Below are 67,553 nucleotides of genomic sequence, written 5' to 3' on the forward strand. Positions count from 1 at the left end.
ACTGCTCCCCTGACAGAGCAGAGCCTCTGCTGCCGGTGGATCCGATCGTTTGCTCTGTTTCAGGATGGACTCCGCTCCTTGGGGCCCACAGCTTTGTTCAGATGGGGAGGTGCATGGGAGGAACGATGCAAGTTGGCATAGCAACCTCAGGCTCTGCGCATTGAGGCTTATGCAACCGCGAGCAGGTTGAGAAGGTGGGAAAGGGCACTTCCCTTCTCTCGCAGCCTCGTCAACAGTTGCTTCACATCCTTGGCAATTAAGCAGAAATAAATGATCTGCCAGAGCTTTGAGCTTCCTGCAAAGCCTCCCCCTTGCCTTGGTTTTCCTTCTGGAAGAATTACAAGCTTTTGGGCAACAGCAGGAGCCTGCAAAGTGCCCTTCACCTCATCCATCCCCCATGAGAGCATGACATGAGAAAGGTTACCGGCTTTCTGGGTTTTACTCACCACCAGCAGCCAGCCAAGGGTGCTTCAGGTACAGAGTGCATGACTAAAAATAGGATGGATGACCCAATGACTGCTGTGCTATAGCCCTGACACACCCAGACTTACCTAGCCATGTGCTCTGGGTCTGCACCACAGAGATGCAATGCTGCGCCTCCAAGGAGAAAATGAAGAGGATGTATGACAGCTTTTTGCTCTCACTGCCAATACAAAGCATGGAGGTTTCCAGAACCTGAAAGTGTTTTCAGGTAAACAGCTAAGCATCTCTTCTGTCCTCCTTATTTAAGCAAAGGAAAAGGTGAAGAAAAGCCAGGGGTTCTGTTAGCAGAATGAATCTCCAAGATACTTTTCCAGCATGTAGTAGTTCATGGGGTTGATTGGATATTTTCGTCCATCTTAGCTTATTGCATTCTCAGTTATGAGTTTTTTAGACACCACTAGCAATTGCATCTATCATGCTGGACAAATTTTATTTGTGAATACTGAAAAGGGCAAATAGGGAATAAATCTGATGTCCTCGCTGTAGCTGAGCTAATGTAAACTCTTGCCAGCAGGGAGAACTTTAAAGTGGACAGATAGGCAGCTTGGTCAGAAGTGCAAAAGGGCACAGCACTGAGCTGAGCATATGGCTGGTCAATAACCAGTGCAAATCCTTGTAAATCTCCTAACAGCTGACGAGTCCTTCAGGATTTGGATCTGTGTGATGAGAAGAATGAACTCCTCAGTTTTATTTTGATTTTAAAGCAGGGAAAACAACACAAAGACAACAAAACAAATGCAGAGAAAATTCTTTAAGTATCATTAATGCAGAGAAAATTCTGTAATGCAGAATTTCATTAATGCAGAGAAAATTCTGTAAGTATCATTGGAATTAATCCTACAGATTCAAAGGTTTGGAAGTACAGGCAGGTTGTCCCTATTTTCAGTCAGAAAATAAATATTAATAACTTGTAGGCCAGTCTCATGATTCAGGAAGAGGTGACTCATGCTTCAAGATGCTTGGCAGACCAGCATTGACATTGCTACAGACACCTTCAGTGTCCCATTAGCACCTAGTCAGAGGTGCTAGGACTTCCCACACGGCCAGCACAGAAGCAAAAAGCCTTGGCTGCCCAGGTTAGGATCCCTTGGTGCCTTGGCCTGCCAAACAGGCCCTGATGTGTTTCTCAGTGAACCTGGCCAAGCCTCTCTAGCATCATCAAAGGTGGTGAGGAGCTCAAACAGTTCTCAACTGCTCTGTGGCTGGATGGCTTTTTCTACATGGAAATTGTCTCTAGGCAGGGTCAGTTTTCCAGCACTGCCAATGCTGAGCTTCAGGGAATTTATTGTATGACCTGATGAACCAAAGCCAGCCCATACATATTCTTTTGGGGTACTTCCAATTTTTCTCATCCTCTGGACAGGAGAAAGCAGAGGAAGGTAACAGGAGCTGAGCTCTTCCAAAGAAGGATGTACTTTTGGAAAGGGAACAGCTACTCAAGCTGCCTTTAACAGCCTTTCCAGCCCTCTGCCCCAACTCCTGTCTCATAACTGCCCTGTTTCTAGCACATGAGCATCATGAAAATGCAAAGGGGAGAGAGAAAAGGACATTCACACCTTGTGCCAACATCTCTAGAGGAGAACACTGCTCCTGATAGAGCCTGCCCAGAGCAAGCACAGATTTGTTGAGTTCACAGTGAGGAAGAAGGTTACGGTCTGTTCACGAGTACCTGGGCAAACTAACACTTACATGCAAGCCAGCCTGCACTGCAAGGTCCTCACATTTGGTGGCTTGGGTCTGTAAGCTTCCTTCAGGCTTCCTTTTTTGATCAACCCTAGGCTATAAAATGAATATAAAAATTGCAGGTAGTCCTAAAAATGACAGGGCAGGTACGGTCACCTCCCCACTGGTTATGCTGAAGGAAGATACACGGATCTAGGGCTGCAGCATGCCAGTCCCAACTACAATGAGATCACACAAAGTCATAAATACCCAAGAAAAATGTTACAGAACAATTTTAAACTCTTCCTTCAGCCAAAGGTTTTGCATTCCCTAGTTGTCCCACAGTTGCAGTGCAGAGAGGTCCTGGAACATCACCTGTATCTGTGTGTGGTAAGGGAGATGTCCCTCAGCTTTACTCAGACTGTCAGGTCTTGCTACTGAACTCACACAGACAGCTTTTCGCCTCCTCATTGACCACTGTGTGTCCCAAGAGAGTCTGACACAGCAGGCCAGAGTTATGTAGGGACACTACTGCCTTTTGAGGCTGTGACAGAACCCGGTGCAAAACGTAGCCCCAGCACACATGGACTGCACAGCCAAGCATGATTTGCTGCCTGCTGTTTCTCTCCAGTGCCTCTGCAGCTTTGCATCTCTCCCTTGCCATAGCAGCAAGAGTAACCCAGAACACACACAGTAAGGAAGTCAAATCCCAGGTGCTGGAGGGAGTTGTGGGAGACATGGTGAGTGCCTCTCACAGTGACAGGCAATACATTTAAAATGGGCTGAGTGCCTCTTGGAGGGGGTGCCTTGCAGGGGATGGCAGAGGGCTGCTCAATGTTCTCCTTTCCAGCTGCTGCCCCCTCGGTCTTTCTGCTCACAAGGGATTTACTGGCACTCCATGCCAGCCATTTTCTTGGGTTTGGCCTGGTGACCAAAGCCACCCTCAGATGAGAGGACAGACAGATTCCTTCACATCTCTGTTTCTTTCTATAGCCTGCCATTGTCAGAGGGAGTAAAAGAGGATCACTAATACAATGTCCAAGGGTGATGGAGCTGAAGTCAGAGGCTGTGAGGAAAGGCTGGCACTCTTGCCATCAGACCTTTAAGGAGCCCTGTAAGACAAGCAGGTGCCAATCTGTGCTCAGTGCAGTGCTTGTTCTCTGCACAACCTCCCTTTGCTGTCCCTCTTTGTCCAGTAAGAGAGACGTGAGCATGCACGTACAGAGCCCTGTTAGACACTACACCCCAACTGTGGCACCTTACCACTCTAGGCTTTGTCTCCAGTGGCATTTGGTGGTGGGAAGGGGGAACATTACAAATACTTTCCTCTGCCCCCTTCCTGCATCCAAAACTTCCCTCTCACTCTCTAATATTGACTCTTACCAGCTCCATGAAAAGTTAGGCACTGCTCCACTTGCTGTAAAGCTCTTCATTTCTTCCAACACTCGTTGTTCCACGTTGGGTAACTGCAGACAGCAAGTGTCAGAAGGAAAACAACCATGTTAACAGAAATGGATTTTTCTCTCCACACAGATGGACAACAAATATTTTTAAACACAATCTCACCAAGATGTGTTAATTTGTACCTCGGTAACCTCACAAACCTTTCTTGTAAGAAAGCAAAAGAACAGATGGATAATATTATGAAACTGCAGGGAGATGGATCGCTACATAGTGGACACATTTGGTCCTTCTCCAGTTCTCAGACAGGACTCCAACAAAGCACCTAATTTTTGGAGCCTAGCCTGCAGTCACAACTAACCCTGAGATCTGCAGACCAGTCCAGGCTCAAAAGCACCAACCACGGTTGCATTAGCAGTCTAAAGAGAGAAGGGATATGTAGACAAGTCAGTAAGAGCAAGTTGTGTCAAATGCTAACTGCTGGAAGCAGGAAAAAAGCACAGATACTCCCTGGGAGGGAGAAACACGAAACAACAGTGTCTAAAGAGACGAGAGAGAGGAATAGCAGGCAGCAAATTGGTCTTGGCTCCACAGGTCAGGTATGTCAGCCAGAAAACTAAACACAAGCAGTTTGGTTGGCATTGCTTTCTGTCACAGCCTTGGAAGGCAACACTTACTACTTAGGTGACTGTGACCAGCAATTTTACGGAATAGTAATCTTGAGTGTGGGTACTTAGCAGAAGGGTGCTGGGAAAACTCATTGCTTAGAGCCCAGCTTAAATCACTCTCATCTCCCAGAGGGTCACATCTCCCTCTCCCCTCAGTCACACCCTGCCAGAATCCACCACAGGAATCTGTGAAAGAAGAAACCTGTTTTTTTACGTACCTATTTTACCCTACTTAGAGCAGAGACAAATCCAAACTGCTGGAAGTGTGACCTGACCATCACATCCCCAATGACCCAAGAATTTAGGACCCCAAATCTCACTGGGAGTACTCCTCTTTGAAAGCAGGGATGGTTATGACAGACCCTGGAACACTTCTTTCCTTTGCTCTCTTGAGTTTGCTCATGTTGACACAATAATACCTCTACAAATAAAGGAATTATGAAACTTTGTGCATGAGGTACGCCTAAAGAGACACTCATAAAACATTTCCTATAAAATTACTCCTTTGTGAAATGAGTAACTAAAATAAGAGCATCTCCTACCTCAAATATAGATAGGCTTTTCTGCCCAAATTAAAGGCAGACGAAAGGCTTTCACTTATTACTGTTCCTGTGAAAAGTGGGCAGCAACATTTGGAAAAGGAAATGCATGGAAGAATGGCCCTGAAGAGAGCCTGGAGAAAGACTGCCGTGCTGTGTGCTCTTTCAAAGATTTCAGGACCAAGAGGAAAGAAGCTGCATGGAAGGAGGATTTCATACCTCCTTGTTAAACATACATGTCAAAAATCTCTGACTGCACTAACAATTTCTTTGCTTGGTGGAAATTACCCGTTTTTGAAAGACAGAGCAGCAGTAGATCCATCCCTCCGTAGGTAGTAAGGCCTTTGCACATAGGAAACACCTAAAAAGGGGCAATTAATAGAGGCTATAACCAAGTCCACAAAAGCCCCATGGATCCAGACATCAAGGAAAAGAGAACTGTTTGACATGGTTTGTGGAGCAGACATTCTGTCCAGGACCACGACAGTCTCTGGATGCTGGGGTCCATCTGGTTTTGGACTAATCTCCAGGGAAATTGGTGAAAGCCACTTTGCTTTTTGTTGCTTGTATAAAACCTGACAGACTCAGACTCTGGGAGGTGCCCTGTAGTGAGCAGTCCTCTCTGGCAAGGAGTTACCATTGCAATAAACACCAGCCTTTCTTACCCCTGAACAACCCAAGCACAGCCCCGACTTTAACAAACAAGGGTCCCAGGAGTCCTCCAGGGCAGGCTGCAACACATTTCAGCCTTCGGACACAGCAGGGCAGGGAACTCTCACAATCAGAAATCCAGGTCTAGTCTGCCTTTGTGAAGATTGCTTGGAGGCAGTGCACATAAATAAATATGGAATGCACAGCTTAAAATGGGAAACTATCCATCTGACTGGCTGCTGGAATAACTTTCTTTGCTTCCACACTCGGACCCTGGGCAGCTCCCTCGCTGCCCTGAGGTCTGGAGCTATTCTTGGTAGTGCCACTGGATTAATATTGCAGGAAACAGAGAGGTGATGTATGGTGCTGTCAGCCATGGACAGAGGAGAGCATGCCCTTCTCCCCAGGAAGGAGACAACAGCACAATGAGTGTGGGAAGGTGTCAGTCAGCATTTGCATTCCTCCACGAGGCTGGACTCCTCTTCCAGCAACATGAATGCTAATCATCTGGGTGAGCTGCTTGTTCCACTGCTCCAAGGCTGACTGATACCAGCAATTAAAACTGCATTTCTTTATGGGGCAAGTTGGTGTGGTTGCTGCATCTTAGGAGCTCAGGCACTTTGGAGGCAGAGTTCAGAGTGGGCTTTGTCATCTGGAGGGGGCTGTAAAGGCCACACTGGCAATGAAGTGAACACTCATGTCATCCAGACCCTCTCAACATGTTAACTTGATTACCATGTGGTTTGTGGAGGGTTTTTTTCTGTGTTTTGTGTTTTCATGCTGCAGATCAACTAATTTTCTTGGTCCAATTAGAGTTACAGCTGCTAAAGCCTAAGGCATGACTGGCTGATTGGGTTTTGAAGAATGTGACATTTTGCAGCTAAAAGCTTTATCAAGGCTAAGTAGCATTAACCTCTTTTCTTGCTTCCTTTTTTCTCTTTAAGCAAGAGATTTGCTGTCTCCAGCTGGACCCACTGCTCATGCCAGAGTCTGGGCAGCTCATGATAAATGACTGATTCTCCACAGCTTTGTATCCCAGTCCTCCCAGCTCAGCCAGTGAGAGCCCCAGCCTACTGGAGGGAAGGTAGATGCCTCTCATTAAACCATACACCTGGTGTGGAACAGTCCCAGTGTAAGCACACCCGTGGCACAAACATGTCCCAGGTGGGCTGGGGCTCCCAGCTTTGGTAGGAGTGCCCCCATCTGCCTGCTCATCCCACCTCCCCAGGCTGAGTGACTGCCACACAGGGATATAACAGGTGGATATGACATTCCCTGCTTCTCTCCTCACAATCCTGCTGCACTGCACCTGCACACACACACACACCTGTCTGCACACCCCAGGACACTCTCAGCACACTGGGAGCTAAGGGGACATTACCTTAATGAACAGGCAGATTTAACACAAGCCAGCAATGCTGCCAGAATGGCCCCAAGCCCAGCTTCAACGTGACTCTGGAAAGGCCACCAGCACATGGATGAATGAGCCTTGGCCTCTCTGGCTTCTTGAAAGCAAAATGCCACAGTGTAGAGAAACAGGTGTCCTTGTCACGGAGCTAACCCAGGCTGGGCAAGAGACACCTTGTCCTAAGGTGTCCTAAGCCTCCCTCTGTGTGATTCAGCTGAGAAATACTGGCTTGCAAAGATCTGATTTCTTCCAAAATGGCAACATCCCTTCACACTCTGCTGCCCACTGAAGGGATTTCCTCCTCTCCTCCCACCCAGCTTTCCCCATTCTCTAAAAGGGTCTCGAGACAGAGGCTGCAGAGCTGTTCTGGGTCATGATACCCCCTAAGCCAAAGGAAGAACCAGGGGTCCCCACAAACAGTATTTTTCTGTAGATACAGGCTCCCAGCAAGACCTTGACTTTTAGAGGGGAAAAGAAATCAAATTGTTCAAAATGTGTCTGCTTTGAGGATTAAATCATATTCATTGCAGCCTATTTGTATATTTAGCACATTTCCTTGGCAAAGATATAGATGCAATTCTCATTTCGTTTACACAGCTGCAAATCCCCATCTGAATTCAAAGAAGAGGGTAAAGTCAGAGCCTGTAAATCCACTCTGGAAAAGATATTCAATCTTGTAAGTCACAGTTTACACTAGACCTTAGCCACAAGAGACTGAGATGTTGTCTGTTTACTGTTAGAGTTAGGATACAGGACTTAGAGACAGTTTACTTCTAGAAGCCAGTTCGACTCCCATCTGTAACTGCAAAGCATCTCAGCACATTATGGGTAATTAGCTGCTCAGTGGTGAAAGACTGCTGTGGTTTCCTTTGGGATAAACCATATCCATAGTCTAAGCATTGAACGACAGCCTGGCACCATTGTCAAAGTCTGCATCTCTGCATCAGCATACTCAGCAATCCATAAAAATACACTTCCCTATTCTTCCAAAGGAAGGTTTAAGCAAAAAAAATGTGTGAGGAGAGATATATCATGGATACCTGGAACCATTGGATACACTGGTTGGAGTAATTTCTGGAGGATGCCTTTTCCACTTGCTCAGGAAGAATTTAAAGATGATTCAAACTTGCCAGTAAGAGCCCAGTCCTAAATGGGACACAGGGGTCAGCCAGTTCTCTCCAGTTTCCTTGTCTCCTTACTGATAAAGCCAGCTTGGTGCAATTTCTCGTGCCTGTATTCATTACCAGTAGATTGGACTATTCTTTCAAGACTTTGCTTTTTAACTGAAATATGGCATTTTACTGATGCCATGCTTTTTACACCAGGTCCAAAATATGGCATCTCCATAACATATTAGCCAGTCTGAACATGAACATGGATGTAGTGTTAAAGATACAGTAAAAATCTGCTATACAGCTGATAATTCAGTCTTTAACATGTTTTCAAAATGTAAAAAAACTATACATGTTAATCTAAGTATCTGTGACTTTTACTCCTTCTATTTGAAACTTAGATCTGGACTCCAGGATTTTCCTGCAAGCCTTCAGACTTGGATTTGGTTTTTGACAGATGAAAACAAATAGGAGAGGCTGGTGGAAGGAACATCTCCGCTCAGTACTGGCATTGTTCAGAAAACTGTGCATGTCAGGGAAGATGGGCCCCAGCAGCTCCCAAACACTGTGCAGCACCCCAGCCTTGTGCCAGCTTTTAGCACACAGCCCACCTGGGAGAAGAGCAGGGAAATCATGGGCTGGGGCAACGTTGTGCTGCAGCTACCACCAGGTGGTGGACTGATGGTCCCCCAGCCAGTCTGCACTGGTGCAAGTGTGATAACAATCCTGTGCTAGGAACAGACTCAGGTCCCTCCCTGACAGCACCCCAGGCAGAGGAAGCAGGAGCAAAATCAGTTTTTAATATTAGGAGATGGTTCAAGAGATGCCAGTATTGGGCAGGGGAATAGTCTGCTGCTTTGGCCACGAACTCTGTCTCTCCTATGCCCCAGCAGCAGGACAGGGCTGATCTGATTCTCTGGGTCCACTCTCTCATTGCAGAGTGTGGTCACAGGAACATCCACACTACACATATATTAGCTTATTCCTAGCCTCTGCTGGAGCTGATAAACCAGCTGCTACTGAGGCAAAAGCTGTGTGTTCTGCTATGGACATTTAGCTTATTTAGCTTCACCCTTCAGGCAGAATGGTGGAGTCCTCACCAGACTTGGCTTCCTCAGCCCTACGCAGCTCTTCCATATTGTACCCCCAGGCACTGACTGCTTACATCTTTTGCCAGGGGTGCTTTTCTGGTTCTTTCTCTGGCCCAGAGTGCTGACTGTCTGGTGTGAGCCTTGGAGTAATCCCTGGGCACTCTGCCCAGCAACCACAGGAGGTTCATTCACCTTCCAAATCTATGGGAACTGGTTTTGAGTTGATGTCCTCAGCAACTGCTCATGTGTGCTCCCCCAGCATCTGAGATTTGATGGTGAGGCAGCATGTAACTTCCACCCAAGAACCTTCTGGAGCAGATTTCTTAGATGGGGAGTTTCCAAGTCCAAACTTGCCAATTTAGGAGTTTAATAATCCCTATAAAGGCATGGAATAGCCTTTGATGAGGAACTCCTCACTGCTACTTATTTCTCTGGAGAATTTGGCTGTTTACAGCTTTGCTCATTCTTCTGTACTTGCACTTCCAACCAACTGGAGGTTGTTATTTTGGGGCTGTATTCAAAAACACCCATATGGGAAGAACATAAGTTGCTTCCAGAACAAAAATAAGTCATGGCTATGTACATGCCTTAAAAGACAGTCAGTCCCTGTCTGCTTCTTGCAGTGGTTTTCAAGCACCTTGATCTTTTGCAGTATTTACTCAGCAACTCAGTCAAAGCGCCTGGGAAAGACGGGATGTAACCATAACTCCCTTTCAAATGTGTATTGGCTGGTTCAGGCACTGTCTTACTCCACAAGGAAGCCAATTGCAAACCCTAATTCTCCCAACTAATTGCTTAGGCATCTAACTCACAGTGGGCCACCTGGGCAGCAGTATCCTCCTCTCCTATAGCACCTGCCTGTAGCACCTTCTGCCTTTTCCCCCTTCCCTCTCCCCATGCAAGAGGTGCCTGTCATTCCTGGCTGTACCTTATCCAGCTGCCTTCACAGATGGGGGGGAGCAGGGGGACACAGATGGGACAGGCTGTAGAGGCTTCTCTTAGCCTTAAGGATCCACATTTGTTCCACTGAAGCATAAGAAAGGTGAAGGACCAAGGTTTAAAATTAACAGTTGTCAGGAGAGATTAATTGCTATAAATTTAAAAAAGTGGCTGAACCAGCTATTTGTTAAGAGTGAGAGTTTACTGAAGTGGTGGATCGCTTTGACAACTGAGATCCCTTTTGCAGCTGAATAACATTTTCCCTGCTTTTGTTTCCAGTTTACATCAGTCCAACAGTTAACCCACTCAAAGCTAAGAAGCAGAATAGACAATGAAAAGGAGAAGTCTGTTCTCTTCAAATTTAGGCTGATATCTACTAGTTCTACAGACCTGATGAGCACCAAATGGAAAAAAAACTTCAATTAGCATATTTTCTTTGGGTAACAAAGCATATGTTTTATGTAAAGTATTTTGATAAGTCACTTCTGTCCAGCACATGTAATGTTGTTTTACTTAGCTTATAATATCAATTTAAATGGTAGTTTTCTGGATTCTAAGCTGTTTCTTAATGATATTTATATAGATTAGGAATTTTTAAAATGTAACTATTTAAAAAACCGTGAATGGCTATTCTACTATACTAAGATGTTTAAGCATGCGGCCAAGTTGTCCTCTTTATTTGCAAATAGAAATACCTTATTTATTCTTCAGGGTGTAACTAGTTGCAAATCAAGCTGTCAAGTAGCAAGGGGGAAAGAAAAACTACTTTTTTTCCAAAAAACAATTTAAAAGAAAAAAATAAAAGGAAAAGAAAAACCCACAAAACATTCAAACCCATGAATAACAATAATATATTAAACTTTCTTGTTTGGTAGCTTTAGTCACAGCTAAGTGCAGTGGTTTTAAAATCACATTCATTTCAGCCAGCTGCCCTTGCAATGATGACCTGACATTTCTGAGGGGAGCAATCAAATATGATCCTGTTATTTGTTTGTCCACCTGTTACAAAGCAGGGATAGACAGGTCCCTGTGCTGGAATGAGATTGAGTTTCCGTGTCCTCTGGCCCAGCTATCTCTAACCTTGTGTGCACCATGCTGTCTTTGTACTCTGTGGGATCATGTTCTTGCCAGAGACATTCAAATGTGCTTCATTGCCTGGATCCTGGGGTCTACTTAAAGGAGTGAAAGAATTGTATAGCTCACGTGCACAGTCTTTATGTGTGGTCCTTTCTTCCTGTGCTGAGGAGTTTGCTGTCTCTGTAAGAATCAACCAGTAACCTCCCACCCAGCCTTGCTCAGGACGCTCTGGTTCAGTACACTGTGGACCTGAAATACCTTTCCAAGTACAGCAGCCTTCTGATGGCAGTGCTTAATGTTCCTTGATCATGTAGCCAAGTGAGTTAGAAAGATTGATTGCCTTGTCTTTCCGTGTTGCTGTAGCTCCGGGCTGGATGATGGGTAATTCTTGGCTCTCTTGGTCCAGCTTCACTCTCGCAGCTTCTCCTTGCCAACTTCTGTCAGCCCTTCGATGCCTCCTCCAGCTTTTGCCACTGGTGTGTCTGTCTGCATGCTCAGTTCACAAGCTCCTAAAAAGGCTTTTGCTACAAATCCCTGGGTCTGTCCAGGACATAGATCTTTTTCAATGTGGGAAAGTCACTGCTGAGTTGACTTCTGCTGTCTCTGTGGACTTTGTAACCATGGCTTCTCATCTTAGATGTGAGCAATATTTTCTTCTAGCTCACAGCAAATGTGTCTCAGCAGCACTGCAGATGTGGGGAGCCCATGTCTCCTAGGTAAGGGTGCTTCCTTAGAGATACCTTGCAGATAAACACAATGCCCTGTACTGAAAATACACTGGGGCATCCTTAAGGGGAACTTGAAGGGGAGCATCTACACCTAATTCAAGAACTCTCTGCTCTTACCTTCCTACATACACCATACAAAAAAATAAAGTGCCCATTTTTTGACTAAGAATCAGGTTCAGTTAAGTCAAAGCCATATTTTAGGTGCAAGTGTACATCTGGGTGATGCTGCACCACAGACACCAGATCTTCATCATCACCCGTGCAGTTTTCCTGGGACATGTCCTTCAGTTCACCCCTGTCCCGGTGACACCAGGTCTTTCCCACCCCTGGGAGAGCCAGGAGAAGTGTTGGTTCCTGCAAGACACTGTGGCAGAGGAAGGGAGCCCTAGGAGGCAGGTGTGGAATGGGGAGGTCAGCATGTTCCAGGCTTGCAGAAACCCTGGGAGTGAAAAGCCCAGCTGGTGTGAAGTCTTCAGATCCCACAGGAACAGGAGCTGCAGAAATTCCTCAGGAAGATGGATAAGTGCTCTCCTAAATTAGTCAGCATCTAAATATAGTGGCTCAACCCTAGCTGGATGACATGTAATCAGACCTCTTCCTTAATGCTGCATTATCTTGTTAAGCTGCATTATCAAGAATAATCATCACATATGTGTGATTAATATATCAATACCAACGCAAGGTATTAGAATTAATTTTTTCCCCAGAGGCAACAGATATGGGTGTATGTAGTGAAGACATCCTTTAAAGGCAGGTTTTAAACTTTCTCAAAAATGAGTCATCTTGAGATGTGTGGGTCAAAAGATCACTGTGAATATATCTCTTACAAACTTTAGGATAACTGCAGTTCACTGGCTTGCTTTTCAGGTGGGGAACTTTGTTCTTCCAGTTTCCTGAATTTTAGGAGAACTTGAGGGGTTTTTTGGCCAAAAGGATTCAGGTCTTAGAAGTACAGTTGTTAAAAATGTTAAATGGCCAGCTGAAAATATATACTAAAGACTAAATGACTCAATGATCACAAGAGCCTCTTCAAGAAGTTCAGATATTCCCAAATTTATAAAATATGTCATGGTGTTGCAACAGCAAAGAGACTTTACAAGCTTTCTGTGGAACGCAGAGCTTTTTAAAAAAGTCATTGCTTTTTTCTAGAAAAGATATCTTATGAAGGGCAGCAGCATCTTCTTAGAACAAAGGCCTGGGAGGACCAATTAACTCTATTCCCTTTTCCATAGCAAAGCACATTGCAATACCCAGTTCACAAGCTCCACTTTAAAAGCATTGCTAGTTTTTGCCTCACTAGTCCTCTCAGCAGAGGTTGCTCAAAGGTCAAATGCATTTGTGGAAAACTTCTGCTCATTTACCACTTTTCAACATCGTCCTGTGCCTGGAACAGCTGCTCTCCCAACCTGGTGTTTTCCTCCTGCTGTGTTTTGCTGAAGCCAGACTCAAGAGATGGGCTGTTGTGGTCTCTCCTTGTATGACAGCATCTTCTTAAACTCCCAGGAAACTCCTTTCTCTGCCTGTTGGATTCACCTTTCCTGAGCACGGTTTGAGTAGGGTTGAATGCAGCCTGCTAGCCTGGGTTTCACTGCAGCTGATGCCCACTATTCTTTAGATGTCTGAGTATCTGAGCAGTTTTTTTCTCTTTCCCTGAAAAGGTACTCACATGTATCCTCAGAGAACCTGGACTCACTTCCTGTTCCCTTAGGAATGTCTCTTTCCAAAGGCTTCATTTCAAAGGCTTTTCATTTCAGAGGCGAATGCAAAACAACTCATGAAATTTACCTTATCACAGCTGCTGCCATTTGCTTCCCTGTTCCCACCAGGATAAAGTCTCATTGAGATGAAATTCTTTTTATGTAAAGTGAATTCTTAGGGAAGGCAGCTTTGGGCAGTTTTGGCTGAAGCAGGCAGCAGATTACAACCCTGTATTGTATTTTTGGCTGTGCTACTGATTTGATATTAAGCATTCAGCAGGTCATTCCTTCTCTGCGTCCTCTCCATCCATATTTCTGTTTTGTCTGTTCACACTTTTATGGTCCTTGAGGCACCAGCTCTTCGCTATAAAGCACCGAATGAAGCCCAGCACAATGGCTCTAGGATTCACTGACTAATTGCTGCTGTTTTAAATACTAATAATTGCAATTCAACAAAAAAAGAAAATTGTTTTTGAAGTAGGAATTCTGCTGTCATCCCCGAGGGTGATTGCTCTGACGTTGTCAGTGCACATTTCTGGTTTAGCTTTACCATTTCAGTCCAAAGTTGTAATGCTGCATCATGGGAGCTAAGGGCTTTAAGAATAGCATCTTTCCTATTCACATCAGACCATTCAGCATATAATCTTTTTATCTCCTGCTGCAAATGCTTCTTGTGGTGAGTCCAGTCTTCTATTGCAGCATTATTTGAAGTGATTAGCTTTGACAGATTCTTTAATTTTAACTCCCAAACTTGATTTTTTGAGGTATCGAGCTTCATGATACATTTCCCCCCAGATTATGATCAAAAATGGAGCAGTGATTGTTGTTTGTTTGAAGTTGGATCTTATTTCCCTTTAGGCAGCTGAATAAGGCAGTTTTCTGGAGCTTGATACTCGCAGAGGAAACACAAGATTAAGAGCTTAATCAAACTAAGAAACAAATGCCTGGCAGGAGCCAAATACCTCCCAGTCGCCTCAGTATCAGCCTGTGCTTAGAATTCTCTGTAACAAAATTCCTGGTCAGGAACATTCCAAAGAAGGTTTTTCTTTTTAATGTTTTCACACCTATCCACTGAAACTGAGGATTTTCAGGGATAAACCATCTGAGTTGAAACTTGTCCTCGGGGGAGGTTGGTTTCATTCAGCACTTTGCTGTGTATTTTTTGCAATTGTTGAAACCGAAGAGAGAGACCCATCCCCTGGTAGATTCACATCAATGCAGGAAAAGAAGAATATTTGCCCTTCAAAAAACTCCTGAGGATGGAAAAATATATTTACTATTCATATTTTTTCTGAAATATATCTCCTATTGAAGACTGCAGGCTGATTTCCATCTCAAATGAATCACAGACACTTGTAGTGGCCTGCAGGAATGTTCTGTGTCTATGTGGTCTTGTTGTCCCAAAGAACTTGCACATATCTTTACAGCCCATAGATATGTGATCCAGAGTCCATAGCAGGTTTTGCTACTGACTTCAAAGGCTCTACATTAGTCCTCTCTATACACAGCAGGATTTACTTTAGAAAATTCACATCTGGTATGAAATGTGACCTCTGTGTCACAGTCCAGAGAGAGCTTTAAGGTTCTCCAGAGTAAAAAAAAAAAAAAACAAACAAAAACAACCCAAAAACAACTTAAAAATTCCATCCTGAACTGAAGTTAAAGTCTGTCAGACTGGAATTTGACCAGGACATAAGTAGTCTGACCACTGCTCTTTAAGGAGGTACTTGCAAATGACCATAAATTATGAGTTGCCTGGGTTTCTGTCTAATCAGAATTTAGAAGGTATTTTGATACCTGAATGTCAGTCTCCTATTAAAGATATTATTACATTTCTGAGGAAAGAAAATGGTAGAGTTATGCCAAGCAGCAGGAAAATAAATGTCTACTTTGTAGGAGCTAGGCTAAAACTGGTCACTAGCTTGCACTAACACTGTAAACAGGGGTCCAGGAGGCAGCCAAAACACTGAAATAAAATGACAGGGTTTAATTAAAAAAAAAAAAGTTGTTGTTTTTTTTTTTTAATGGAAAATGAGAACTGTAGTAAAACAATATATTGCTAACATTTTGAAAGTTATTCTGTTCATCTTTTGGACTGCGGGAGGTGGGGTAAGTCTTTATCCTCCTCTGAAATAGATGATAATTCCTTTTGCAAAGGACAGGACAAAAGGCTGCACTTTATTTTAATCATCCCTCTGACTCTAGCTGGTACTGAAAGCCACCTAACTGGCAGCCCACAAGAGAGAAATCTTCCACTTACCCACAAAAAAGCTACAGCTGTGATAGTGGGAAGGCACCAGGAGAGGACTGTGGAGGAAAATGCTTAGATCAAGTGAAAAAGGTGCTGTTCATAATATATTTGAACCATTCAATTCCATTGAAAATTATACTGGGGGGCTGTGATGTTGGCATCTGGCCATTGTGTCAAGGATCCTCTCCACTTCACCTCTATTTATGTCACTCAATGAAAAATCCATCAGGCAGGAACCACTTCCAGTTACTAAGGACCAAGGTTGTGTTTGAATGAGTGGCTGGCAGGGGAAAGTATTTGCACTCCCTAAATTCAGTCTCTTTTGTAAGGATCCTCTTAAACCTGTAATCTCTGCATTGTTGAGGGTTTGATTACTACTCTTAAAAAAAACCAAACCAACAAAACCCCTTCAGTTTTAATATGACTATTTTTAGCAAATATCTATAGTGAAGGAAGAAATGTGTCAGTGAAGCCCAGCAGTTTTAGGTGAACAGAAGGTACCAGCAGTTCAGCACCTAGGCAGCATCAACACCCTGGCAAGCATTCCCCACCTGCTGGACCAGTATGGTCTGAAATGTGTGTTTTCAAATCCAATAGCCACTTGTCTCTGGCAGGTTTGTCCTGCACTCTGTCCACAGCCAGGTCCCCTAATCCCTTCCCTAGTCCTGATACTGATGATTTTCTGTACCTACAGTGAATCAGATAACAGGGTTAGGTAAAAAAAAAAAATTCTCAAGAGGTTTTTTTCTCTAAACCATTGTACTGAAGGGGTCAAATGAGCCCCAGTTCCATCAGGAAGGAGGGGAGGGGAAATGGTAGCTGCCACACACCTTTCTCATCTGGACACTCTGTGGTGATGGCCTCATGAGTCTCAGCCAAAGGCTGCAGTTAGGGTTTGGGAGAAGGTTAGGATTAAAAAAGCCATAAAGCCTGGAGCTCCAGGAATACTGGAAGTGCAAAAGTCATGCCAAGGGGAGCATGGCACTGCCCCAGTGTCGCTCCCTCCGAGCCTCTTGCACCTTGACTACCCATGGTGGCAGAGCAAAGGAGAGAAATCTCCATTAAAGAATGGTATCATTGGAAGTTGTGTGAGCTACCTCAGATTTTGACCTGGAAAATGCCTGCAAAATCCCTTGTTTCCTAACTCACTCCCACTCAGCATTCTTCTGATGTAGGTGTTGGGAAATACATATGCAGATGGAATTGGCTGAATTAATAGATTTATTTCTAATGGGTTAACTGTCATTGGCTTGTGAATTAGAACCTCCATGGAGACAGAACAGAAGTTGCCCTTTCAGAGTCCTTTCAGAAAGTAAAGTTGGTCCTTGGATTCTAAAAGCTTGTGGAACCACCCTAAGGACATTTCTGTTTGAGAAGTTTAGGTCTGATGGCTCTACACAATAGGTCAGTGGAGCCATTTCTTTGTTCATTTGAGTAAAGTGAGAGTACCAAGTAGACACCCAGGTCAGAGGAATGGAAAGCACCATGCCAACAAAAGGTAATAAATCTGTGTCTGACAGAAAAATTCCTTCAGTCTGACATTGAAAATAACGTTTAATATTCACTGATGGCAGCAAAAATATCCCAGGATGGCAGAGGATGCACCTAAGTTAAGCAGAATAACTCAGAGCCACGTGGAATGTGAAACAGAGCAGAAGCCATGCGTGGAGATGGGAAGGGGCCTTAAATTATATACATGAAAGTCCTGGATAGAGGAATTGAGTGGAATCCTGTACAATGTGCCCTCTGGTACATTGGGCCTCTGATCACTCATCTTCCTCCTAAAATTTGTGTTCCAGAGGTCCCTCATCCTGTCCTCTTCTGAGCCAAACCAGCCTGTTCACAAGTCCTTGTCCTTCCATGCTAGAGCTCAGATCAGCTCAGTACCTTGGTACAGACAAGCCATTTTTATTTTGTGGTTGAACTGATTTTCCTTCAGCTTAGTGAGTCAAATCTGCAAACCAAGGAGTCCAATGTGTGTCAGAGAACGCATGAGATGCTGCTGGGGTTTGTGACTTTTCTCCTTTACTGAAAGCGATACCCGGATCCATGGCAGTGCTGGTTTTATGTGCCTGCAGCTGCTGCCATGACACAGAGTGCTTTTGTGAATTTAAACAAAATGATTAGACAAAGGATCAGCTAACCTAAAGTGCAGCACTGCTTTGTTAGAATTAAAACCTTTCTACATTTTTCACCAGATCTTTATACTTTGTTTAAAAATACATTGCTTAGATATTTCATTTTAACCTTGACATGTTTCTGTCAGCTTTTTTTTTTTCCTGCCTGTATTTCCCTGCCTGTAAATACAGAACACAGTGCTATCTAATCCTTCTTTGGTTCTATGTTTCCAAGCAATTGTTGGCCAGGCTGGGGCCTGTACTGTCCCCTGATCCTGCTGAGGCAATGTTGTTCTGTGATCACCCTAAACCAAGAGCCAGCCAAGTGCTGCTTCCTTGTGCTTAGGAGATCAGCCTTGTACAACACCAGCCTCTGCACAGCCTGACTCCTCATTCCAGCGGCTGCTTGAGGGAGCCTTCTCCCTCAGCCTGCATCACTCAGGCAGGACAGAACCATGCTTAAATACTTGCAGGATGAAGTGGAAACTACATGAAGGTCTTGAGACTTTCCAACATTCCCCAGAACTAGAGTTCCTGTGCTCCTAGTTGATATCTTACAAGGAAATAATTTTCATGGGTTAAAAGCTAGGGTAGCTTAGGTGCTTGTTTTATTAACCCCATTTTCATTATTTTCATGGCTTAGGAGCCTAGAGCAAAGGCTTCGACATGGTGTGGCCCTCACTGTGGAGTCATTCTTCCTTTCTGAGCATATCCAAGAGCTCTTTACCTGTTTTGTTGTTTTCACTGGAAAAGCATTCATAAAATGAAATGAGCTAAAGGCAGAGTATATAGGACACAGCCAAAGCCAGAGAGAGTGACTGGATCAATGGCACCATCAGGTATTTAAGGATTTTGATCTCATGTTGAACTAAGGAGGATGCTCTCAGTTTAGCAACAGAGGAGAGAGCATGAGAGCAACTCACTGTGTGTGCTGAGCAGCAATGCTGATTTACTCCAGCACAATTACTCCTCCATGAAGAGGAGAAACAATAGCTTGCAATAACTCTCTCCAATTGGCTCTGGAGAGATGAGTACTATTTGCTCCCTCTCCTTTCTGAAAATTCCCCTATATTCCTTGCCCAGATCTCACAAGCATCCTCCTGTGTAATGCTAGAGCATTACGTGATGACAGACATATCCAGCATATCAGGGAGGATGGGGAAGGGGCTGCAGTGGGGCACAGTAGCTGTGGAGGCTGGTGTACTTCCTGTGGCAGTGTGGCACTGCAGTGCCTCTCCCACCCAGGCACCACGGACCAGAAGACACTCAGGACACTCAGCTCTGTCTGACCCAGGAGGGCTCTGGGGAAGGAAATAGCCAGAGTATTGTGTCCTACACACAAGGTATGGGACACCTGGCCTGCTGCAAGGAGGAGTGAGGCAATTTGAGTTTCACATTTTAATCACCAGCCTCTATTGTTGTGCCTCCCACCACCACTGCTTGCAAAAGTCCAAATCTGCCAGGCTTCCTTTATCCCCAGATATTTTCTGTATCCTTGAAGAACATCTAAAATATGTAGGCTTCCTTGCAGCCCTGTGGGTGAGTACTCTTTCCCATGGATGTCTCTTCTCCTTAAATATCACAGAAAACACAGACATGAACAGAAACAAGCCTATAATAGTTTGCTATACTTTCTTATACCTGGTATAGTTGTTGGAAGCCAGCCCAAGAGGTAAATAATGGGAGGGAGCACAGGTCCCCATAGGCTCAGAAGATCTGCTTGGCTCAAACTGCTGTGACATCTCAGTGCTGTGCCTCCACCAGATGCTCCTGACCCTGAGCAGCATTTAGAGGGATGGTTGGCCATTTGTGCTGGTTTGAAAGTAAACTGGCAGAAGAAATGAACCCCACTCAATAACGTTAATAGAGATTTCAGGTTAGAGTTACAGTTTACTGGAGAGATTGCAATAAATGCAATGATACAAACTGATTTAAACTCACCAAGTCAGAGTACAGCCTGTTGGTCAGGGTGGTGGCCACAGTCCAACAAATGGTGGTTGCAGTCCTGTTGAAAGCAATGGCCCTGTAAAATTTCTAGTCCTCCTCTGGGTGTGGGTGGTGGTGTCCCAGGCCTCCAAACCCCAAGATTATATATGCTCAGGTTCAGGTGGGAATGTTCAGTACCTTCCACAGGGCAGGGAGTTTCACAGTGGAATGATGCAATCCTGTAAGTCATGGGGTACTTTGGGACTCCTTGATGGTCCAAGTGCTTGCAGCTGTCTATTCTGGTGGTGTCCTTGAGTTCATTATGGCCCATTAGAAGAGATGATCCCTTCAGGATGGGCTTAACCGTGCTGGTGCTTCCCCCAGAGGGAGTTATCACAGCTGAGTTATTTGTGAAGAAGACTAAACACTACCTGCCTTGCAGAGTTTGCCTCTCTCCTTATCTCATTTAACACCCAGCTTGTAGCCTGAGGTGTCAGGTGTGCACCAGACAGCTCCTGCAAACCATCCATCATCAACAGTTCATCAGAAATTACCTAAAGAGGAGTAGAATACACGGTTTTGTTACACTCCTTTAGTACTAAACTGGCACTCTACTGTAACCTGGACACCATGAAAAAGGGAAGGGGGGAAAACTGACTGCAAGTTTTTAAGATGCCATTTCCAGAACCCCTTTCATAGATTTTCTGATCTTTACGTGTTAGTGCACGGCTGTGTCAGTTCTTTTTTCCCTGTTCTCTTTCACAGCTCAACTCTGTCGTGCCGTGGGGCTGGCACTGCCACCTGGCCACAGGGAGCTGGCTCAGACCCTGGGCTCTGAAGAAACCCGGCCAGTGTCTGAGCACAGAAGCTTTACCTTCAAGAAGCATGGTGTTATGTAAGGGCAGAAGTGAATTTGAGGGGCATGGTCTGTATTTTCAGTGCGTTGTTGACATGGAGCCACAGGGAGTACACAGCACCTGACATCTCCCACTCCAGGCTGTGTCTGGGCACTGAGGGGCTTGGCTTCTGTAGCCACCACAGGCACAGCAATGCCCACACAGCCTGCTCTATGGCAAGTGAGATTAAGAGCTCACAGTTTACTGGCGTCTTGTAGGCAAAGCATTTGAGCCAGCGTTTTGGACTCTGCCCTCTCCCCATTCCTGTTTTGGCCAGCTTCAGACAAAGCCATGTTGCTCAGCTGGCTGAGCTTAACCCTCTGCATAGACTCTGGGTCTGCTTTAAATCACTTCTGTTGCATTCAGTTCCTTACTGAGCTGTGATGAATTAGTGTGGCTTTACTGTCACCACCATTCATGGTTTATTTTGGTTGTTCCAATTAACTCTTTCTCTCTTTCCCCTCAGCTCTTCTCCTGGGGCCTTCTGCACTCCAGGTTTTCCTCCCAATTCTTCCCTGAGTGGTTGTGACACCCCGTTGCTGAATTTAAGCACCTACAACAAGGACAGTGGCCAGAACCAGCTGTGCCCCTGCTCAACCATTCCCACCTCTGCCCTCTGTTCCTTCTCACACGGACAGCCCATGCTGTATCCCATGTCTCCTCCTGGCCTCTCACCCCAGCACAAGTAGATCATCTGGAACATGTTTTGACAAGCACCAAATGGAGCTACTTGCAAAACTGGGTCAAAATCAACAAATAATTTTGGCTGGGGGAAAAAAAAAAAGTTGTGAAGAGAAGGAGGAATTTTGAAAATGCCATGCAATGTCACTTAGACATGTGCAAAATGAGATGTTCCATTTTGTAAAAGCCTAAATCACATCAAAGATTTTCTGACTGATTTCAGACTTTCAAACAGCATTCCAATCACTGGATTCCAAAACAGTGAGTTTTGATAGTTGAATTGCAGTATTGTACTAAAAAAAAAAGGAAAAAAGTTGCAGAAGATTCAGAAGACAGTGTTTTCTCTTGGCCTTAGCAAAAAGGCCTAGGGATGACCTGAAACACCTTTACTTTCTGGTTTTCACTTTTTTATTTTGAGAAAAATATATGTAAATCTTTCTACTTCAGTTTGACCCAAACAATCCCCTCTACTTCTCCAGTATTCATCCCAGTGAAAAAACACACTAAGAAGGATCCTCTTCCACTCAGTCCAAGCCATGGCCTTGATTTCTACCATTTTAATCAGAATTTTGTACAGCATCTTCCATCTTTGGCAACAGAGGCATCTCCCCGAGACAGATTGGCTTTGCTGTGTTAACAGTAGCCTTTGAAAATCCACCCAGAGTTTAAATATAATGTGAAGAGATTTTAAGTTAATGTAATGGACTTTTAGTGCAGCCAAGCCTAGAGGTAACAGCTTTCAGCACAATGCTTCACTCAGAAAATGAAGTGGGTGACCCACTCCACTGAAGTTTGAAATTAAAATGGAAATGAACTTCCTCACTCATCCATCATGACACCTTCACTTAAAAAAGCTTCGGTCATCAAGAGAAAAGATGGGATGTATTTTTTTCATCCTGTTTCCACTATGCTCTGAGATAATTTTCATAGAAATCCTGAGAAGTCACTTGGGAGACAGCCCAGAAAAAGAAGACAAAGGAGGATGGATTTTAAGTGGTTTATAGGAATTTAAAAGAGAAGGCTCTATGATTAATTTCTGAAGTGCAGTGCCACTTCCTCCAGCCAGGAACAGTCACAGCAGCGTCCTGGCATTCTGAGGAATCAGGTCAGGACCTGCTGTGCAGGGCATGTGCCTGACCTGGCTTGCCCAAGGGCATTGTTGCTCAAAGCAAGGGTGACAAAGGGCAGCAGCAGCACCCAGAGCCACAGCCATGCCCCGGGTGCCACGTCCCCAGCCCGTGCCTGCCCACCCCAGGGCTTGCCGGCTGTCACTGCTCTGCTCTGTCACAGCAGTGACTTGTGCTATCCCATCTGCATCCCATTCTGCACATCAGGGATTGCAGCGTGGGCTCATCTTCATCACACAAAGGTGTCAGCAGGAAATGTGACTTCAAAGGCTGGAAATGCCCCACCACTAAGCCGGGAGTCTGACTGCAGGGTCTGAATCTGGCTCAGAGCCGAAATGCGCAACCCTGTGAACCATTTGTGGCACTTCTCCTCCAGCGTCTGTTTGGTGTCTCTCACCACAGCCACTTGCTAATTAGCATGCTTATTGTGGGTTGCTTGCTTCTTTTGAAATGTGCTAAGACACACAGTTCTGGAAAAAGCACACTGGCAAACTTGAAACACCTGTAATTATCTGCAGTAATAGCTACAACTTGGGCCCAATGGCAGGGAGCCACACTATCCTACTGTATCACATCCTCTGCCTATGAGCAGGCAGATGTCCCCTGCCCCCCAAAACACCTTCCCCACAACCAAACAGAACTTGGCCCTCCACGGCAAGGAGTGCTCATTGCTGCCAGGCAGCAGTGCCGTTTCCACACCATGCTCAGAATGTGTCTGTTGCTACAGGGAATGATTGAGTACAGCTGCCAAAAATCACCAGGGAATCTTTAAACTCCACAGTTAAGATGATTTCACTGCCTTCCTTGTCATTTCCTTGTTAGATTTGAATCCTGTAGGACTCAGTCAGGACCTACCCCATCTTTCTCGCCTGGCCCACAGTGCTGAAATCAAGCGCGAACACTGTGAAACCTGAATCACTGTATGTCTCTTTAATCAAACTTCAGGGCACAGGCAGTATGGCACAGAAAACCACTTCTGCAGAAAACAAACATTGTGTTTTAACCAGCACCAGCCTCCCTGCCTGATAAGGAAGACACCAGTTTGTAGGTTCTTCCATGTCCTTCCGACCTACGCATCAGCCCCGGCATCCTTGCTCAGATCACACAGCATCTGCACGATCTGAATCCCACAGGCAGGGCTTATTCATTGTCACATGGCTGGGGAAAACCCACACTCATCACTTGACATAGCTGCAACTTAACCCAGGACACGGAGAGACTGACATTTTAGGCAGCAGTTGGAAGCTCCCTCTCTGGAAGCTCTCGTGGGACGTGGAGACCTGATGAAGATGCTCAGGCCTCCAGGAAGCTCTGTACCAATGAGTGCACCAGCCATGTCAGCACAAAATTGAGCATCCTGAAAAATGCTTTATCTGAAACACAGAAGAGTAAGAGGAAAATTGAACCCAAAGAGTAAACATTCTCTGCCCCTCATCTGAAATGGGCAGCAACACTCTCTGATCAGTCTAGAAAAAAGAGCTCCATCTCTACTTTAAGAGGGTAACCAGCTTGCCTGCTCACTCCTGGAGGTACACCCATAAACTCTCTCTGCTCCTTTAGCTGGACCCAGCTGCAGTGTTAACAGGGGCTAGGCTCTCAGGCTGATTCTTGTCACCTGTGCCATTCCTCTTCACTAATTTAAAAATATTGGCACACTCCATTACTCTTTGCTAGGTGCAGCTTTCTGTGAGCCCACAGAGTGGTTCCAGCTCAGACTATGCATCACAGCATGGCAAAAGTGCAAGATGGAGAAGATGAGGCAGGAGTTCTACACTTGGCATTTGCAGCATTTGCCCACCTGTGAAACACAGTGATCTGGAAAGGGATGGTGACATTTCTTCATCACCCCTGAGCTAATGTCTGTGCCTTGAGGCTTGCCTTGCTCACATCTGAGTCACCCCATGATGGTTGCTTGCATTCCCCTTCCTGCTCTCTGCCAGGTTCTCACCTGAGCTTAGGAGCAAGTGAAGACATTGTCCCATGTGGGCACACACCAGTGGCCACCTGTGACACCTCTGCCCCTCCTTGCCAGTGCCAGGGCAGCCTTTGTCTCACAGGTACGTGACCATGAAGAGGGCAGAGTGTTTCCATCGGTGGGTGACACAGTCCCTCTGCTGACCAGGGCCAGCCACCATGTCAGAGAGAGGACAGTGAGGGACAGAGGCAGGAAGGGATGCTCCTCACTTCATGGATTAGGTGCTGGGAAGGTGGGTGGCCACACCGTACCTCCTGTCCTGGGTCTGAAGCCATGTGGCAGCAGATACTCAGCATGATCATGGCCCTCATCTCGAGGGGCAAGGGAGGCCAAGGTGGTGACTGGAGGTGCCTTGGCCCTGCAGCCCATGGAGCTGGGGCTGAGCCACGAAACAGGCTGGGACCTCCTCCCTCTCTTCCAACAGCCTCCTGCCACTGCCTTGAGTCCTGCTGGACACCAGTCCAAACCTCAGCTCTGGGTCTTTGACCACAGAGTAACATCCATCCTTGCAGCCATGTTTGGAACATGTATGTTTAAGCACCTGGCTAAAACCATCCTGGCAAAGGACCAAATCGTGTCACCTGTCCTCTTAATATAATTTAATATATATGCTGTGCATACATTCAATGCCCAAACTCACATTCACCAAAATAAACAGAAACAGCTGATATTTGACAGCTGTTTCTGCAGACGGCATAACTAAATTTTCATATCTTTTAATATTTGTCTTTAATAGAGAAACATGATTTAATTGCACCTTATTTGCAGTTTAAATTCATTTTATAAAATAACCACTGTGAAATTCCTTTACCTAAATTATCTGTAGATTACTTTTGATTCTTTATCTCTGTTTCTTCTCATTACTTGTCTTCTTTTCCCCTCTCACATTGTCTTAAAATGTAATTTTTGCTTTGTTCACCATACTGCTCCCTCCTTCCCTCTCTGCCTTCCTCTGTTCTTCACTTCATTTTTTATTTCTTTCTTTCCTTATTTTATTTTATTGAAATAATAATAATAATTTTTGAAAAAAGAGAGTGGATTTATTTATTGTTTTTCATCTCGCTGTCCCAAGGAAATAAGCCATGAGACAATGCAGTCTGGCCATCAGTCTCCCTAGTTTCTGCAGTGAAAGCCTCAAACATAACAAATTCTTACAAGTTGCATGAAAACCAATGACCAAGTGGAGATATTCAAGCTAGGAATGTGCTGAGGGGGAGGCCACAGCATAAATTTAACAGTTATTTTTCCTGTTCAGTATGCAATCAAGCCAAACTGCAAATGGAGATCAGACACATGATCACTGTGTTGTTTGGGCTCTTGAGTGGATATAGAGACAGGGACAGTGGGTACAAATTTGCAGGAACTCACATTACATTCTTTCTGCTGTTCACTGCACAACTTGCTTTCTGAATTTCCTAGAAGACATTTTATTACAGTGAAAATAAACAAAACCTCTGCTACATCTGGTTTATGAGGGGGGAAAAATGCTGGCACTGAGAAAGGGAAAACACAGGAACGACAGAATATAGAGAAAAATGTTTTGGGACTAAATGCTGCCTCAGAGTTGTGAACCAAGAAACTGTTTGCTGCTGTTTCATTCCTGTTTTGTTCAAAGAAAGAGGGTTTCATATACCTTCAGTGTAAATAAAGCAGGGCTGCAATAAGAAAATATATGGCTCCATTATTAGCTTTTTTCCCCTAAATGAAGCAGTCCTCATGTCGTTTAAAACTGGCTAAAAATACAAGTCAAAAAGGAATAATAGCTTTGTGAAGTGATCTAAAACGGTCCCGACATTGCACAGGCCTGGTGTGTGTGTGCTTTATCTTAACACTCCACTGGTGTTTATTTTATATGTGTTGTCATGTCAGAGCTCTGACAAGGCTTGAGCTGAGTTTCCATTCCCCAGGAAACACTTAACCCTCCCAAGACCAACAGCCCTGTCCAAATGAACAGAGATCAGCCTCGACCTCCTGCCCTTCTCTTGACCTTTCCCCAGTCCCACTGTCTCCCCCACCCACAGCACGCCTTCTGAGCAATCCTGTCCTCCAGTGGCATCCGAATTGCGGTACTGATGGCTCCAGAACACCACACTGGGGCCTAGCAAATTCCCAGTTGTACTTTGAACTGTGAAACGTTAATGGCTGTGAAACCTTGGGTTCGTTGTTTTTCCCTTCCGGTTTTGAATTTCTGTGTTGATCTATTCTGTTATATTTGTCTCTTTTAACCTAAAAGGTCTCTTCTCTTCTCTTCTCTTCTCTTCTCTTCTCTTCTCTTCTCTTCTCTTCTCTTCTTCTTCCTTTTTTTATTTTTTTGTCATCTAGTTCATGGCTTCTGGGGTCTGGGTTTTAGAAAAGCAGCATTCCAGGCCACAGGTAAAAGTTGTCATAAAGATTGAGTGGTACTGGCATCTGTTGTAGTACACTTACCCTGCGATTCCTGCTCTTGTGGCTGTCCCTAGCTGTCAAAGAGCTTTTTTGACTCCCAACATCAGGCTCTTCACTACCCTCTTTGTGATGAAGAGCACTTTTGACGCCAAAAAAAGAAAATTATATGGATAAAGTTCTTCATGACTCCAAAAAGAAGTCACAGATTGTTTTGCTTTCCCAATTGTTTCAATAACCTCACACAAATCTAGAGCTCTGGAATCCTGATATCCCAGTTTCTCAGATTTCAGACATATTTTGCCTGCATGGGGCACTGTCCGGTGACTGAAGCGTTAAGGAAGTTTCCTTTATTGAATTGTATTTTCATTCCGTCTGTCTCTACTCTTCCCCACCCCACACCCCCTCAGGATTTTATAACCTCCATGCTCTATTTTGGCTAGTGATGTCAGAGGCAGAGCAGTTACCATGGAGAAGGGGACAGACTCCTCTGAGATGGACACAAACATAGCCTAAATCTACAGCAAACTCGTGATTCATCAGCCAAATTGCGTGTCATCATTAATGACTTGCAAAAGGGGTCATTGATAATTTTTCACCTTAATGTATGTGGTGGTGGACAAGTTTATTAAAAACCTAATGAAAGAATGGCCAATGTTTACATCAGAAAAAGCCACAACACATGTTATTAATGAATAAGTGGAACAATATCAGGCACCCTCTCAAGAATGGTTACAAGAACATGGCTATAGAAACCAAGCTGGGGGCTGGAAATTTTCACTGAAAGAAAACACAATTACTCATTGCACGCCAGGATCAATGTCACAATGATGCACAGAAAATGCAAGGAGCTCCTTAAATGGTGAGGAGAGAACAAATCCAATGGCACTAGGTTGATTAAAGGGCATCTCTGTGAGGATGCACTGATGTATTTCAAAATATTTCTGCTTTTCTTTCTGTTGTTTTGTTATTCCTGGTGTTTGGCTTACTTCTTGAGTTTTGCTTATTATGTGAAATATTTCACTCCTGCATAACCCTCTTTTCTCAACAGCTGTTTAAACTTTTTCCTCTTCCATCACTCTAGGAGCATTTTCATAAGGTGAATGCTCCACAGTAACCTTTGCTTGCATATGAAGGGGTAAGCTCAGTACCAGGACAGGCTCTGGGAACACCATTTGGCTCCAGAACACTGTGACTTGACATGTGTTCTGGAGCCAAATAAGTGTCCAAGATCAGTAAAAAATCCTATGTACTACCTAGGTTTAGGAAAAGCAGTTCAGAAACACCAAGAAACCCTTTTTTGGTCATAGAATTCAGCACTGAGATGCTCTGCAAAAGTTTTCTATGAAAATAGCTTCGCACATTATTTCATAAGAATAGGAAATATTCTCATCTTATAAATAATAACAGAGTTGAGAGCTATTTGTTTTCTCAATTTGCTTTATGATTGGGAGGCTTTTTTGCTCACCATCAGGGTGCTGGGAGTATTTATCTCTCTAGCAACACAGAGGCTAAAATGAAACACCAAATTCAGCTCCAGCTCACAATCCAACATAGGCAGAACAGCATTCAGTTCATTCTTGTATAATTTTATAGTGTTTTGAAAATGGTCAAGTATAAAAATGTAGTTAAAATGACAGCACTAAGAGCTCTCTGGATCTTGGCAAAAAATGCTCATTATTGCTCCAGTGGAATTTCTTGATGAGGTGTTGTGGTAGCTGTAGCTGGCTTCTTTGGTGGTTATTAAACGGAGCACCCAGAGGCATCTCCTGGCTCAGGAATTCCTGTAACTACTGATTTTCAGAAGGGTTCTTCTGAGACAACACCACTTAGGACTTAGCCTGCACGCTGTACTCTTCCTTATGGAAAACTACCTGCTGGAAGAGGCAAAGTTGGATCTCAGGCTGTACCTCCACCTCTTTCTTTACCTTCCATTCACCTTAGCTCCACTGGCATGAATCACATGAACCTGCCTTGGAAATCATGGAGTTGTAAGGGCTCCCACGCCTTCAGGATCCAGGGTTCTGGAGAGCACTCTTCCATGAGTACAGCATGTACGCTACCCTTGTCCCTAAATGTCCTGACCCCTCTCAACTGGGCTTGTTCTCTGCCATGGAACAGAAAGTCCTGCTTTGGAGAGCGAGGTATAACACCCTTCAGAAACACATCCCACTCTGCCAGAGCAGGGGAGGAAAAAATGGGGGAAAAAAAAAGAAATAACGGAAGACTCCCAACTGTGCTGCAGTACAAAGGAATATCTTGTTCTTTTTGAGGTCCATATGGGAAACTTAAAATGAATTGGTTTGCTTTATGGATTTTTAAATTTTTAACTTTAAGCCAACATGTATTAAAAAAGAAATTGTGGAGTGGGAGATCCTGACACAGATCTGCAGTTCCAAGAGAAGAAATACATTTCATTTTCCCCCATTTGTTTCTTTTCCTCATTTCCCGTCTCTCAGCTAAGGGAGCACCCCTGCAGAGTGCTTTTAATTAAGCAAAACCCATTTGTTTAATGTCTGGAACTGAGGGAAGCAGGAGTAAACATTCCTGTGAAACACCAGTGTAAATTTATTTAAGGGTGGGAGTTTGTAATGACCAAATCACATCTTGTACTCAAACTCCACTTAAATAATCAGACTGAGAGTGCCCAGAGACTGCCTGGGAGCTGTTTTTAGAAGAAGAAATGTTTTGTTCTGTTATCTGAGCTGTCCCAGGACAATTCTGCTGAGAGGATGTTGTCACCAAAGGGTGTCCTAAGTGGGTACTCATGGACTGACCCTCTGTGCAAACTGAGAGACATGGAACACAGCATGACAAAACACCCTTGTGGAAAATCATCTCACTTTTTCCTTTATGTGTTTAGAAATTACCTCTTTTATTCCTTCCAAGATGAATCTTCATTCAATCCATCTTCATGAAGCCATCTTCACCAATTTCCACTCGTGGATTTGGTAGAAAATGAAGTATTGAAAATTTTAAAGTGGGGTTTTTTCTTCTGAAATTCTAGCATTTTCCTTTTCTCTGTGAGAAAGCAAACAATGAAGTTTTGCAAAAAAAAAAAAACCTGTCATTGTGTTCGCGGGTCCCAGGATGAGGGAAGAGATCAATCTGACTCCATATTTCTTAGAAGGCTGATTTATTATATTATGATATTATATTACATTAAAAAGTGCTATACTAAAGCTATACTAAAAATAATAGAGAAAAGAATTCATCAGAAGGCCAGGAAAGGAAAGGAATGAATAATAAAAACTCATGACAGACAGAGAGTCCAACACAGCTGGACCATGATTGGTCATCAAGTAAAAACAATCCGCATGGACCAATGAAAGATGCACCTGTTGAATTCCACAGCAGCAGATAATGATTGTTTTTCTTTTCCTCTGAGGCTTCTCAGGAGAAAAAATCATGGAAAAGGATTTTTCAGAAAATATGACAGCGACAAAAATCCTAATGTTTTTGATTTCACTAAAATTTTCCATGTGTTGACCAGCCTTGCCTGACAATAAGGACCCCAGCCCTCCTCAGGGTGAGATGTTGCTGGCTGAAAGCTCTCAGGGCAATGCTGTCCAACAAGTGAGATTCACAGTGGCCTCAAAACGAATCTTCTGAAAGTGGTCACTGCTGCATGCCACAGCTTGCACGCTCGCCACAAATTGGCTCTGGCAAATCAAGCGTGGCTGACCTTCTCCTGAGTGAGTCATTTATTTCTGTGTACCTGTCATTGCCTGCCCCACTCAGCGGTACTCCAGCTCCAGACTGATGGCCTCAATACTCAGAGATAACGCTTCCCACCTCCTTTCTGATTTCAGGGGCTCCTGGGTGTTGATCAACATGCTTTTCTCTCTTTCTGCTGTCTTCTGCTCGTTCCTCTGGATGTGGGAGATACGCTGCCACTGTCTCCTCAAAGCAGCGGCGTCTTCAGGCTTGGGGCTGGGTGCAAACCTGTCCTGAGAGGAGGTGCTGGACCTCCTGGTGTGAGAGATGGGAGATCTGCTGAGGAAAGTTACTGGAAAACCCATTTTACGTTGCCTCTCACACTGGTGTTGGCAGAGGCCGGATCAGTGCACAGCCAAGCTAGCAGCCCCCGGTGCACGCAAGAAGGGAGTGCAGCCCTGGGGCACAAGAACAGCTCTGCCCTGGTTGCAAGAAGCTGGGATGTATCCAGTCCCACTGCCTCAGGGGTGTCATAGCATGCCTTGTTTGAGGACAGACAGCTTTTAGGTGGAGAGCAAATTTCCAGAAGCTCCTTCTAACCAACACCTAATCTCTCCTTCCTCATCTACCCCTTTTCCTTCTTTCTGCCGCACTTGTCAGTGATGCCACCCTCTCTGCTCTGTCACACATGTACCAAAATCCTATGTGATCTTCAGCTCCTTCTTCCTCCTCCTCCTTCCCTGACTTTATAATAAATTCCTGAAGCTACAGTTCAGCAGACCAGGGGTGGCAGGGCCTTGTTCCAGCCCTGGCACTGGGGCTGGTTCTGCACATCTGTAACACACTATAAGCAGTGCTTTCTGCCAATTGCTGAGACCAGAAAGCAGGGATTCATTCAGTCACAAGCCCCCAGTAAAAAAAAAAAAAAAAAAAAAATAAAGTATGGGGAGAAATTGGAGCCATTTTCCTATTTTGGGATGTGGGAAATTGCAGGTGTCCCTGGTTATTTATGCTGGTAGTGTTTCCAGCCAACAGTTCTCAAGGGTGTTGAGAAGGAGCTACAGTGTCTTTTGGTTGAGCAGCACAGTAATTTACAACTTACAGATGAGTGCACACACACAAAAACTTGTGCACATATCAAAGCCCAAGCACCAAAACTGCAGGCAACCACGGAGCAGAAATCTTCCTGACAGGCCCTGTGAGGAGCTGTCAGAGGTAATGGCACACGGCCATCTTCACCATCCTGGGAAAAATCCATGTCACCACGCTCTGTCCGGCGAGGCAGCTTCTGCTGCTGCTGATCAGGTCCCCTCTGGACAGAGTGAGTAAACTCTGAGCAATAAAGGATTAGCAAAGCAACCACCACGGATCCACTGGGACTTCTCTAGAAAACCAGTTCTGCTTCATTCCCACCAATTCAACTTTACTCATCCCTTCCAAAAGAAATTACAACACAAGCAAAAAATACTAACATAACATGAAACAGACCTTCACTCCTTATCTGAAGACCCTACACAGATCCCACTCCCTGAAAGCCTTCACTGCTGGGGCAGACTGACTGCCTTAGGCTGGGGTACACAAAATCTATTTTCAGTGCCCTGATCTCACATGGCGACTGTGATATCCTTATACCCTGTACACTGAAAGGAAACAGACCCATTCGATGCAAAATAACAATATGTGGTGGACAGGATCATGTGCAGGACAATACTTTAATTTTGGTTAATGATGCTTCTCTGTGCTTTTTCTTACATGGACTGAGAAGAGGCTTCTGTCTAACTCGATAAAGTGTGTGGTTCAGAAATATATTTAGCCCTCATAGCACAAAATAAACCTCCTAAATGGGGTTGCTGTAGGCACTTACTCGTCTAGCAAACTAGAACAATCTCAAATGTACTAATGACTATGGATTTTATACAATTTCTTTATTAAATAATTGTGGCATTAATCTCCAGCAAAACTGCCTCAGACCTCAACAGGCTCAGATCAAGGGATCCATTTGAAGTGAGTATTTAGAGTGACCTCACATTCTTTCCATTTATTTTCCAGATCCCATCTTCATCTGCTGGGTACATACCACACCTTTCCATCTATTGACATGGCTCTGTACAAACAGCAGATAAGAAGGAGTAATTAGGTGGAGGGGCAGAGAGGAGTTCCATGAGGGATGAAGCTCATAGCCCTGCAGTCCCAAACGCCATGGGCTGAGAACAGCTGCAAAGAGGAACCTGTCACCAGGCATGGGACTGACTCCATTCCTCGAGTCTGCAGCAGTTGTGGAGGCCAAGAGAGGAACAGGCAGGTGTAGGAGTGGAGGCTGGGGAGCTGGGACTGAGCAGAGCGTGCCTTTATGGAACAGCCAGCATTTCTCTGCTTGCCTCCTCAGAGGCAGCTGTGTGTTTTGTCTGAAGCCAGTCTCTCACTGGAGCTGCTTGAGAGCAAGCACTGAAGAGCCCCTATTGTAAAAGCCACACAAAAACACAAAGGAGAGAGCCCAGAGTAAAAAAAAAATTCCATAATAAAACTGTCAAGGGAAAATGAGAGACTAGAAACCTCTGTACTGGTGAGTAATTAGGAACAGTGACTCCTCTCTCCAAAGCACTTGAGATAAACTGTCTCCTTGGAGAGAAGCATTTGGGGTGAGATGCACACATGGACCAGGGGAGTAGATGACCCAGGGAAGAGTGCCCAGGAGCTGCAGGGGAGGGATATGTGGCTTGAGCCCTTGCCAAAGAGCTCAGAAATTCCCACTTCCTTGTGGGCTTCCTGATGCCTCTCCCACAATTTCTCCAAATTAGGTCACTCCCACACAGCCTACAAGTCAGAGCAGCCAGCGCGGGACCACCCAGGGCAATGGGGAGGATGCTAAGGATGATGAAGCAGAAGCCCAGATGATGTCATGCAAGGGAGGCTTGGGCAATTAGAAACATATTCCATTGGACAAGGGGCAAAGAAAAGTCCCAGATGATGGTGGAATGTGATCTCTGAGTTGTGGCCCAGCCCAGGGGGGAAGTCCTCGTGTCACCGTGCTCTGTGCGTGCACCCAGCCCAAGCTGGCATCTGGGGACCCGTCTGGCACCCGCAGCATGGTGGATCCTCAGCTGAGGTGTTTCTCTGCCAACAGAGGAGAGCTGACTTTGCCAAAGTCATACTTGCTCTGGCCAGCTGAGAGAGCTGTTCCCATGATTACCTTTTCATCAGCAAGGAATGAAATGTGGTGTCAGAGCCCCAGGTTATTTCTCAGCTAAATATTGAGAATCTGCCTCCTATGAACTGTCTGGGATTCAGTCTTCCCAGCACCAGACCAGGGCCTGTTTCCCTGCTGCATCTCATACTCCTTTTCCTACCCAGCCTGCTTTTACCAGAGGGATGGCTGCCTGCACCAGTGAAAAATAACAGCAGCAGATCACCAAAATTCAATTTCTCATCCTCCTTCTGCTCTTACTTCCCAGGTCACAGCAAGCCCTACCAAGAAGCTGCCAAACAAGAATCAAGCCTTTTTAGGGCAAATGGTGATGAACTCCAGATCTGGATGGTCTTACAGACTCTCAGAAGAATTCAGTTCACATTTGGGTTTGCAAAGTGAGTCTGTCTAACAGACACAGGAATACCTTCAGGCTGATTATTCCTCTTCCTCGCTGTAATTAGGAGAAGGCATCTAGCTGATGGAGAAAAATCATGTTTGGTTCAGCTCACAGAGCTGAATGAAAAAGTCTGTGTTCCCTGAAAGCCACTCATGCACCTCATGGCTCAAAAGAACGACTGGTTCTAGCAAGAGGACCCATGCCTTTGAACAAATCACCTGCTGTTTTTAGCCCAGACACTGAGACACAGAAGTGCACCAAATGAAATAACAGATGAAACACAGATGTGGAAACCAAGACAACCAAGAACTGATGGAGTTCAAATGACAGAAATAACCCTAACAGATCAATACCAGACTAGGCAGCCTGGAAGAACATGTGTTCTCAAATACTCATCTGTCAGACTGAGAGCAGAAGTTACTTTCATTTCAGAAATGATGAAGTCATTGACATGCCAGGTATAAAACACAAATGCCAGACCCTTGGCATTGTGCAGCTACCTGACAAAGGCATTAAGTTAGTTGGACTCATTTGAAGCACAGTCTTTTTATATTTTCAAAACACCAAGTTCTGTGCAAATATTCCGGCTGCCATGGCAACGTGGTACATTTGTTCCCGAGTGTCATTTCCCATCACAATTGGTTGGGATTTTTCTTCAGAACTTTGCCCAACTTCAAAACTTTGGTTGCTGAGGCAACATCTCTCTTTAAAGGGAAGTGATTGGCTCTGCCTATCTGTGCCAAGGCAAGGGCTCTTCTGTGAAGACCGGCAAGCTACGGCAAGGGCGGAGGTGTTAGGGAGGCTAAAAAGATATCCAAGGAAGCAGGGGAGAGGAAGGAAGTGTGCTGAGAAGTGGCTGCGGAAGGGCAACACGCCTTCATGTGAGGCAGGTGGGATGGGCTCTGAGTGGGAGGCTCCAGGCTTAGCACAAGGAGCTAATGTGCCACATTACATCAATGAGGAGATGAAATCAGATCTCGTTGAGAAAACACTTTGCCTTTGATATATCCCGTGAGGATCTCGTGGAGATGCATAGTCCTCACAAGACCTCTGCAAGAAAGGAATTTGTCACTGGGCTCGTTTGGCAAAAAACTGATGGAGGCAGAGAGAGATTAAATGAGCTACTGAAGGTCATACAGTAAATTAGTGGCTGATACAGGAATAAGCCCCTGGGGGTGTTATGTTTCATTTGTAAGATCATCATTTCTCTGATATTTAACTTGTGCTTAAACAGAAACCAATTTTCCTTCTGCAGAGAAGCGCTGCAGTCCGTTTTTCTCTCACTAACATATTACAGTCCTCACCTCTGCTATTTGTCAGTGTATTTGGCTGAAATGCACTGAAGCAGGGATTACTTCTTTCCAGATAGCGAGGCAAAGATCTGGACTCTTCCTGACATCCTGCTGCAATAAATGTGATCACCAGCAATGAGCATAACAGACCTGGACAACAGTTTGGGAAGCAGTTTAGGACTGGGAGGTGAGGCTGCCCTGGCATGCTGTACACAAGACCTCCTCTGCCAGCTGCTCCCACCAGCCCTGTGTTTCCCTCGCCTCCCCCAGCACCCAGTGGTGCCCTGGGCAGCCTCTCACTGCTCCTTTTGCGCTGCTGGCACCTTCACATGAGGGAAGCCACAAAAGTGGCCAGAAGAAGCAGAGAAATTAACTAGCAGAGAAGTTACAGTGATTTGGAGTACAGGTTTCACCTGCCTCCTGCTGTGACCCAGAACAGAACCATTCACATTCTTGTTATGTCACAAGCAGGCGGATGACATGCTTTAAGCAAACTACCACTTCAACAGGAGTTCTCCAAAGCCCTTGGCTATTGCAATGCCCGTGAGGCAGCACCTTTTCCAGCCTGGAGGTGCACACAGGATATGCTGCTGGAAAGCAAAGCCAATGAGTAAATATAGGTACCAGCAAAGGCTTGACCAGAGGGCACAACTGATTCATTAGGCCAGCTCTTGCCAGGTTTCCACTTTTCAATCTGTATCTCAGTGCCCCAGTTCCAGACTGATGGTGACTCTGATGCCTGTGTATGGGTCACTGGAGATTAGGCTTTAATTTCTTTCAATTTCAGCATTTCATAGCTGACTGCATAAGCAGAGTCAGATACAAACCCACTGCCTGGATCACCACCTGTCTGTTCCAAATCTGGGTCACTGTAGCATTAAAAAACATAAACAGCCAACACAGCCCTGGCAAGCAGATGCAAAGAAGAAAAGTAAACATAAGAAGTGTTCTTGATGTCAACAGAGAAACATACAGAGGGCATCAGGCTTTGTCTTTCTCTTGCATTTAATTGTCCTTGATGCTTCCTTCCCATGGGTATTCACTTTGAACTGCCTCTTCCAAGCTGACGGAGATCAAAAAATGGCCTATGGTGATGGCATGTCTGGCAGAGAACCTCCTTGGAGCTGCATCCTCCACATCTGGGACATTTTCTTCTGTCCAAGTGACCACAAAAGCAGCCTGAGGAGCGACTCCCATGGTGATAATGTTTTTGGGATTGTCTACATCTCAAGACTTCTCTTGCCTCTCTGGGCACTGACTCCAGGAATTTTCTCTCACTGGTCCTGCATGTCTCATAGCCTTGGCTATGAACCCCAATTCATGTGGAGCAGCATTTACTGAGGTTATGAGACCCCAAGGCAGAGCATTGCCTCTGCTCTCCCATGGGCAACACAGAACATCTCTGGGCCTCACATGAACCAGGTGAAGAAGTCAAAGGAAGACCTAATAGTTCCTAAAATACTTCAGCACATGGCAGATGTTGAAAAAGACCTCAGGACCTCTTCCCTGCCTGCTGATCCCAGTGTGGGGGGAACAAGTCCTCTCCCATGCTCTAGCATCTGAGAATCGCCTGGGAGTCTCCTATTCCCAAAGACAGGACATTCAGCAGCTGCTGGACAGCCCAGCAAACAAACAAGCAACTTCTGCAAAACGTGTCTGGACATCAGCCATATTAACCATGAATGCTGCTCTCCCCTGTGGATACAACAGCTGCCCCTTGAAATAAACAGGAAACCATTTTATCCTCTGAGGAGCAAGAAAGGTGAAGGGGTCACGACTGTAAATTATGTCTCTGGATTTGGGGCGTGCAGCATGAGCCACAAACAAATAGGTCTTCTGGTTTTTCTCATAGAGAAGGGACTCAGATGCTGGGCTTCTCCTGAGCTGGTCCTCTGACCTAGCATTACCCTTTTCTCCAGTGCAGGAGATGCAACAGCAGCAGCTTCACCTTCTTTGCATGGGATTTATCTATTAGTCTAAGTTGCATTTGTACCTGAGTAGGGCACAGTAAAGCGATGTTGGTGCAGCGTGGCAGTAGTGATGTTACTGTGGAAACCATGATATTTTTTAATTGCCTGACTCAGGAGAAGCCAGGTAAATGAGACATTGTAGTTCCCCCATTGCAGCAGCTACACTGCCAAAAGATCTGGAATGAGCATCAGGTATGCAGAGTCTGGCACTGAGCAGTTTGCTGGAGCCATGTGGTGCTGGCAAAGCTGTTTTCCTCTGTGTCTTTGGTTCTCCCCAGCTCATGCCCTCACCCTTCACCTGCTGGACCCACATGAATGACAAACCTCCCAGACTGGTGACAGTCTGCCCTCCTGGGCAGACCACCAAAGACCTCGTCATAACAAAACACAAATGGAAGATAACTGAAAATGTATACTGTGCACCTTATTCTGGTGCACGGGTCTAGGACAGTGATATTACCTGTATGCTAGACGAGATGAGCTGTCAACTGTTTCTCTAAAAATCCTATAAATATCTTTAACATTATGCACTTAGCTCCAGAGTCCTAGTGAAAAACTGCAGTTCACCTTTTTGATCATTTGTGTCAAAGTCTAAAAAGTACCAGGTGCAGTTTGAAACCTGACAGACTCTATCAAGTGAAGGATTTCCAGAAGGGAAGGATGCCTGTGCACCTATTTATAGATGCATATTTAAACTGCAGAGGTGCTGGGTGCTGACGGGCACACAGCATGTGGCCAGCTATGGATAGACCTGTTTCCCACTCAGCACAGTCTGTGGGTACTGGAATCAAGGCAAGCAGGATAGTGCTCCTGCTTTTATTCTGAGGGTCCAGAAGGCTTATAAACCAGTGCTGCCTGGCATCCCTGGCCAGAGATCTGTGGGATTTCTGGCCAAATTATCCACACACTAGTCTGAGAAAAAGAAATAAAAAAAAACTTCATGAAAAAATAAAAAAGGGAGGCAAGATAAGGTGAAGATAAATAATGGGGAGAGGTGGAGCACCTTGGCTGGGTGAAAGCTGAAGGGCAAGAAGAAGAATGGCCAGGAAGCAGCAGATGGTCCAGGGAGTGTTCTCTGAGGAATGTCCCTTGGTGTCCTATTTCTAACAGGCAGTGCTGAGAGTTGATCCAGCAAGTTATCCCGATGTCCTGCCTGCCTGTGAAGCAGGGAGGCTTTTGCTGACAGACCACAATGGCCTGGAAGGGAAATAGGAGGGGATGACCCTGCAGATGAGAAGAGAGAGCAGGCATGAGGCTAGAAGTGGAGGGGAGGAGGAGTAAATAGATTGCCTGGGATTGCTGGGAGAGACCTGGAGCAGAGGTGTCCAGGAAAGAGCAAAGGATGTTGCAAAAGGATGGCAAAATGTGACAAAGAGCAGTAGCAGACATTGGTATGTCACTGCTGTGGGAGAATGAATGGTTTGGGCTTTTGAAGGAACCTAGCCCAGAATTAGGAGATACAGGCTGCTAACCAAACTTAGAGGACTTGAGGCTCAGCATGAGAGCCCCACCCAGCAGAGCCCTTCACAGGCATCCCGACCCATGACAAGTGTGCTCTTCCACATGGCAGCACAGCACTGCTGTACCACAGTCTTCCTTGCTTTCTTCATATTTTCTGGCATTGTCCAGAGCAAATCACAGGAATTTGCCTGCAGGAGAGAATTTCTTATCCTAACAAGAAGCCCTAGAATGTATTAATCTTACTTAAGCCAGCAGGTAAACTCTGCCACTGAGACTGGGCTACTGGCTCTCTCAGGCACTGCACAAAATCATGGTAAGAAGTGATCTGTGCTCCAAAAAGGTTATTATCCAGAACAGGCAAGGAGATAAAGTCACTTGCTCAACCAAGTCAGCAGCAGAAAGGAGGAAGGAGTCCCAACTTCATTTGTCTGAGATTGGTGCTTGCTGGACCACATGAGATTATTTCTCACATTGCCCATATCAGCATATCCCAGTCGCCAGTGTTTATCTCACATCCTTGAGCAATAGCCCTCAGGACTCTGCAGTTCGGTTCTGTTTTATTTTATGGAGGAAGTGACACTCACAACATGCTCAGAGGTTATGTTGCTGCATTGCAACAGCTCTCATCCCACACAGAGATGGAAGAAATCTGAGTGGTGCAGATGTGATGACTCAGCTTTGCTGGATTTTACAGTAGTGGAGCTCCACTGACATTTCACAGAAATATTCTGATGAGCTTCACAAATCACAAACCAACTAGATTGGAAAAGACCTTTGAGATCATCAAGTCTGACCTATGACCTAATACCACCATATCAACTAGACCATGGCATTAAGCACCACGTCCAGTCTTATCTCCCTGGGCAGCCCATTCCAAGCATCTTTTCTGTGAAGAAATTCCTCCTAATGTCCCACCTAAACCTTCCCTGGTGCAGCTTAAGGCTATGTCTTCGGACAACCAAAAATGCTGGCAAGAGCCCAGTGGACTGGATCTCTTTGGAGTGATCCACTCACACAGATTAACCCATCTCACGCCGAATTAGATGTAGTTTGCGAGTTCTTTGGGCACTAATTCATTGTGGCAAAGTTCTCTACAACAGCCCAAAGCTTTGAGCCAAAGGCACCTGGTTCTTGTTGGTGCCTGCCTGGTTTGGGGTGATTACATTTATCCAACTGTGCTTCCCAAAGGGACAAGCCAGAGGTAGGGAAAGGGCTTCCTGTGCCAGAGGCAGCACTGAGGTGAGGAAGGGACAGGGTCAGGTCAGCAGGCTAGGTAAGGGAATGCTGTGCTGCTCACATCCAAGTGGCTAAGCCTGACTGGTTTTGCTCTCTCTGTTAGTATTTTTGGTCGTCTAACAACACTTGGACAGGGATTTTATCCCAAATCTCAGCATGCCAGAACTTCAGATGAGACCAAGAAGAGACACCTTCACCAGGAGGATGATGGTCCTTTATCAAGCAGGTATTGCCATGCACCTACCCAATTGAGAACTGCTGTTCCTCACACAATTTCCACCTGCAGTGCTTTGCTCAACACAAGCCAGCACGAACCAGTGATCTCAAGTTCCAAACAACATCAGTTGTGCACATCCCAGCTCCGCTCCTTGTGATAACACTGCATGCATTAATTGCTAACCGATGTTGTTTCACATCGTATGTACACTTACATAACCCCATACCATATAATCAACACATTTCTTGGCACAAAGAGATCAATCATTCTGATCCCCAGCAGAGAAATCTACCTCAGCTCTTATCATGTCACGAATACAACATTAAAAATTAGAATTTCCAACCTCCACACCTGCCAACGCCCGGCACAGCTTGATGTTCCTGGAGATGATGGTTCATTTAAAACCTCTGAATGACACATGACCACCTCTGGCAGCCAGCAGCAGCCAAAATCCAGCCATGTCCTATTGCTCCAGCACAGAAAAAAAAATGGTGATGATGAGGGGGTGTCTGAGGGAAGAAAGGAGGCAAGGAGGGAAGGAGGGGAGGAAGGTACGTGAGGAAAATAGAACCCTTTGCACTGTGCTCCTGTACCCTCTGCCCATCTCTCTCCCCTCGCAGCCCCATCACCGGGTGTTCTGTTCAAGCCTGGGAACAGAGGCTCAGCCTCCTCCAGAGGCAGCATTAACAGCATTAATCCTTACTCCCACACTCACTTCGCTGTTTGCTGTGCTCTTGTGCACCTCTGGAAGAAGGACCGCAGACAGACACTGTCTGTACCTTCAGAGCAAGGACAGAGGTACATGTGGGACAGTGGCAGGGGCTGAGGGACCTGCAGGACCCATCACTACAGCTCTGCAGGGGCCATGGCAGAAAAACAGCCAGGACACATGCTGCTGCCTCGGGCCTGTGCTGGCCCTGCTCTGAGAGCACTCCTGATGCTGCAAGCTCGTGAGGAGGGCAGGATGCTCTCTAACAGACACCGGTGGTCTTGAGAACTTTGGTTTCTAGGGGAGGATGTGGCTGCTATTCCCACATCCAATTACTCTTCTTCCTGGAGATGATCCCCTCCTGGAGCAGCAACATCCTTCTCTTATTTTTCCATGCAGGGAGCACAGTGAGGACAGAAGGTGCCCTTTTTTTTTCCTCCCCTAAGGGGAAACAAAGGGGCCCCCTTTTGCCCCAGCGTTGCTTGGTCCAAGAAACACTGCAAGGTGCTTGGCACATGCAAAAACATGGGGCAATAAAATCACTAGAATGAGACCTATCCTGGCCTATTCTTTGGAAGTCTAGGTCAGCCTTCTCTTCCTTCTAGCCCTCCACAAAGGCCATCCCTAACCAAAAAAATTGGGGAATGAAGAGCAGTAGGCTGCTTCTCTAACTTGCAGCCAGTCTTTCCCATGCCACCACCACCCAGCCCCTCCAGACTTCCAACTCCACAACCACATAAGGAGTGCACCATGTGCCTCTCAAAACCCAGCAGCAGAGGGATGTTGTTGAACCCCCAGGTGCTGCAGGGGGCGCAGCCCTCCTGTGGCAGCTGCCAGACTGAGTGCACACCACACCACAGCCCACTGGGATCCCTTGGTTTTCCCTCTAGGAGAAGGAGGCAGCGCCACAAGCAGGGCCACAGTTTGGCATCCTCAAGGCTCTGGTACCCTCTGCTGGCCCTGAACATTTCTGTTGCTATTGAAACCTCTCTTGAGGTTTTTCAGCCTGAAAGCAGACACAGGCACCAGCCTGTCCACATGTGCAGCAGCTTTGCTCACCCAACATTCTGCTGTCTTCAGAGGCCCCCACCACTGTTCTCACAGCCAAGGTGGCCCCAGGCTGCTGAGAGCAGGGACCCACCACCATACATCTTTGTGAGAACACTGAAGAGAGCCAGTACTGATTTGCTAGAAATAACAAAAATCTGCCAAGTTTTTAAGTGCAAGGTTGTGCTGCAAATGCAGAAGGGTGAGTAGCTGCACAAGGGCACCCTGGGGCAGTGTCCAGGAGAGGCTCCTGGTGTGTGGGACAGTCTACCCCAAGACCACTGGCATAAAGGAGGAGGTGGCAGGGACTACTTGGAGGACAGCACATAGCTCATGGGAATTATCCTTCATCTCCATCCTCACTGGAGCAAGCAGGGAACTCTGCCCATGCCTCAAGCAAGACTTTCACACAGCCCCTTAACACTGCAGGGTAAAGGGTGTCCCTGCTGCAGCCCTGGAAGAGAGCAAAGATGGATTAGCAAAGAGCAGGGAACAAAGAGCCAATAATTTCCTTCACTGCCACTGGCTGAGGGGGAAGAAAGCAGCAGACTGCACACAGGGAGTGGTAAAGTGCCTCCTGCACTGCTGAGCCCAACTGGACAGCTTGTGCCAACAGGTTTTGTGCCTTAATAGACAAACCCTGAGCGAGAAATGAGTTTCTGCCTTCAGGGCTGCTGGTGCTGCCCATGAGGCTGGAGCCTGAGTGAGAGCAAGTGCATAAGGGAGGGCAGGCAGGAGGGACACCTTTCTATCCAAAATCCTGCACCCCCTTCAAAGGAGGAAGGGGATCCATCCCCTCTGCCCCGCAGGGGCAAAGATTCCAAGCTACCAATATATCAGGTTTTATTTTTAATACAAACTAAAAGCTTTTGGAGTTCAAAGAAACATGGACATGACACAGCAACAAAGCACAAAAGGGACGCCCTGACCACACAAACCCTGGTTCAAGATGGAGGCCTGGGGCTTTTTGGGTCTCCAAGGAAAAGCTTTCAGAAGCAGGCCCCAGCTCCCAGGGGCACTCTGCCTGCTCCTGGGTAGGCGTCAAGCAGCAGCAGCTCCCTCCTGGAGCCCGGGACAGGGAGGTCACTTGATGCGGTACAGGACCTTGCGCTGCATGCGGTGCTGGATCTCCCCCCGCCGCATCATCAGCTGCAGCACCTTGTAGATGGCGTGTTCTGGATACTTCTGCAAAAGGGGAGAGCAGGGGACAATGAGCCAGCAGAATATGGGCAATGGAATAGCAGACAGGAGCTCAGCAGGAACCTGCAACCTCTGCTAAAGCCTGGCTAAGACTCTCTAAAAGAAGCGAGCCCAATAGCCCAAGACACTGATGTTTCCTTCCCCTGCCTTAGGTCTGACTGCAGCCAGTGACACAAATCAAACAGTTCTGGTTTCAAGGGTAGGACCCCAACCCAGAGCCCCAAACCCCCAGCCCTCAGAGCTTTTGCAGAAACTTACCTCAGTCTCCTTAAACTCTGCAATCACATTGTATACCATTCCCTACAAACAACTTCTAAAGCATGACCAAAAGGCTCGCCAGTCCACTCTTGAGGAAGGGGTTTCACGGCCCCAGCAGCAGCCTGGGGTCCCTGGTTTCACAGCCAAGCCCTCCATGGAGTCCTGACCCACCTGCCGCATGAAGTCCTGGACGATGCTGTGCTCCGACACCTGGGAGCCGATGGCGAAGCGCCGCTTGAGCTGCTTCTCAATGCGGGACAGCATCTCTTGGTCCTCCTGTGTCGTGAAGCCTTCTGCCCCTGCAGGGAGACGCTGTGTGAGCTCTCTGTGCCGCCCAGCTGTCACTCTCCAGGACACAATGCCCATCTCCTGTGCCTCCCACCACACCTGCACAGCTTACAGACTGCAGGGAACCCATGAACAACTCCATCATCAAAGGCTGTGGAGCTCCAACCACAGAACTGAATGTGCACCTGACTGCTGGAGCTTTCTTCAAACCCTTTGTTCCATGCTGCTACCCAAGGAAACATTGTCTTCACGCCCACAGAAAAAGATCTTAGAGGATGAATAGGTTTAGGGAACCATGTCCAGCACTAAAATCTGCCCTTGGGACCACAAGAGGCCTGAGCAGCACAGGAGATGCTCAGTGGCATTTGCCTTTGCCCTCCCTGTGAGGCATGGCCCCACAGCCATGATGGCCCCTTGCTGCCAAAAGCATGGCTTTGCCTTTGCTCAGGAAGGAGGTCCAGCACCTGCCCCTGAGCAGCCAGGTCCTGAGAGAGGAGCTCGTCTCTCCCTGCCCTGAGCAGCCAGGTCCAGCATGTCTCTCCTACCCCCAGCACAGAATATCTCCTCCTCACCTGACAGGTTGCCTGACATGGCCGCATCGAGCGTGGACACGTGGAAGAGCCGCAAGGCCTCCTCAACATCTGTCTCGGTGGCAAAGGGCTGAAGCCTCATCTTCGCCAAGGACTCGGCAATGCGCACAATGGCCTCCAGCTGCCTGCAGCCAGAGACATTCCCTGCTTTCTGCTGCAGCTTTCAAGGGTGTTTTCTTCCCCCTGACTCCTGCCATCCCACTCCATGCACCTCCTGTCCCCTGCCACAGCATTTGCAGGGCTCAGGGCCACACCCTCACACCCCAGCTCCTTCCTGGATCAGCCCAGTAACGCAGCCCTAATCCCAGAGGTTTTGGGGGGCAAGGAGGGGGTGCTGCTCACCGGACAGTGATGGGGATGCTGGAGCGGCGGTCGCTCTCCTGCTCGTGCTGGCGGGTGCCGCTGCGCATCAGGATGTAGCGGTTCTTCAGCTTCTCTGCCGCCCCTGCCGACAGCCGGGGGCCACATTTCCTGCAAGGGGCGACAGGAGCTGGAGGCAGCGCCACCAGGGAGGGTCCCCTGGGCACCCCTCCAGCCCTCGGGTGCTGCAGCACCACTGAGAGCTCCTCTTGCACCCTTTATTCGAGGCAGGAGTTAAGAGAAAGGGCATCCAGAGTGCCGGGTGGTTTGCCCTTCACCACTGCCTTCCACTGCCCAGATAGTGCCAAAGAAACGCCCATCACTCACGTCCGACAGAAGGAGATGAGCTTCTTCAGCTTGTTCAGCTCGATCTCGCCCTCCACGGCCTGGGTCTGCGTCAAGGCACTCACGTGTAAGGCCATCACGTGCTTGGCCAGTGTCTGGGAAAGCAGAAGGCAGTCAGAGAGCAGGAACGCCCCTGCCTCCTCCTCCTCCCAAAGAAAGGGGCACCGTGAGTCCCAGCAGCACCCGCGTGGCTCAACCCACCATGTCTCGCTCCTCATTGTGCTCATCCTTAACAATGAAGATCATGTCAAATCGGGACAGGATGGTGGGCATAAAATCAATGTTGTCCTCGCCCTTGGTCTCATCCCAGCGCCCAAAGACAGAGTTGGCAGCTGCCAGAACCGAGCAGCGGGAGTTGAGTGTGGTTGTGATTCCTGCCTGTGGGTAAAGGCAAAAAAAAGGATGGTGTCAAGACCACCTCCATGTCACAGCAGGTCATTATTCAGTGGAAGGTTGAAAGCCATTTTCAAGGACTCATTGTCAATCACTTGCATTTAAAAAAGTAGCACCCGATTGCTCTGTAATGGTGGGGCCAGACCCACATGTCCTTCTGGAAGGGGACTGGCTTCAGCTGAGACTTGACCACTGAGTAATTTCCTTTAAAACCTCTTGTCAAGGGCAGAGGCAGAGGAGATCTCACCCCAGATTTGTGATCTGAGACAAACACTGGGCAGACAGGGTTGAGTCCTCCTGGGCAGCCATGGCACAAAGCAATGGGTTTGCAGGTGCAGCCTGACAGCCACCAGAAAGGGGAAGCCATGAAATTCAGGCTGCCCAAAGCCTCCAGGCAGGGCAGACTGGTCTCAGACCAGCGACACCAGCAACCATCAATACCACTGCCTGGGCTCTAAAATGGGCAGTTCTGGCAAAAGATGTGTGACTGCTGGTTGCTGGGCTCTCAGATTCCCACCTCAGGGCAGGATGCTCAATCCACAGCTCACCTTGGCAATGGAGATGGTCTGCTGCTCCATCGCCTCATGGATGGCCACACGGTCATCCTCCCGCATCTTCGCATCCCAGGTGAGAGAAACCAGGCAAGGAGAAAAAGTCACCATCAGTCACCTCTGCCAGACCTCTGCTACACACTCACTGAGTGACCCCCAACATAAAGGTCTGTGAGGGCAGACTGAATTCCCTTGCAACCCCATCCCCCTGACCTTCCCTGAAAGGAAGTAAGGGAGTCTCAGAGGAGTTGCCCTTCCTCCTGCAGCTCTGGGCTCTGCTGGGACAAGCTGGTATCCCAAGGGCTCTCCTTCCCACTCCCACACAGGCAGCCCCACAGGTACCTTGTCAAACTCATCGATGCACACCACTCCTCCGTCTGCCAGCACCATGGCTCCTCCCTCCATGAAGAAATTCCTGGAGACAGGGTCACGGATCACTGAGGCAGTCAAGCCAGCAGCGCTGCTGCCTTTTCCTGAGGTGTACACCTAGTGGCACGTGGAATAAGGAAAGGGACAGTACATCAGCTGCAGCAGCACCCAAGAGCCCACCGCTCCAGCAGAGAGACAAAACATCCCTGGCACCACAAAATCCAGAGCTCCTGGGGGAAGAACCTCCAGGAAAAGCCCTCGGCACATGTAAAAAGCAGACATGCTGGATAAAGAGCAGGGTTATTGCCTCATCCCAAGCCTCAGACTAAGCAGCTGTGACACACCACAGGGCATGCAGACACAAACACAGATATTAAGTACAGAAGAGGGAGTGATTCATTGTTTGGTGGGCTACTGCATTAGCTTTGTTTGCCCCTGGAGGGAACAATACAGTCAGAGGCTGAGTTTAATAGAGACTACAAAAAAACACAGCTGAAAACATAATTCTGTGCCTGGGCTCAAGCTGGAGGTCCGTGCCTGAGATGCAGTCAACTTAATTTGTCCTGACCAGCCAGCCCCTCTGCTGATCAAGTCTCAACAATAAACAACGCCACCAGGCATGTCTTTGGATATCTGCAAACACCCTGGCTCACAGCATAATAAAAGGCATGACCTTCTTTCTTCCCCTTCCCTCCCTCACTCCCCATCCCTTCTAGGCTAGTACTGGAAATGGCGGTTCACGCCTCAGCCAGCAAGTCTGCCTGTGGATGCGCAGGCAGGTGTCTGCCATGACCACGGTCTTGTCTCTGGGGCTAGACCAGGAGCAGAAGAGAGTAAAGGGTGCCCTATTAAGTGGGCACCTCAAGCCACGTACCCCAATGGGCGAACACTTCTCAACAAACTTCAACAGCTGGGATTTGGCCGTGCCAGGGTCCCCCAGCATCAGCAAGTTGATGTCCCCTCTGCGGGTCAGGCCATCCGGGAGCCTGGAGTGATGGGGTTGGGAAGAAGAGAGGGAGGAGAGATGGTGAGCCTTGATTTTGATGACAAAACACTGACTTTGGTAACAAAGGCTGACTCTTCCCCACCTCTTGCGGGAGCCTCCAAACAAGAGGCAGGCGATGGCCTTCTTGATGTCAGTGCTGCCGTAGATGGAGGGTGCGATGCTCTTGGCAATGGTCTCGTAGATGTTGGGCATGGCAGCAAGGCGACGAAGTTCCTCCTCTTCTTGAGGCGTCACCGAGCCACTGAAGCTATGTCCTGGACAGGGATGAGGGGAATAATGCAACAGAGAACAAATGGAGGTTTTAAAGGAAACTGTATCACTCCCCCAACACGCACTGCAACCAAAATTCCCTCTTGAAAATCATGCCAAGTGCCAACAGGTGGGAAGGGTGGAGAGGGAAAGCATCTGCTAACTCAGCAAGGCAGGCTCTGTCCTTAGAGGCTGATAAGAAAAAGCAAGGATCTTGGGCAAAGCGGCGCTGCAGGAACCAGAGGGAGAATTACAGTCAGGACCATCTTTTAAATACAATCTTAACCATGGACTTCAGCTGGGACCCTCAGGGATGGCATAGCAGATTCTCACTTAAACACCCTAAAGGACTCAGGCTGAGCCCTCCTCATTTAATATGAATGAGAAAAAGCCTTACAGGACATGACTACAGAGAACCCAGGGCAAGTCAGTCCCAGGAATGGCTTGAACCTTCTGTTACATAAACAGCAGAGAAGGACGAAGGCTGTGATTTCAAACAGTTCTTGCTGAGGGATCACCTTGTTCAGGAACAGGGAGGGGATTGTCAACACCAGCTACCAACAACACCAGGCTACCAACACAGACCAAATGCACACCAAAAGCTGCCCTCACCTGAGCCCTCCGTGTCCACCTGGATGCCCACCACGCGGATGTAAGCGCTCCGGATGCCCACCCCCACACTGTAACGGCTTTTGTTCTTGCTCTGCGCAGATTTCTTGATGGAGTAGATCCCGATGATAGTGACTCTGTTCCCTGGGACAACTTTGTCACACAGGTACCTAAGAGGAGACGGGAAAGCAGAGGATGGTGGTGGGAAATGCTGGCAGCAGCCACAGGCAGCAGGGGCGGGGCGGGAAGGCGGTGTCAGTACCTGTCGCAGTAGAGCTGCAGGTGCCGGGGCATCTCCCCGTGTGGCACAGCATCTGGAGACTCCTGCAGTTTCAGAACCTGGAAATCCACGCACTTGCACTTATCTGGCATGATAAAATAAGGGTCCAGAGGGCACCTTGGGCGGCCAGCTTGTTCTCTGTGCAGAGAGATCGACCAGGGGAGGCTGTTAGCACTGAAGAGTCACCCCTTGGAGTGCTCCTGTGGAGGGGACAGCAGCGACAGCAAGGGCAGCTGCCCCTTCCAAGCAGTGCCACATCAGCAGCTAAGGGCAGACACACAGGGCAGACCAAAGGCCAGCAAGCCCTCTGTCTCGTCTTCTACAAGTGCCAAATGTGTACATGAGAACAAGCCAGAGGCAGGGTGACACTTGTCTGAGCACTCTCCCTGCCTCCCACCCCTCCCCTGCTAGCTCTAAGCAGGGAAGGTAATTCATTAATTACACAGAAGGCAGCAGCACAGACTCAGTGACACGGCAGGGCGTTTTTCTTTACAACCTCATGCACGAAGCAAATGTTAAGTGGTTTCTGGTGAGAAAGCAATTAGCAATGTCACAAGGCTGACATCCACCTCCCAGTCTCTCAAGCCATATCTGCCTAGCTAGATTACAAGCTCTCTGAGACATAGAGCAGCTCCATGTCCTGCTGCTGTCTCAGAGTGACACGACTGATGCCTGACTCCAAGCAGGGCTTTCAGGTAGGGCAATCCCAGAGTAGAGGCACTCATGCAGTCAGGGATCAGGAGCGAGGTGCTGTACAGACCACACACAAGAGTGATCCCTAGCCCAAACCCATCTCAAGCTGCATTAGAGTTCAGGTGCAGAAAATAAATACTGGCAGGTATGAGCCCAAAGACACAACCCACCAGGATCGGCTGCCTCGAGAGCTGCAGCACAATGGCAGTCTAATGCTCACAGTTCTCAGAAGCACCAGGAGGTGTAAAGCAGGACAAAAAGCTTAGTAGAAAAGCATCCCCAAGGAATGCAACACAAAACAGCTCACTCAGGAGTGGGAATGTGGAAGCAAGGAGTTTGTTTGGAAAAGAGGAGAGCAACTTAACAAAGCATTATGGGACAGGAAGCTGGAGGCAGGAGTGAACCTTTAAGTACAAGAGGCGAAACTCCCTATGAAAAAAAAACCAACTCCCTGTACACGGTGTCACTCAACACTGCAAGCAGCACTGACCACGCAGGGTCACAACCAGCATGACCACAGAGGGACAGCTAGAACTTGCCCGCCAGAACTGCCCACTGGCAGCAGATTCTGCAATGCATGGGGCGCAGCAGGAGCAGGGAATGCAGTCTTTTCTCGCCCTCCAGGCTGCTGGTGCATGCCTGTGTCAGGCCTTACGTGTTGCATTTCCTGGGCAGAGCGTAGCCCTCCAGGCCCGGGCGCACGGCGATGTTGCTGATGGTGTTGCGGCAGCTGCGGCACTGGATGGTGATTCTGGTGGCTTTGGCTCTCACGGGGGTTGCTGCAATTACAATCCCAGGGATCTTCACAAGGTGGGACATCTGGTCAGACTGAAAAGGGAAAGGCGAAGAGAAGGTGAGAAAAACATCAATGGAAGATGGATGGGAAACAACACAGCATGAGAGCGAAGGACAGAACACTGTGCGGAGCACCACTAATGTCCCTGCAGCAGGACCCAGCAGTAACAGCCCTTGGCAGTCAGATTTCACCTGCAGAGTGACGCTGCTCTTAAATTAGTGAGTGACCTGTGTCCTGAGCCATGTGACCAGGTCCCAAAAGCTCCCCTGCAATCACACCCACACGCTTCACCTCACCTTCAGGCTGCGGATGTTGGCTGGGTTGGCATCCGACCTCAGCATCACTTGGATGTCTTGGAGAGCCTCCTCCCCTGAGGGACGAGGACGAGTGACCTCATCTGCAACTTCTTTTGCTGCTTCTTCCAACTAGAGAGGGAACAATGGGCTGTCAGTGGGTCTGTTACAGCAGAACATCAGAGCTGCTCTCGTGACAATATTCTAGGTTGCCAACCTCCATCCTTACCAGCTGCAGGTGCTCTGTTGGTTGCTTGTACAAATAGTCTGCGAGATCTTCATCAAAGCTGGCCAAGTCTTCCATCTCCACCTCCACCCAGTACTGCCCCAGGTTGTAATGCCGCTTGAGCTCATCCCTGGAAGACAGGAAGTGGCAAAGGTTTGCAGGGCAGAAAGCACCAGTCACCCACAGCGGCCTTAGAACAAGCAGGGATCAGAAAAGGCAGGCTCTGCATGGAGTCCTTGGTTTGGAAAGCAAGCAGGGAAAATCAGGTGAGTTCCAGGGGAAGCTGGGTAATCTTTCATCCAAGCCCACTTTGAAAGGTGACATAAGACCAGGGACACCAGTGCTGCAGTGGCAATGTAAAGTATTTACTGGAAATGAGAAAATTTCTACATAGGATAAAAACTATACATAAGATGTGGTTTAAAACAAAGGAAATAACAGAACAGACAACATTTTCCTTAAAAATGCCGGGATTAATGAAACTCAGGGGTGAAAGACTGTTCTAACCCGTGATTATGATGTATCTCCATGTTTTCTCAACACTGTCTCCAAACTGCATAAGCAAAGGGTGGCCAATGGAACTTCACAGAGTTGGAAGGCATACGTGGAGAGTGGTGCACTGATTTAATGGATACATACAATTCTCCAAACCAGAAAGCACTACAGCTTCAAAGACAGCCCTTGAATCTCAGAACTAAGTGCAAGCCTGGAAGTGTGGATCCCTCTATCGCGACCTTTTCCACTGACTGGCTGCCTAAAATTTTGTGAGAACACCAGATCTCTACTTTTCTATCGTGTTAAATACAAGCATCTCTTAATACTGAGCTCTTTGTGGCCTACGAGAAGAGACAAAGCGGCTTTTGTGTTTGTGGGGAGTGCACTGCAGGAGGGAGGTTAAGAGCAGATTGGACGTGCAGGTGGGGATGGGCAAGGCTCAGACGGAGAAAAGGGGCCACAGCAGCACCTGTATTTGAAAGTGAAGCCCGTCCGATCCGTGCCCACCCGGTACTGCCGCAGGAACTCCTTGAACCGCTTCTGCAGCTGCGACTTCCGAACCTGCCCCTCGTCCACGGGTGCGTCTCCCCCAAAACTGTCGCTGTAGTAAATGCCGGGGTCGTCGAAGCCGGACATCGCGGCTGCTGCTCCGCTGCGGGGCGAGAGCGCTGCGTCAGCCCCGGCCGCCTCCTGCCCGCCCGCACCCAACGCCCCGCGGGATCGCCCCCGCCGAGCGCCCCGCACCGCGCCCCACGCACGGGCCGCGCTATTTCCCCGCAGTGCCCCAGGGACAACCCGATCCCCATCCCCATCCCCATCCCCATCCCCATCCCCATCCCCATCCCCTGCCGCTCCGCACCTCGCTCCCGGCCGGAACCCGCTCCCAACTTTTTCGCGGCAAAAGCGGCGCGCGGCGGAAACCAAACCGGCTCAGGGCGCGCGCTCCGATTGGCCCGCCCGCCGCGCGCCGCCGCCGATTGGGCCGCAGCCGCCCTCCCGCCCCGCCCCGAGAGGGAGCGCGCGGCGCCGCTGCCGCCTCTGATTGGCCGGGCGCTCCGCCCCCTGCCCCCCCCAGCGGTGTGGCGCGAAATCTGGGAGCGAAGGGCGGGGGCAGGCGAAATGGCGGGCGGGCCGCACCATTGCGGCGGGGCGCGCAGGGGGAGCGGGTGATACCATTGCGGGCGGAATATCGTGAGTTAATTACTGCTGTAGGCTCCTGGGACGGCTGGGGCCCGTCACTGCTCCAGGCCCTCAGGACACGAGTCCTCCCGCATGCCTTCCTCCTGGCTGTTAGTGAATTTAGGGGGAAGGGTGGCAGGTGGCTGGGTGCGCATTTTGGCCCTTGCAAAGCGCGGTAATGCGCGCCCTCAGTGCAGAGTGAGCTGGGAGGCGCGGTGCGGGTGGCAGGGGAGGCCTCAGCTGCAGCCCCTGGGAAATAAAGAGGGTGTCGTTGCTGCAGAGAAACCAGATGTGCTCATAAAGATCATAGACAGGTACAAACAAAGCCTTGGTCTCCATTTCTGCGCACTTGAGGCTCAGTCTGGAATCTTCTATGTGTGACAGCAATGGCTGTCACACCCAAAGCGCCATCTCGCCCCTGCCTTGAGCAGGGATGGTGTGATACCAGTCAGAACCCACATTTTCCAACTTTGAGGTTGCAGTCGGGCTCTCTGAGGAGTGAAGGGCTGAGTGTGGTGGAGTGTTTCTGTGCTCATGGCATTTGTTTGTCTCTTGGGGATCTTAGCTTCCTGAGCATGTTTGAATGAACAAAATGGTTTAGTTGGGTGGTTTAGAGTGACTCAATAGGTAGAACTTAATTCAGATCTGAATGAACAAGTTCTTGTATTTAAATAGCTATCAAACCTCATATTCCTGCTCTTCAAACACCTGACTATCTTTTTCGAGAATTAACTATTTCTTCTGGCAGGTGGATCCAAAGAGAGAACTATTGAAGGGGGTTGGGGAAGGGATGCAGAGTAGAAAAGAGCCTGAGAATGATGACAGTCCTGTTTTCCCACTGCTCATTCTCAGCAGGACCTGCCTTCTGATTCTTGTTCTTTGAGCAGGTTCGGTGCTGGTCATCAAAACAGATCAGTAGGAACATGTGTCTTTGGGATTAAGGTCACAGCCAGAACAGGCAGATCATGGAGACAGGTTGATCACAGAGGCTTTCTGGAATAAAGAGAGGACTCTGAGGCGATAACACGGCAGTTTTGTCAGTACCTGCAGTGCCATACCCGAACCGCAGCCTCTCCTGTGTTGGGAGAGCTCCTGGAGCAGGCAGGGCCCGTGGCTGGACACAAACCCAGCCCTGCAGATGTGCCTCGGCAGAAGGCAAGGCCAGGGAGCTGTGTGCGCGGGCTGCTCCGGCAGAGCTGTGTGCTTGCAGTGCCTGTAGCAAGGCCACGTGCGTGCCAGCCCTGGGAGTGAGCGGGTTGGTTTGCCACTCGGGCAAGGGCTGTGGCTGTGTGCTTGATGCCTGCCTCGACCAAAACCTAGGGTGCCTTTAACTTTTGGGTAGTGAAAACACACTTGGCAGTTTTGGCTCGGAAGCTCTTACAAAGGCAGCCTGGTAACGCAGCCCTTTGCTGGCAGTTCAGGGAGAGCTTCCTGGTTTTGGCCAGCTGAGGGTCCCATCCCCTTTTGCTTGCGATAGAATAGCAACCAGCTCTTATGTACTACTTCCACCCCTTAAAAATACTTTGCACACTCATTGAATTTCATGCTGTTTCTAGAAATAGAGAGCAGTGTGTAGGAGCCGAAGGAACCTGCCCCAGCTTATAACAGGTTATTGTTAGCACTGAGTGGGAGCAGAGTCTGCCTCTGATGGTAGCTCCCACTTCTGTCTATTGTCATGTCTGTGCAGGCAGCAGCTCCAAAAGACATAAAACCAGGAGGAAGAAAGACACCTCCTTTTTCCCTGGGTAAGGCTTTAATAATAGGAAACACCAGGCCTGAAGACTTTACATTGAAATTTATTATGTGTATAAATTATACAACCAGACAAGAATGACACTGTATGTCCAACAACTGTCTTTTGTTTTTCAAAGACAAAAATAATGAGAAAAAGAAATAACAAAGACCTACTAGTGTCATGTAAAACTGTCTGTAACCCGTGGGAGCCACGTGGCTCCGCAGAGAAAGTGATCACAGTATTATCTAACAGTATAAAAAAACTGAGCAAACAGAGCTCCAAGGAGCTCCGTCTTTCTGAGGAAAGACAGATGCCAAAGCTGTGTTTCTGATCCTGTAGGGTTTTTGTAGGCACTCTGTAAAGCAATGGCAATTCTTAGCCATTGTTTTTAGCCTTTTGCACCCTTGTTTTTTGATGATAAAATTAGTCTCTGAGAAGAGCTCACGCCAAGCACAGGAGAAACTGCCTGAACCCCCTTACAGCACTCTTTGATTTCTGGGGAGAAAAGTCTCCTAGTATTAGTGGCGGAACCAAGATCACAGTACCCAGTCAGGGGTAATTTCTCTCACAAGGACTGGGAAGGTGGATTAGTTCAGGGTGAGGGGAGTCACAAAGAGAAAGTGAAGGTCCTGCATTTTCACATGGCAAACAAGCCCACGGCGACTGTCATGGCGAGGAAGCTGAGCGCCACGATCCACCGCACCAGGGACGTGGTGGGTGGCGTGTCTGTCTTCCTCATCTTCGTCCTCTCACTTTCCTTCCCAGCTGCTGGACCTAGATCAAATAGGGAGAAAAAGCAAATAAAGACAAGTGAGAAGAGGTTGTGGCAAGAAGTTGTGCAAGAGCAGCTGCTAGCTGCTCTTTCTCCCCAGTGCCAGAGCACGCCCTACTGGAGTCACCCAGGGAAGAAGAAGAAAGCGCAGAGCTCAGCTGGGAGAAACATTGGCAGCAGCTTCTGCTCTCCCAGTGGAGAGGGGAAGCAGCAGACTTGGTCTGGGAATCACAAAGGCCCACAGCCCCTCTGCCTGTAGCTGACTACCAGCTCTTCCCTTGTCTCCTTACAGGCTTACACGTGCACTGCCCAGCTCCAAACCCCTGATGTGTGCAGAAGACAGACAAGTACTGAAGCTAGAATTTTAAAGGGCATTTTGTGTCCTACTTCTCACTGATTTAATTAGTTAAGCATCTAAAGACCTTGAACAGTCTTCAGCACTCCAAGCAATTTCTGCAGTACAACTTCAGGATGGGATTCCTCATCCAACACTAAATTTGTCTGAAAATCTTACTTGTATGCATGTATTGGGAAAGGAATGGCAACGTTTCACAGGGAACTTTTAATGCCTTTCCCACAGAAGCTGCTTTAAGCTTCACTATCCAGAGATGCTTAAGGCAAGGTTTGCCTTTCATCTTTGCTATAGAAAAACTGTGGTTCAATCCAGGATGCTCTGAAAACAAATCTCCATTTTAGTTTCAGAATGGGTAGGCCATAAAGGGTTTTTTATTTGAATTGTGTGTCCTCATGGAAACCATTCTGCTCTGTAAACAATCTGAGCTCACTCAGGTACAAGCCTGATGACATTCCACCATCCAGAGCAGTGCTCACTGTAAACCCAGCACACGCTCTGGAGTGTTTTCAGGAAATACTTCTGGGAGACAGGAAAATGATCAGAGGGAGATACAGTCCAAAAGGACAGGCTGCTGGATAGGACTGTGTCCAGAAGAACCTTCTGTCAGCATCACAGCACCACGGCCGATCTGCAGCACCCAAAATTGATGCCTTTGCTTCTGTGAACTCAAGGTCAGTTTTGCCTGGGGTGAATGAACCTTACATTTGTTAAAGTCCTAGAGGTGGAGAGAGAAGTCTCTTTTTGTAAAGCTTCCTCCCTGACACACTTTCTGAAGAGCCCACATGTGTTATCCTTGCTCTGTCATGTCTAGAGGAAGCTTTGCACACAGCAGTGCCTCTCCTTGCACTACCTGCTCATGGCTGGAGAAGAGATGGGGCAAGCACCTCATGCTTGTTTCCCAATGGCTTTTACAAACAAGGACAGAGGAAGGGAGGAGAAAGGAAGGAAGGAGCACTGTGAGGCACCTGCCCTCAGAAGTGTCTTACCGTGCTCATGTGATTTGTTGACGTTCCTCGTGCGAAGCAGCTCTGCCTTTGGCTGCACAGGGTGACCATTCTCCTGGCCCTTGGACACCAGCTCCTGCAGCGCCTCGAACACCTGAGGAGAAGGAACACTGTCTCATTATGTGGCCTCCTCTTGTTCCTTCACTGGACCACCTGCCCCTTCCCCAGGCACTTTAAGAACTAGAGGAAGACACAAGGCTTTAGTCTAAGTCTCCTGGCACATTTTGCATGGAACAAAAGTTGCCTGTGAGGTCAAAAGAATGTCTTCCACACTCCTTGTTTACAGGTTCTCCCTGAAGCTTTCAGCTAAGGAGAAGGCTATTGCCCACCTTCTGATGGGAATGAAAGCAAGGAAACCTGTCACCTAGTCAGAGTGCACAGCAGACCTGTGTAACTTCACCACAGAGGCAGGACAGATACTATGTGGTAATCCCCTCTCCAATATTAACCCTCATTCATATCTGAATAGTGGCACATGAAAGAGACTGGATTCAAACACTAAGGGAGGGAGAAGAGCTTTTCAGAGACCATTGTTTTATTTGGCTCCCAGGTTGGAGAAGCACAGCCATCCAACCCTGACCAGCTCGCCCTGATCCACAACTTCTCATAAGCTGCCCAGTGGAAACACTGGCCTTGTATTTCCCCTGTAGCTATTTTCTTATTTGAGAGAGGATGTGGGCTGGCAGGGCTGGCTGGTTGTTACTCACCCGTATATTTAACAGGAATGCTTTCTTGGCCTCCTCCATGACTCTTTTCTTAGTGGCAAGGTCCATCTCGAGAGCATTCATGCGGGAGCGATAGAGCTGCTTGAACTTGGTGGCATTGGAGACCCCATCAAAGGTGAAGAAAGCCAGCCCTTCCCCAGTGCTGGGCAGCTGAAGGGCCTTCTGGGCAATTTTCTTCAGCACCTGCCCCCCAGACAGGTCTCCCAAATAGCGAGTGTAGGCATGGGCCACCAGGAGCTCTGGCTCGTTCTTGCCTATGTAGTGGAGCCTCTCGACGTATTTCTGAGTAGCCTCAGGACATGGGATCTCTTCCCTCCAGTTTCTGCCATAGAAGTACTTCAAGTCTTCCTCCAGGGCAGCTTTGCGGTGCAGCTCCGCCGGGAAATACACAGGGGCATAAACTGGATTGTTCTTGTTCCGTTCGATCTCTTCCTCCAGAGCAGAGTAGACAAAGTACAGGGATGCTGTAACCAGCTGGAAGAGAAGAAAGAGGATGAGCTATAGGTGCATCTGCTTGTCATTTTCAAGTCTGTGGGACAAATTGTACTAACAATAAAGGTACTCATGGGCACACCCACTATGAGTCACAAACATCTGTGATGTTGCAGATTTCCCATGTGGAAAACAGTGCAAGGTACAGGGAGACACTGTTTAGCCCTTCCCTTCTGCTTGAGATAGCGATCAGGTGAGCCCTTTCCAGCAGGTATTGGTCTTGCTTGCTCTTAAAGTCACTGCCTTGCCTTGAAGTTAAAGTCTGGCAGTTTCATGTGATGTAAACTGGAGCCCTGTTTAAGCATTCCTGGTCTCTTCCCATTCCCTCAGTCAATAGAGAGGGTATTCCCAAAGGTATCCTTTCTGGTACATTGTTCAAATTTGAATGCTCCAAAATGTGGCTTCCCTCTGTGGGGCCTTGTGAGATGATGACACACCCTGGTTATTTTTCAACATATTCATCCTGTCAGCATCCCACCATCCTGGGAACTGAGGCACCACCACTCTGCTCACTCAGGCACGCAAGTGGGGTTGCCTCCTCGGTTGCCCCAGGGAGACAAGATAAAAGGGATTGGAAGCACAGCCTGCCTCTGAAAGATGCCTTTGTGAAGGAGTGCTGTGACGCTGTGTTCTCCCCTCTATTTTGAAACCATTGTTATTGTTGTTTTTCCCAGCTTATGCGATACTTTCTTCTATCTGCCAGCTTTTCCACGTGATCTGAGACAATATAGCTGTGTTCCTCCCTTCCCCAGGCATTCTGTTTTCAGAGGCTGTTACACCTACACCACCCCTTCCTTACCCTGTGACCCTTTGTGGGCAGCAAATGGGAAAAGATTAAGGTGTTGCAGTAGAGGTGAGTCAGGTTTGAGTAGGGGGGATTATGCTGCTCACAGGAGAGAAAGCTGTTTTCTCACAAAGCAGCGAGCTCTGCAGTGAGAGAGTTCCTGTTTCAACCTTGCCCCACTGTGCCAGAAAACAGGACTTTGATAAGCACATGGGCAGTGACTCGTTGTGGAAACAAATACCCACCATCTGGGGAGTCACGTAGCAGGCCAGATATATAGGTCTGCCAAGAGAGTAAACAAAAACAGTTTTTTAAACAGTAACCTGTTACCCACCTTACCGGAAAAGAAACAAAATATGGGAACATTGCCTTCCAAATTAAGCAAAAGTGTCACTCAACTGATTGCTTTCAGAGGCAGGCAGTGGTTTAATGAGAAACATGGCTTTTAAACACTTGTTAATTTTTAAAATCCATGTCCCATCTCATTCACCTGACAGCATGTAAAAATCGTCTAAGAAACAAAGTTTTATTCCTGGAGGTCTTTTTACAGCTTGCCTGTCTCAAAGATCACTGCCTACCAATGCCATGTTTCTTACAGCAGGAAGTCAGCACCTGAGATTGAATTTATGCTTGCCTAAGTATTCTGAATGTCACCTGTCAGAAATAAGCAGTCTCTTTCCTACTTGTATGTATTTATTTGCCAAGGAACAATCCAACAACAAAGTAATTAAGCCACAGGTTGAATCAGTAGCTGTTATTTGCAAGTCCATGTGTCACTTCCTATAGCCTCTCAGGAATTTCTGGCCCAGGTGTTTGCTTTGGTTTTGCTCTTGGCTTTTTTATGTGGCTCAGATCCCAGGAATTGTATCTAGTCAGGTTAGGCTAATATATGGAAATGTTTCTCTTTTATCTTGAAAAAAAGCAACAGGCTCCTGCTTGTTAGCAGCAGACACAGATTGCTCAAACTCAGTCTGGTTTTGAGTTATTGTTCATGATCTCAGCTGTGGTATAACTCAAGTGACAATACAAAGTTCAGTGCCAGCAATGATCCCACATCCTCACTTTCTCACCATCCCATCATTATTTCTAGCTGCAGTTGTAAATACAGAATTCTCCCTCTTTTGAGCATTTCAGCTGCTCAAGTATCTGAACACAGTTCTATCTGCATTAACTATGACTGGCAATAATAACATGCAGGCATTTATGAAGAAAGAGAAAAGCAATAGCATTAGTCCCATCAACCTCTTTGTCCTTTTTCTCCTGTTTCAGCTTGGCTGCCCATTGTGATATGCACAGTCCTTTCCCACCTTCTGCAAGAGGAGCCAGTAAGACCTCAGGGTGCAGAAATTTGATGTTTTTCATAGGAGGTGCTGATACATCACGTCTCCATCCTCCTTACTTGTACTGGCCCCATCCTCCCCTCTTTAGTCCCCTCTCAGCCCATCTGATGTGACTGCTGAGGAAATCCCATCCCCAAGCAATGCTGCTGGGAAGTACCTTGAACTCCTGGAGTGACACCTGCCCCTTCTGGAAGTTCCTCATGAACGGTGTGTTCTCTGCCTGCTCGTGCACCTCCTTGGTAGCTTCCTTCAGCAGTTCTGACAGGTCTGTGGACATCCTGGGGAAGAACAGTGAAGCAGGCATTAGTGCTGTCTCCTCTGACAAAACAGATCTTAGCTCTCTAAGACAAAAGGGGGAGCCTGCGATGGCAGAAGAAGGAGCAGAGCATTCCCCAGGGATGTGGATGGGACCCAGAGAGCGCCAGCTTTCCAAACAGTGTCCCGAGCAAGGAAGACTGACAGACTCCATGCAGAGGTGGAGGCAGCAGCACGCCTTTCCCTGCAGAGCAGGAACAGGAGCAGCATTCCTAAAAGCAAGGGGAGAAACACAACACTCCTCTGCCAAAAGGCTTCCCTCTCACTCCCGTCCCGCTCTCACCTTTCGGAGCTGTGTGCCTGGGAAGTTTCCATGTTTCTCCCCGTCGTTTCACTCCTCTGCTTCCCTGCTGTGGCTCGTGCTTTCCTGCTCCCCTCAGCCCCCGGGACAGCGAAGCTGCGAGCTGGCCAGCCTGACTCCCACATCCAGCTTTATACTGCCGGGCCACGTGAGCGGCGAGCCGCTGACCTCAGGGCGAGTGCGAACTTCTTGCAACACAGCAGCACTTCCCTCCCAGCCTGGCTGTCACCCTCTCCTGGCCCGCAGCCCCCGAGAACCAGAAGGAAGTCACCAGATGCATCTTGATAACTTAGCAAAAACAAGAGGATGTCCAGAAACTTCTCTTTTGAAGGGCCTGGCTCCGTAACCCTTTCAGTGCCTTGCCTGTGGCAGGCAGAGCCCGGCTACTGCCAGGGGTGCTCGTTGTCCTGGGACAGCAGGTTAGAGGAGACGAGGAAGGTGGATGTACAGAGCTGATGTCTGGGGCACAGAGGGCAGCCTGCTCAGTCTGTGTGCCTTGCACCCTGCCTGGAGAGCTAATCCAGCCCTCACCCTGACCTGCTGGAGCACAGCTCAGGTGGAACCATCCCATCTCCCCTGGCTGTGCTCAGGCACGCACCAGCTCTGGTCTGCAGTGCCAGACCTGCCCTTGTGCAGTTCCCCCCTGCCCTTGGCAGTAAACCCTGTCACTTTGCACAGAGCCAGCACAGGTGTGCCAGCACCGATGCACAGCACACCCATCCCATGCTCTCCTGCTCATGGAAACAATGGCATCTGATTTGTTTGACAGCTGGCTCCTGTTGTCACCACAGCAGCGTGCAGGGCAATTTAGGAAAATAGCACACCATCTCCTAGATTCCCAGAAGGCTGGGGTAGCTGAAAAGATATCATACAGGACTGGGGAGAAACTGAGGAAGTCTGCAGAGACTTTCAAAGGCAAATAATTCCTCTGATTTGGGAAATGATGCTTCTGATTTGGACATGGTGCTTCTGCCAGTAGCTGTTGCTCTGCTCGGTATTTTTTTTGTTGTTGTTGTTTTTTGGGTTTGTTTTGTTTTGTTTTGTTCTGGGTTTTTTGTTTGTTTGTTTGTTTGTTTTTTATAAAGTGGTCAGTGAAGCAGCCAACAGATGAAGCTGGGCTCTTCTTTCCCACCTGTAGCTATGCTGGAAGCTAGGCTAGCAGGGACAGGTGATGCACTGGCTTGTTGTACTTTGGAAATGCACACATTTGTGCTCAGCCCAAAAAAGCAGGGCACTTAGAGCCACCATTTCCCTACGTCTGTGGGTGTGAGAAACTCCCTGGTACAGTAGTGCAGGGGGTGGTGGGGAGGCAGAGCCTGGGTGGCAGGAGAAGGACTGTGGCATCTGCTGTCCCTCTGCAGCCAGCTCTCTCTGTGCCTGCTGCCATCCAAGCCAGCACCTCGCCTGTCTCCCTGTCACTGCACCCACACCAGCCCCAGCAGGGATGGGAGGTTGTAGGTTAAAAAGCTGTTCTGAAAAAAGTATCCTTCCACGCTTCTTTTTTTGACTCCAGCAGACATCTGGCATGCAGCGTTCAGGAAGGATTACTCAGCATTTCCATCCTGACTCAGCCAGACTTTTCCTGTCTTGCTTTTGTCCTTTAAAGCAACAGTGCACGCCTGGCGAAAGCTGACACATTCCGTTCTCCCCATGCCACTGCAGACAACTTGCTTGCTTTTCTGGAAGGTAAAATAAATTTATCAGGATGTATGAATCTTCAAAGCAAGTGTGACAAAGTCCCAGGCATCTCCTGGGAGCGCAGAGTCCATGAGTAGAGCAGACAGCCCCATGGCCAGTCCCTCCTGAAAACATTGAAACCACAGTTTGCCACAGGAACAGCCCCAAAATGAATGCTTCCCTCTGGCATAACTCCTTAAAGATCTCGTTTTCTGTCGTTTTCACTGAGTCCTATTCTGACAGGGGAAACTGGAGCACAAACTGAACCTCTAGTTCTAGTGGAGGGAAGTAGGGAATATATGGAAATTATATGAGAATAAGAATTATATTATGAGAGTGTATTATTCACTTGGTGAAATACTATGAAAAAAATCCAGTCCTCAAGCCCTGCCCCTCCTTTCACCTGCAGCCCTGGCAATGCACCCCGTTCTTCCCAAGGAATTTATGGGTGCTTTCAAGCCAATGATTTTGTCCCCAGCCTGCCCACCTGCCTTCTTCCAAGAAGCTGCATGCTTGGAGGCCCTATAAAAGATATATTCAAAAGTCCTTTTCCCTTTAATCAAGGATTGTGGTAGGTCTGACAGAGACTGGGGGGAAGAAAGAGAGGGTCTCTAGTCATGTTGCTGCCATGCCAGGTAGGTTTTCTGGCTTGTAAACATACTGTCCCAGGACATGGAGCAGTACCTCTTCTGGCTCTTGGGGCTTTACCCTGGGCAGGTCACAAGAGATGCAGCTCACCTCTGCCAGGAGGTTTGCAAAGGTGCAGACAAGCAAGCTGTGCTCCATAAGTGATTTATGCTGTCTGATTTCTCTCTGGGATGGAGCAGCTGTGAGACTCAGCCTAGCTGTCTGGAAAGGCCCAAATGCCCTGCAGCAAGATGGAAGGAGAACTGAAAGCGGGGTGTCATCATCTTTGCAGTTGCTGGCCTGGAGCATTTCTGGCCCCTCCAGTGTTCTGCAGCAAGGGCTTGCATTGCTTCTGCTGTGCTGTTGCTTTATGATGGGTGGGAGGTCAGTGCCACCGAGCGAGCCAATGTGCCAGCGGGGATTTGCGAGGGACCATCTCTTCCTCAAAGAGAACTCTGGAAGCTGGCACTTGAGAGCAATGAACAGGGAGGGAGGTGAGTGCTTTTAGTGGAAGGAGCAAACTGGCTCCCAGAGCATAGTGGGCCATGGGAAATGAGAGGCCAGCCCACATCCAGGTCGGTAGGAAATTCTGCTTGAATATCACTAAAGTCTCAGAGCTGTGGTCTCCACTGTGCCTGCCAGAAGCCATGCTGTCTCCTGCCCTTCCAGTGAGCTGTGGCTGGGTGCTGCCTGAGCTGCTCAGTGTGAGGACACCAGCAAAACTGCCCAGGGAATTTCTAGCAACGATGAATAAAGTAGCCTCAGGCAAGATATTTGTAAAAGTTTAAAAGCGTGTCCTCACATCCCAGCCCCTGAGAAAATGCTTAGTCACGAGACGGGAGATGAATGGTTAAAAACAACAGAAAGTTATTGAGGGGTCATGTTTCCATGTGGAACAGGGAAGTGGGGAATTTTCTCCTCTTTGTACATTAACAGCCCATTTTGCCAGTAGGTTCGTGGCCAGAAATGTCTAGTTACACAGGCAGTCACGGGATGCAAAGTCAGCTCTCCCGAGTCCCTTGTGGGTAGAGCTGTTCCACGCCGGGCTCTGGCAGGCAGCTCCCAGCAGCTCAGCTCGGCTTCCGTGGGGAAAACCGGCCTTAGCCAGCTCAGAGGGGCTGATGGGCTCTCTCCAACCGTGACACAGCAAAATGCAGCTGCACTCGGAATGCTGAGTGCAAACCAGGCAGCTGCATCATCACTCAGTGACCAGGATTTGCTGTGTAATGGTAGGGGAAAAAGGAGTTACAGTAACTGCTTAAAGTGACTTGCTGGGGAAAGGAATCTGTGCTGGTGCGTACAGGGATATCCTGTCTGTTAATTTGTGTTTACCAAAGGGAGATTACCTCTGCCAGCCCCACCTTGGCAGAACTGACTGTGCTCACTGCTCTCTCAGCATCTAAAAATCCCAGTCTAGATCAAAGATAAAGATGGAGAAAAAGGAGGTTGAGAGTCCATTACACTGGACTGGAAGTCCCTATGGAGAGCTCAGGCGCTGCAGCTGTCCATGGGGCTGGCACTGCTGGCACCTCTGGAGGGTTGTATAGACAGGCATGGCTGTGCTAGGCAGCCCCCACACAGGAACCCCAGAAAACTGTGGGGGGAGATGGAGGCACAGGCAAATTTACCAGGATAAACGAACCAGCATGACAAAAATAGGAAATGCAGATTACAATAAATATTTTCATAGATGTATGGGTATATGTGTGCTGCAGCACATTGGTGTCTCCAGCACATAGCTATGAGCAAGGAGAGAGCCTGGGCTGTCTGGAAACAGAGCAGGGAGAAGGAGGGAGAACAGAGCAAGTGCCCTGTAAGGCATGTGCCTCACCAAAGTCAGGCAGTGACTTTAATCACACAGCAGGTTATGGGTTCACTGGGCTGAAATTTTGGGAGAGGGTGCACAGAGCCCACCATGCTTCCTAGAGTCTTGGTGGTCATGGGAATCAATCCTGTGTCCAGCTAGGAGCTGCTTTAGCATCCATAGGGAGGTGTGGACGGGAATGGGGCAGAGTTAGCAAATAAAAATCCCATTTGTGAAAATGTTTCAGTCAGTGCTGCTGCCTCCTTTGTTCCAGTGCCGCAACAGTGGAAAACAAAGTGTGCCCTGACTGCGATACAGAACAAACCGTGAAACTTTGGATTTGAAAAATCACACGTACGCAACAAAGAGGACTTTGTTCCGCACTGCTCGCAGCCTTTTCTCAGGAGAAGGAGGAACGGGAAGCTAAGTTTTGCACAGAAAGTGAGGCCCAAGTCCCGCCTCCGCACAAGGTTTCCAGATCCCCTCTGCGTGGTTCCCTGGTTCAGGCTCCAGGAGAAAGGTTGGGCCGCGGGAGGGGCTGTTTCTGGAGATTTCTCCGGCTGTCCGGAGCCCGGGGTCGGGAGAGCAGCTGCAATCCGAGCGCGGCGGAGGCACCGCCCGCCGGGAGCGGCCGGGCGCGGACCGTGACTCAGCAAAGAGCCCCGGCCTGAGCTGACTCAGCAGCGCCCGCGCCGGGAAAGGTGACTCGCGGCAGGCGGCAGCGGTGCTGGGGCTCCTGCCTTGGCGGCATCACTGGCAGCCACAAAGTGTTCCCCTTTCAGCTGTGTGAAAAATGTGTATTTTATCATTGGCTTTTCGCAATTATGAAAATGAATATTGTATGTGTTATGTTAGCAAGTTGTGCTGTATTAATTTTCTTAAGTAGTGTGTTAAATATAGTTTTGGGTTATAAGATAATGTTAAAAGAGAAACTATGCTATGTAAGATACTTTTTTTTAAAGAAAGGACTCGCACCGAGGTAGCAGCCACAGGACACCTAAATCTTTCAGAGAAAAAGAATTTATTGTTCTTTTATCAGAAGAAACGAGCTTCTTCCCACCTCCTCAGCCATGAAGATGCTGTCAGGATTAAGAGGAAGAAGTTGACGATGACCAGACAGAATCCTTTGTTTGAATGGAATCTATGCATCATGTATGAATTGTATGAATATGCAACAGGCTATAGTTTTTAAGGGTTAATCTTCTGCTACGGTGTCCAGACATCCGTAACTCTTTGTTTCTTATTGTCTCATATTGTCCTAATCTCTGTTGTTCAAATTTTTATTACTCTAATTATATTAGTATTTTTATAACCGTTGTATTACTATTAAACTTTTAAAATCTTAAAAACAAGTGATTGGCATTTTCCACAGTCCTGTCCTTCCCAGAGCCACACTGGGTGAGGTAGGAAGGGTTGAAAAAGCTGGTGTTCCAAGCTGGGACAGCTGCACCCCTCTCTGAGCTGGGATGCGGAGGATTGCCGTGTCCATCTGCTGTGGGACCAGGACAGTCTCTGCTCCATATGAGGGAATCAAGGCATAGGACACCGGGGTGCCAGGTGGGTGCCTGCCTTTCACCTGTGCTGGTGGAAAACAGCAAACCCAGGTACAATGTATGGGAATGAATCTGTTTTAGAGACTGGCATTCAGGATGTGCCAAATTTAAGTGACTTACTCAAGACACACACAGGGTGTCTATGGCATAGACTGTGCTCCCTCTGTCACTCATTACCAGGGCAGGCAGGCAGGACCTTATTTACTGCACCGAGCTGCTCTCTGTCTTGGGAGGGTGACAGATACATGCTGACGAAGAGAAATAAGCCAAAGAAGGGTTAGAAAGGGTAGATATTACTTCAAAGACCTTAGTTTAGGGCAGAGTGGGCTCAGCATTGGAGAGTCCTGTGCACTATGGAGCTTACGGACTGCAACCGGCACAGCAAAAGAGCCAGAACACCCCCCCCCCCCCCCCCCCCCCTTTTTTGGGGACATGCCTTCCCTAGCATCCCAGGCACCGAGGAATCAGTGCTTTGTGCTCAGCCCTTCCTCTAAGCAGTGCTGGGAAGGACCTCGGGCGCCGGCGGCAGCTCTTTAGCTAAATAATCATTAACAAGGCGACGTGGGATTTGAATTGAAGTGTTCGATTGCCGGGTGTGGTCTGGCAGAGGCCGAGAGTGACCAAAGGTACTGGGCAAGTGGTGAGACTGAGAGTGCCTGGTGTGGGGTCAGCCATCCCCTGATGCCCAGCTGGAGCTGCTGGTTCATGGTGTGCATGCCAGCACAAAATATGTCCCTGCCCAGGGGCAGGGGGGCACTGCTGGCAGATCACCCACACCTTTTTAGATTTTCTTTTTTTTTTTCTTTTCCTTCTTTTTGGACTAAGACTGCTAAAGAGCTCAGAGAAATTGCCAAATTGCCATCTCCTTCTTTCTCACTGAGACCGATCTGGCATTTAAAGCTTTTTTTTTCGGTCAAGCAGCTAAAAATACCAGTGAATTGCCTCACAGCAACCTTTCTAAACACAGATTTTCCCACCACTCTGTGCTGGTGAGAGAGACTCCCCATAAGCCGCAGGAAAGCCGTGTCCTTGCCTCACCCTGCTGTCAAGTTTGCTTCGTGCCTGATCCACGCTTTTCTGCTGAGATTGGCCAGGAAAACAAGCACCTGGATACAGGCACATGCAGCTTTTCTGTGCTGTGAGGGAACTGCTGATCCCCCCAAGAAAATCCCTGCTCAGAGCCCCCAGGAGTCTCCTTGGTGGCGCTGAGCCCCCAGTGTCTCTGTTGCACAGTGTAGCAACGCCTGCACCCCCCATCCAAGACATGGCAAGGGCCAATGTCCAGCCTGGCAGGAAGGCTGCTGGAGACAGCCCTGCAGCAAACTCCTACTCGTGGGAAGCGATCCTGTCAATGGCCATCTCTATTCCCTTGCTCCTGAGCACTGGAGCACCTACTTTTCCTCTCATTTGTTTATATCGTTTTCATCCACCCTTAGCAGCACCCACAGTAAAATCTAAAGGAAAGGGGAAGTGGCTTTGTTCTCATTTTGTGAAGGGAGGGAGAATTTTGTTATTCAGAATAAGCTTTGAGGAAGTTTTGACATGACAAAGCAACATGAAAGTCCTGTGGAATGGAGAACAGCCTTCCCAGTGTACTGGCTTGGGACACTTCTGTACTGACTTTGTGAGACTGCTGTGGGAAATCAGGACATATTTTTGTTGCCACCCTTTAAAAAAAATTAATGTACTATTTGGAGGTTAGTGGTTGGTAAAAGAACAACATGTAAGTTTTTGCCTGTATGCATGTGATGCTGGCATGCCCAGTATCATACTACCCAAACATCATGGAAATTCTCATTAACTTTTCATGTATATTTAGTTTTTAGAGATGTTGAGCAACTCTGACCCAGTACAAGGAAGTTATGTCTTTCTTCATCTGGCATAGCAACAGCTGTTCTGGGTCAT

The 67,553-nt window shown here is 47.7% G+C and overlaps 2 protein-coding genes across 6 annotated transcripts; both read right to left on the minus strand.

Moving 5' to 3' along the window:
- Positions 1 to 11,155: 11,155 nt before the first annotated feature.
- MCM5 (minichromosome maintenance complex component 5) lies at positions 11,156 to 53,676 on the minus strand. 4 transcript variants are annotated; one of them, XR_005953542.1, is made up of 21 exons: positions 51,455 to 51,743; positions 50,494 to 50,620; positions 50,268 to 50,396; positions 49,831 to 50,003; positions 48,465 to 48,620; positions 48,206 to 48,372; positions 47,427 to 47,598; positions 47,213 to 47,324; positions 46,312 to 46,455; positions 45,967 to 46,032; positions 45,227 to 45,403; positions 45,008 to 45,120; positions 44,663 to 44,791; positions 44,303 to 44,445; positions 43,614 to 43,741; positions 42,923 to 43,169; positions 40,572 to 40,691; positions 38,318 to 38,538; positions 30,530 to 30,783; positions 29,682 to 29,832; positions 11,156 to 12,253 (listed from the first exon to the last, which is right to left on the minus strand). XR_005953542.1 is itself a non-coding variant. In XM_041416700.1 (17 exons), the coding sequence occupies exons 2-17, from the start codon at positions 51,619 to 51,621 to the stop codon at positions 43,068 to 43,070; spliced, it is 2,205 nt and encodes a 734-aa protein (XP_041272634.1). In that variant the 5' UTR covers positions 51,622 to 51,637; positions 53,209 to 53,676; the 3' UTR covers positions 43,037 to 43,067. The 4 variants fall into 4 exon arrangements, 3 of the variants coding, with proteins under 3 accessions (XP_041272634.1, XP_041272633.1, XP_041272635.1); XM_041416700.1 differs by lacking the exons at positions 11,156 to 12,253; positions 29,682 to 29,832; positions 30,530 to 30,783; positions 38,318 to 38,538; positions 40,572 to 40,691 and adding an exon at positions 53,209 to 53,676 and having other exon boundaries at positions 43,037 to 43,169; positions 51,455 to 51,637; XM_041416699.1 differs by lacking the exons at positions 11,156 to 12,253; positions 29,682 to 29,832; positions 30,530 to 30,783; positions 38,318 to 38,538; positions 40,572 to 40,691 and adding an exon at positions 51,845 to 51,925 and having other exon boundaries at positions 43,037 to 43,169; positions 51,455 to 51,637.
- Positions 53,677 to 53,944: 268 nt separating this feature from the next.
- HMOX1 (heme oxygenase 1) lies at positions 53,945 to 60,129 on the minus strand. 2 transcript variants are annotated; one of them, XM_041416789.1, is made up of 5 exons: positions 59,970 to 60,129; positions 59,529 to 59,649; positions 56,738 to 57,229; positions 56,013 to 56,124; positions 53,945 to 54,673 (listed from the first exon to the last, which is right to left on the minus strand). In XM_041416789.1, exons 1-5 carry the CDS (start codon positions 60,110 to 60,112, stop codon positions 54,537 to 54,539), a joined length of 1,005 nt encoding a protein of 334 aa, XP_041272723.1. In that variant the 5' UTR covers positions 60,113 to 60,129; the 3' UTR covers positions 53,945 to 54,536. The 2 variants fall into 2 exon arrangements, with proteins under 2 accessions (XP_041272723.1, XP_041272722.1); XM_041416788.1 differs by lacking the exon at positions 59,970 to 60,129 and having other exon boundaries at positions 59,529 to 59,855.
- Positions 60,130 to 67,553: the final 7,424 nt, after the last annotated feature.

Source organism: Onychostruthus taczanowskii, unplaced genomic scaffold, assembly GCF_017590055.1.
Source record: "Onychostruthus taczanowskii isolate IOZ18803 unplaced genomic scaffold, ASM1759005v1 scaffold53, whole genome shotgun sequence".
In the NCBI taxonomy this organism is placed as follows: domain Eukaryota; kingdom Metazoa; phylum Chordata; class Aves; order Passeriformes; family Passeridae; genus Onychostruthus; species Onychostruthus taczanowskii.

What these genes read in the sequence shown, in the direction of transcription:
- MCM5 (XM_041416700.1), bottom strand. Translation starts at nt 51,621, where the DNA reads ATGTCCGGCTTCGACGACCCCGGCATTTACTACAGCGACAGTTTTGGG. An exon ending in GGTGGACACGGAGGGCTCAG is followed by an intron (nt 47,599 to 48,205) that starts GTGAGGGCAGCT and finishes ATCCCTGTCCAG; the next exon opens with GACATAGCTTCAGTGGCTCG. An exon ending in AGCATCCCCATCACTGTCCG is followed by an intron (nt 44,446 to 44,662) that starts GTGAGCAGCACC and finishes CTCTGGCTGCAG; the next exon opens with GCAGCTGGAGGCCATTGTGC.
- HMOX1 (XM_041416788.1), bottom strand. Translation starts at nt 59,840, where the DNA reads ATGGAGTCTGTCAGTCTTCCTTGCTCGGGACACTGTTTGGAAAGCTGG. An exon ending in CATTCCTGTTAAATATACGG is followed by an intron (nt 56,125 to 56,737) that starts GTGAGTAACAAC and finishes CCTTCTCCTCAG; the next exon opens with GTGTTCGAGGCGCTGCAGGA. An exon ending in CAACAAATCACATGAGCACG is followed by an intron (nt 54,674 to 56,012) that starts GTAAGACACTTC and finishes TATTTGATCTAG; the next exon opens with GTCCAGCAGCTGGGAAGGAA.